The sequence below is a fragment of the Mustela erminea genome, chromosome 20 (genome assembly GCF_009829155.1).
Source record: "Mustela erminea isolate mMusErm1 chromosome 20, mMusErm1.Pri, whole genome shotgun sequence".
Classification (NCBI taxonomy): Eukaryota; Metazoa; Chordata; class Mammalia; order Carnivora; family Mustelidae; genus Mustela; species Mustela erminea.
In genome coordinates this window covers 36,554,017-36,625,938 of record NC_045633.1, presented here as the reverse complement: position 1 = coordinate 36,625,938, position 71,922 = coordinate 36,554,017, and the positions used below count along the sequence as shown (strand labels likewise).

The 71,922-nt window shown below is 47.7% G+C and overlaps 1 pseudogene; it reads left to right on the top strand.

Moving 5' to 3' along the window:
* The first annotated feature begins 39,291 nt into the window (after positions 1 to 39,291).
* LOC116581564 lies at positions 39,292 to 39,391 on the top strand (annotated as a pseudogene).
* The last annotated feature ends 32,531 nt before the right edge of the window (positions 39,392 to 71,922 follow it).

The following is a 71,922-nucleotide window of genomic DNA, read 5'->3' as shown; positions in this document are numbered from 1 at the left end:
GCTTCACAAAAATCCAGATTTCTTGGCTTTGTTCAAAAATCTCTGGGGGTAGGGCCTTCGATCTATATTTTAAAAAGCTTTCTAGGTGATCTCTCTGGTTTAGGTAAGAAATACTGCCTTAGATTCCAATAGGTAAGAAATTTCTTGAGGTCAGAAATTGGGCATTTGCCCAATTTTTAGGACACTCCCGTGTCCTAAATATACGCCCGGAATCATGCGTTGTACCTGCTCGGTAAATACTAATTTAATGGAGAAGTCCTAATTCCTCACGCTCCGATGAGTTTCTTGGGTTTCTTGTCTATTGCCTTCTTCTCCTCTGTTCTTTCTCAGACTTTTCCTTAGGAGAGAAACTTGCATTTAATCGAGCTAATGTTCGGGACTCGGCGGGGGAGGGGTCAGCATTTCTGTATCTGATGGGAGAATTTGGGGCTAGCAATCCAGGGTTGATAAAAACAAAGCAAATCCCAAAGCAAAGAACTTTCTTCTTTTTCCCATACCCTTGATCTAGAACGTTCTCATAGGGCCTACCCTATTTCTGTTTCTATTCCAATGCCCCTGCGCGGGAACTGCTCCGGACGGAAGAGGACCTGACTCTCTAGACTGGGCCAGTTACTTTGGGCAAAACACATCACTGGACATACCATCTCCTCCATGGGGTTATGATGAGAATGAGAGGGAGCTTGAGAACTCTTAGAGAAGTGCAAGAAGTATAGAAACAACATGTAGATTCATAAAAAGTTACTATCAGTGCTCTTAGGAGGCAGTGCCTGCTCATGGAAAGGGCTCAGCTTTTGGTTTCTGACCTGGATTCAGACCTACCAGTGTCACTTATGAGCTCTGAGCCCCTCTGAGCTGCTCGCTCTGAGCCTCAGTTTCCTGGATCTTTATTTTTTATTTACTTATTTAAAAAAGATTTTATTTATTTATTTGACAGACAGAGATCACAAGCAGGCAGAGAGGCAGGCAGAGAGAGAGAGAGAGAGAGAGGAAGGGAAGCAGGGTCCCCACTGAGCAGAGAGCCCGATGCGGGGCTGGATCCCAGGACCCTGGGATCACGACTTGAGCTGAAGGCAGAGGCTTTAACCCACTGAACCACCCAGGTGCCCCAGTTTCCGGGTACTTTAAAAGATGAAAAGAATAAAAGGGGAAAGGCACATGCATGTGGAGAATTGGGTTAGGGAAGGAGCCGTCCCCGTGGGCATCCAAGCAATGAGTCTGGTTCTCAGATGCCCATGAGACAGGCTGCCCAGATGTCACTTGCATTGTCATTGTGGGTTCTGACTCCCTCCCTGCTGGATGGGGGGGAAGAAGTGGAGGCTTAATCCTCATTGCATTTTTAAAAATTGTGGTGAAAGATGCATCACCTAAAAGTCATCATGTTAACCCTTTTAAAGTATGCAATCCACTGGCATTTAGCACATATACGATGTTCTGCAAACATCATCACTATGTAGTTCTAGAACAGTGCACTGCCCTGTGACCCTTAAGCAGCCACCCCCCTATCCTTCCCCTCAGCCCCTGGCAGTCGCTGAGCTGCGTACTGTCTCTATGGGATTTGCCCACTCTGCGTCCTTCACATGAACAGAGCCAGAGAAGGTGTGGCTTCCTGTGCCTGGTTTCCTTCACGGAGCCCCACGTTTTCAAGCTGTATCCGTGTGGCATCCTGATCGCACGGTACAGATGAGGAAACTGGAAGGTAAGGGAGTCGTCCAAGGCCCTTTGCAGGCCAGGCGGTTTGGCTCAGCCCATTCCCCGTCTTTATGCTCTTCTGACTACACTTGGGTAGGCTGTGCCCTGTGGAAAAGGCACTTCGTCACAGTCCTAATTAGGTGACCATGGTGTTATCCATTCAAGGCTCTTAGTTGGATTCAATTCTGTGAGATAAGTGATCTGTCAGGCTCCAGCTTTGTCCAAACTTCTAAAAATAAACCATATTTCTGGGTCAGCAGCTGGGAGGGCCACATCGAACAATGACAGTCCCCGAGACTTTCATCCTGTCCTCTAGTGACTCCTTGGTTAAAACAGCATTTCCCATAGACGCTGGGTCCTCTCTCCCCCGCCCCCCGACTCCCCTAACCTCAGTGCCGGGGACCTGGGAACTGACATGTTGAGCAAGCGTCCCAGCTGGTCCTTAGGAAAGGGGACATGGTCAGCTGGTACTAATTCTCTAGCATAGATGGAGAAACGGAGACCCGGCCAAAGGGGGAACCTCTCATGGCTCTGAATTCGGTTACTTTTTCTTCTTCTGGGGAGGAGGCTGGAGGTTATCAGACTAGAGTCTGACTTTCAATAAATGCTTGTTTTATTCCCTACGTGGCTCTTTGAGAAATGGTTGCATCAAAGGTCTATTAATCTACGAGCTCCTGGAAGAAAAGGACAGATTGTTGGAGGGCCCTCCCAGGGTGTTAAAAATTAGTGACGCCAGTAACGGTCCTGAAGATGCGGACGGTGATTAGACTGAGCGGGACAGGGTGGTGGGAGGAGCGGGGTGGGGGTGCGGCGGTGCAGGTTCCAGCGCCCGAGCTTCTCTGGCTGGAGCGTCTTCCTTTGTTAAATCAGGGTAATGAGACGCTCCCACTGTCATTCCGGAGGCCAATTAACTACCATCTTGGAGGGACTCAGACCTATAAACACTTTGTAATGTATTCGAATATAAAAGGCTTGTTGACTAGAACTTTAGTTGGTGAACTTACACGAATAAAAGCCGGAAAATGCAAATGTCCAGGTCTGCCTTGTGAAGTCAGGCTGCCAAACCCGTCCCTATCTGCCCATAATGGCTTTCCTCGCAATGCAAACCCTATAAAGCAGGCTGCTAATGTCTCTGCATTACAAACAAGCAAATCGACAAAATCCCTGTCCGGGGTGAGCATGAGCTGGCCGCCATCGGGAAATTGTTTCTAGTTATAAATAGTGGTTTGAGGTGTGTGTGTGCGCACGTGCGCGCATGTGTGTTTTGGAGTTCCTCTTTCAAGACGGTGTCAAGACTAAAATAGTTATATGGCTTTTGGATCTGCCTTTGGAAATCATGTCATTTTAAAATAATTTGTAATAAACCTCCCGTCTTCGTTCATTTGGGCTGCTGTAACGCAATACCATAGCCTGGGCGGGCTTAGGAACAACAGAGATGTATTTCTCAGAGTTCTGGAGTCTGGGCGCTGGCAAGATCAAGGTGCTGATAGGTTCGGTGCCTGCTGAGAGCCCGTGTCCTGGTTCACAGATAGTGATCCTCTCACGCTGTCCTTACAGGTTACATGGGACAAGGGGCGAGGGAGCTCTCCGGGGCCTTTTTTCTTTCTTTCTTTCTTTCAAATTTGATTAACTGATTGATTGATTAATTAATTTGCTTTTGAGAGAGAGAGAGCACAAGCTGGGCTCGGAGAGACAAGAGAGAGGGAGAAGCAGACTCTTTGCTGAGCAGGGAGCCTGATGCAGGACTCGAACGCAGGCCCCTGAGATCATGACCTGAGTCGGAGGCAGATGCCACATCAACGGGGCCACCCAGACGCCCTCTTTCTTTTTTTTAAATAAGGACACGAATCTGACGACCGGATCATGTCCGGAAGGCCCCACCTCCAAATACCGTGGCATTTCGGATCAGGACTGATGCTGTGTGTGACTGGTGCAGGGGTGGGGCGGGGACACATGAGCGTTGCCTTCCCAGCGCAGAAATCCCAAGTCCTACGTGAAGGCAGCAGGAGACATTCGGGCTGCTCTCTGCCCGTGCTCAGGCTGAACGGAGCAAAGGAGACAGGAGAGGGGACTGGGGAGGGGTCGGCCCGTCTGAACGCCCCCACTGTCACTCCCACTTGGACCAGAACTACCCCCCTCTCCCACCCCACTGCCACCTTCCCCTGTGAACTAATATCTTTTATAGCTTCCGTACTTTACCAAACATTTCAACGTTTCTCACCTCACCGAAGCTTGAGAACAACTCTGCGAGGTAGTCAGAGTCTTTATTTCCACTCACTTTACGGGTGAGGAAGTTCCACTCTAGAGACGTGACGCTTGCCTTGCCCCATCTTCTAGGTTCAGGGTCATTTTTATGACATTCCACGTTGCTTTTCTCGTGTGAGCGACACCTCCCCAGTGATGCTGGTCCTGGGACAAGTAATGACACGGGTGTTGGGGATTTTGTTCTGGATGGTAGCTGCCGATGGATCACGCAAGGGAGCTCTCCCAGATGTGGGCACTTGACTCCAGTTTTGGGGCTCCCCAAAGCTGTGGCCTGGAGGAGGCTCCCTTTTCCTGAGCACTGAGGGCAGGTCTGGCCTTGTGCGACGTTAGCGGTGTGTCGTCTGGCCTCCTGGTTGAGTGTGAGATTTCAAATCATGATTTTTGTATTTCTCAAGTGATTTAACTTGTTTTGCCTCAGCTTTCCCGTCTGTTAAAGGGTGATGGCAGGGATCAAGAGAGCAAATACACAGGGAATGCTTGTGAGCTCTCAGAGTCACGGAAGTCCCAATGCCACACGGTGAGCAGGTGGCATGGCCGGAATGCACCCCCAGGCCTCTCCAAAGCGCATGTGGTCTAAACCACTGACCAAGTCTCCTTCGTGACCATATACCTGTACGTACCAAAGCAGTAAGGCTCCGATGTCATCAGTTTATTCAAACAGTTACTGAGGACTTACTGTGTGGCTCGCCAAACCACATGCGGAGAGAAAGTCTCACCATGAATAAGACACAGGGGTGGGGAGTGGGGAACTGGGGGTGCACGGATGGAACTTGGCATCTGCAGTAAAAGAGCCTTGGTGGGCTTGGTGCGCCAGCCTGACCGTGAGCCGGGGCAGTGGACTTGGATCACATTTGCATCTGGGAAGGTTTGGCTTCGGCCATGTGGAACGCAGGTAGAGTAGGCAGAGGCAGGGAGGTGCGTTGCCGTTCATTGCAGAAAGAGGAGGCAGCAGGGACGATAAGGAGGGTCAACGAAGGTGGTGGTTGTGGTAGGGTGGGGGGGGTGGGTTCCAGAACATTCCCCTGAGGCTGGAATGGTTCTACCTAACTTTGGGGGGTGGAGGGGCAGAGGGAGAGAGAGCGTCTTCAGCAGGCTTGACGCCCAGTGTGGAGCCCAACCCTGAGATCAATGCAGGCCATTTCAGGTTCACCTGCCACTCCAAGCCTGCTGCCCTGAGAGCCGGAGGTTGCAAGGCAGACAGATAGAAGAGGCTTCCAACGGCCGAGCATCGCTTAGCGCGGGAAGACTCTGTGGAGGCGTGGCTTCTGAGAGAAGGAGGAGGATCCCGCCTGTGCCCAGCTGCTGCCCTAGCAAGAGGCTGCTTCCCAGAGCCCCGAGCCGAAGCAGCCGGCATCAGCCTTTGCCAATTTCCAAGGTGTAAATATCCCATCACGTCAGATTGCAGACTACGGATGTGACATCACTCCACCCAGAGTTGGGAAGAGACGCACGCCGCCCTACAGCATTTCCACGCTACTGATACAACGCGCAAAAATGGCCTTGAGAGACAGATGGCAGTAAGAGTAAAATGGAGTAGAAAACAAAGTAGAAGAAGTAGAAGACTTAGGAGGGATGAGGTTTAAGGATGTATCGCCTTTGTTTTCAGTGTAGAGTATTTCATTGTAAGTTCACATAAGGTCATTTTTTAAAGATTTTATTTATTTTTTTGCAAGAAAGAGAGAAAACACGAGCGGAGGGGGAGGGGGCAGAGGGAGAGAGAGAAGCAGACTCCTTCCTGAGCAGGGATCCCAATGCCGGTCTCGATTCCAGGAACCCCAAGATCATGACCAAAACTGAAGGCAGACACTTGACCGACTGAGCACCCCAGGCGCCCTGCTACAACTTAATTTTTAGTAATGGTTGTGCAAATTCCTGGCGGAAGTTGGCTCCAGGACCCCACTGTCCTAACGACCCGTCTTAGCCCTGTTTCCCATTTTTGCCCCATCACCTTGCAGGTTATTACCTCCAGGGGTTGGGCTAGACTTGCTGCTCCCAAGAACAGCAGAACGGTTTCCCATTAGCCTGAGTTCTGAGAGCCCCTCCCCTCCCTAAAGATTTCCCCTGCAGAGTCTCAGCAGCCTCTCTTCCCGCTGTCAGCCAACACAGGTCAGGATCCATCCCCTCCGGGCGAATCGCTGCGGGGGTCTGTCCTGGCTGTCCTCTCCCCGGCTTCTCTCCTCCCATCCACCAGGCCACGGCACGTCCCGATCACCATTCTGATCATGTCCCGGCTCTGTTTAAGATTCTGTGGTGGGACCTGCTCCTCATCAGATCATTCCAGGCTCCCTGCTCTTTTATCAGCCGTGGTACTACCCCCCCCCCCCCCACGTTGTGCAGGACAGAACCTGGTGCCACTCAGGCTGAAGGTTCTCTGTTCTTAACACCGAGGCCACCCACTTGCGTCTGCTGGCGTGCAGCATTTTCCCTTGGTCCGACCTAATCATTTCTGTAACGTGTTTCCTTCTACCGCTTTGACTCACCTATGGGGGGCACTTTAAAATTTTAATCAGCAGCATGGAAGGAGGGAGCCAGAGGTGACTTTAAGTCACCTTTTGGGCAAAGATGAGTCTGGGCAGATTTGCGTTTGAATGCAAACTCTTTTTGGGACACAGGGCTGCAACCTCGAAACCTCATTCTGAGAGGTGGGGGTGGGGGGGACATCAAGACCACTGACTGAGTATGAAACACTGAGCCAAGCTGAGGGTTCTGGCTTCATGTAGGCAAACAAGTGAGCAGCTTTACTATCCCTGATGAACAGAGTTAAAGGCTGCGCTACGCAGCGCACACGGACCGTGGCTGTCCTGGGACAGATAAGAAAAATGTCTTACTGAAAAGGAAAGCAAAACAAAACGAACCACTCACTGTAGCTGTTTATAAAGCCGAAGAGAAATCAGTGAGCCCTAAATAAATTCTCATGTTTCTTCCCCCGTATAGGTAGACAATGCCCAAGCTAGAGCAGAAAGCAACAGAGAAATAAATGAGATTCACGTGGAACTCAGCCTAGGACTCAGGATGCTAAGCTGGCCACACCCGCAGCATCTCCTTGAACTTCTAGCAGATCCCAGCATTCCGTGCAGAGGAAGCAGAAATCTCACACCAGGAGCAAGTTCCCTGAACTGAGTGTTTGGAGAGAATGTTTTCCCCCAAAATTACCTTCAAGTTCTTTGTAAGTATTTGTAGTGCACGATCTCTAAGCATCCTGCTATAATTAGAATGTACTAAGAGCAAAACTTATTATTTGCTAGGTTCTAGGCACTATGTTAAGTACTTTATTTATTTATTTTTAAAACTTTTATTTATTTATTTGACAGAGAGAGGTCACAAGCAGGCAGAGAGGCAGGAAGAGAGAGAGGAGGAAGCAGGCTCCCCACTGAGCAGAGACCCCCCCCCCATGCGGGGCTCGATCCCAGGACCCTGAGATCATGACCTGGGCTGAAGGCAGAGGCTTTAACCCACTGAGCCACCCAGGCGCCCTGTTAAGTACTTTAATGTTAAGTACTTTATAGGTGTTATCACAATTCATTAGCACAACGGTTTTATGATAGAAGTAGTGTGGGTATTAAAAATATTTAACAACTGGTCCACATTAACCTTTTGATTACAAGATAATGGGGGTGGTTCTCAGGGCTTGGACCAGCAAGTCAGGGTCACTCAGGGGATCGGGGTGGCTTCTACTGGGAGTACTTTAGCAGCTGGTTTGACCACACAGTTACATCCCGTCTGATCACTGGCCCCTGGAGGTATGTACTGTGAATGCACTCATGTGACAAATGAGGTTTGTTACTAAAGTATAGATACGACTTTGATGAACAGAAGACAGAGTGTCTGTAGCTTATGCATACATGTTCCTTTTCACAGAGACAGTAGCTACACTGAAAAAGGTTGCTGAGCAGTAAAATGTTCTGTTAATTGTGCAAGAAAGCACAATTTTTTTTTAAAGATTTTATTTATTTACTTGAGAGAGAGTGAGAGCACAGAGGGAGAGTCAGAGGGAGAAGCAGGCTCCCCGCTGAGCAGAGAGCCGGATGCGGGACTCGATCCCAGGACCCTGAGATCATGGCCTGAGCTGAAGGCAGAGGCTTTAACCCACTGAGCCACCCAGGCGCCCCTAGGTTCCCAGTTTTTCCTAACTTTTAAGGAGTCTTCTTGGACCCCTTAGGACTGAGTGAGGTATTCCTTCTCAGAGGTCACATCGCGGCTTCTGCTAATTCCTTTCATAGCCCTGATGCCCGTGTTTTCATTTCCACATGTAGGTTCTCCATTAATGCTGAGTTCCTTGAGGGACAGAGATTACGCATGGGAGTTATTTCTAAGTCCACAGTGCCCAGGGCAGCGTCTGACCCACTCAAGAAACACTCAGTCCGTTGAGTCAATCACTGATAGAAACGTTACCATCGCAGGCCAGTCCGGGAGCCCCAAAGCACAAGAGCCTCATTTGTTAGCTTTCTGGCACGTCGAGGAGTGTCTCTCTCTCTCTGACGCACGTACACGCACACTCGTGTTCACCCACACGCACGTACCGGCGCGTGCCAGCTCGAGCTCTGGCAAGGACTCCTGTCGTGATCTCACCTGAATCCGGCACGTGGAACGGGCATGGGGAGCCGAGGCCCTTTATAAAATTAATTATGGGCAGGCTCTGATGATGGCAGCCGGGTGCTTAGCCTTTTGGCTGCAGAGATCGGACACCGCTGGGAGGAGCAGCGTAGGTAAAAATAAGCTAATTAGGCCTGGCGTGCGGCTGTGCTGTGAGAGTGTCCCACGGTCCCTCGGTACATCTGTAGCCTCTCTGCGCCGGAGAGAGGTCGCACCCCTGGACTAGACGGCCCTGGGCAGCCTGTTGGGGCTGCCACGTGGTGGGGAGGGGAATTCACCCCCTGGTTCTCATCACCCCCCCCATGGGACATGGGTTTGGGGTCCTTCTGTTGGAACACGTTGGCTGTTGGTACAGACTGGCAGCTCAAAGGAGGAGAAATCTACCCCTTTCTGAGTCAGAACTTCCATTAGTGCTTTTTTGTAATGCTCAGCATCTGGGAAACAGGAAGACCCCGCGGGACGGACCTTCCTTCCCTCCGTGCACGTGGGGGGGTGATGAGAACCAGGATGTGAATGTCACACAGCCCAGAAGTCGGTCGCTGGGCTCTGCCACTCGGAGCCGTGCCCCTGCAGGTAAGTCACTCTCTGTCTCAAAGCCCTGCTCTGGGGGAGCCTCGTCCTTTCCCCGAAGGCTGTTTTGAATATGAGAGGAGTGTAGACAGAGCGCCTAGGACCGCGATAGCCTCGTTACCACTATTATGGGAATCATGGTTTATTGCTTGGAGCACAGGCTGTGTGTGTGTGTGTGTGTGTATGGAAAACACATGCATATGCATCCCTTTTTGAACTTCCAGATTTGACTATCTACAGATGGAGGTTTCCTTTGGATAATTTTCAGGTCTCCCCTCGGCAGTGTGTTTTGGTTGCTGAAGGGAGCTCACAGTTCCTGAGCCAAGCACGTGCCTCTTCCCATCCCATCTCCCCGAACAACCCTATCGGGTCGGAACGGGTCTCTTCATTTTAGAGGACACCCAGACCCACGGAGGTCTGCATTCACCGCAGGCTCCCCGCTGCCGCCCTGTCCGGGGTGAGGATGCACCCTGGTTCCTCCCCGCGCGTGCCGAGTCCCGGAGCGCACACTTGGGGAACAGGCCGCCTTCTTCCTCCGCAGCATCGTTGGAACTGTTGATTCTGCCGGCTTGCTGCGTCGCTCTCTGTAGTTGAGATCAGCCTGTCCTTTGCTCAAAGCCAACCTGTTTGCACAAAAGCACGAAGGAGCCCAAAGATCGCTGAATATTTAACATTCACAGGCGACCTGCCACAGTCACCCGAAGCACTTGAAACAGGACCCAGGCGGGGGGTGGGGAAGGGAGAGGACAGGAAGAGGAGGCCAGCGATCCGCTGTCTGCTTCTCACGCGGGGAGGAACAGCAGCCTGGTTAGGTCCGAGTACTGCTAGCCGGCCCGGCTGGGGCGCACACCCACCACCCCGCAGATTTTGGATCAGCCTAAGAAAGTGCTGCGGGTGGAGACGAGTCACTGGCTTTGGGCTCGGATGGCGGTGATGGGTTTGGATGGGTCGTGTCTTGGAGTTGGGGGCCGGGGGTCACAGCCCATCACACCCTTGAATTTCCCGTTCCTCTAGAAGGCAGACGGCCGGGAAGGCCTCCCGTGTGAGCAGCAGGATGAGGCGGCACTTGGGGCGGTGCCGTTGGCGGCATCAGGGCAGCCGCCCACCGGAGAAGGGCACGCTCCCTACCTGCGATCTGACTCACGGGTCTTCGCTGGCCGGCAGTTTTCCTTTTCAGGCAGCTGCGGACATTTCTCTCCCTGCTGCGACACGGGGGTGTGGGGGGGTAGGAGACACGCACCATATTTCCTTCTTAATTGCGGACCGAGAGGTACAAATTCACGGAATGGAAATATAATGCTCGCAGATGGAGTTGAATTGGGTTGTCAGGTTGCATTCAAGAACGTGTTCTTCAGTGGGGAGCAGGTACACCAGGCCGGCGTTCTCTCTTGGCTGGTGGGGTGAAGACCCACAGAGGAGCGGAGATGCCAGGCGTCGGATTCTGCCCCGGCTGGCACTCGCACAAGCCACACAGAACAGCTCGTGTCTTTCAGGAGAGAAATCCTGTTTAGAAATCCGGCATCATTGCTGGCGATCCCCGTAGCCCAGGATGGAATCCAGTCAAGAACAGAGTCAAGACCTAGGTCAGTCGGTTTGTTCACTGTTGCGTATTTTACCTGAGAAACCTTTGATAACTCTAAGAAATGCTTCCGGGAATTGTATTGCCTGACTAGGTGGGACTCCGTCTTTTCTACTTCGCAGTGGGAAGGAAGTAATACATCCGAAATTAAGCCTACAGCGTATCAGAGGCGGAGGTTCCAGGCTGTGGATTCTGCCTTTTTTTTTTTTTTTTTTTTTTTTTTTTGAGCCCAATAAGGCCTGAATTCATGAGCCTGAGAACAAGACCTGAGCTGAGATCAAGAGTCTGATGCCCCATGGACTGAGCCACCCCAGATGCCCCTGGGAATCTTTATTTTATATAAAATAGATTTATTTATTTTGGAGAGAGAGAGAGCATGAGCAAGAGGGGCAGAGGGAGAGGAAGACAGAACCTTCAGCATGCCCCGTGCCCAGTGTGGAGCCCGACAGTGGGCTCTGCCTCACAACCGTGAGACCACGACGACCTGAGCCAGAGCCAGGAGCTGGACGTTCCACCGACTGAGCCATCCAGGCGACCCTGGACTCTGCCTCCTCGACAGCCCCTCCCCTCCCCCTGGAGATCAGGTACCTGGGACCGTCAGACGTCCAGCCTCCTTCCCTCTGATGGGAGGTGTGGCCGGCGGAGCACGGCCCGAGGCGTCCCTGGTGTGCAGCAGTCTGGAGAGGACCCCTCGCTCCGTTTGGAGGCAGCTCTTCGGGATCTAGGCTGATGCTGGTTTTTCTGCAAGCCTCTCTCCGATGCTGGTAGAACTGGGACTCCGCATCTGGAGGCGAGCTTCACGTGAGGCAATATAGGACATGCCTCTCCTCTAGGCAGGGTACGCGGAGTGACTTGGGTGGCAGGGAGATGGGCCAGGAGAGGGGTCTGGGGAAGAACACAGGGTTCTGATGCGACTCAGACAGGCCTTGCCGGTGTCATCGCTGGACTTTCCATTCTAGTGGGGCAGAGAGAGGCTGAACTAGGAGACGCCTGGGTAGGCGTCCTCTCGTTCTGCGGGACAGGGGCCGGAGAAACGGGAGGTGGGTCTGAGGTGGGGGGGATGGGGCGGGGGAGAGCGACACTAGACGGAGAGCCAGCGTGGGTGATGTGTGGAGCAGGTGCCCATCAAGGGGCAGCGTGAGCCTTCACCTGCCGCCCGCTCTGCATCTTCGGCTCAGACCTCGTGGACAGCACGCGCGTGCAGGCGGGTGTTGCGGAAACGCCCTCCATGCCAGGACGCCACCGTGGGTGCCGACCTGCTTCGCCAAGCGCAGGGTGGGGGGAGCGTCTGCAGGGTCTGCAGACCCTGGGTCTGGGGGACGTGCGGGGAGAACCCGAGGCGGGGGCGGCCGTGCTGCGGGAGCCTGTTAGAACCCGGCAGCATTCCCGGCTTCTCCTGATTCCCGCGCTGCCGCTCGCGAGCCTTCTACCCCTGGGCAAACCAGAGGACCTCCAAGCCTCAGTTCCCTCTGCTTTCAAATAGAATTAATTCCAAGCGTGGAGGCCTGTTTTCCTGGGTCAGGGAGAGGACACGGGCAAAGCGCTTGGCAGCGGGCCTGGCCTGTAGTAGCTGCTGGTCGCGAAGCCTTCCTTTCCTCCGGCCAAGCCTCCCAACACTCCGTCCCCTTCCTCCTGTACTGCTCCCTCCCCAACCCTCCCCAGCAAACACTGGTGGCAGAGGAGCCAGCGCCCACCCTCTGCCGGTGCTCCCAGGCCTTTTGGGAGAGCACCGCAGACGGTGGAGAAGCCTGGTGGTTTTGCTCGTGCTTGTCCCCGAAAGAGAGGAGACACTCTTCTGATTCCGTTTCCTCTCTCCTTTAGAAAACACACAGCACCGCGCCCCGCTGAAACAGGAGCCTTGTTGGATCTGTTCCTTTATCTTTCTCTCACCGGCTTCGGGGCTGTCTTACTTGGGATCTCAGCAGAGGGCAGGAGGCAGACGCCGCCCAGGGCGTGGAGGGGGCTGTGCAGGGCTCCTCCTCTACAAGGCAGAGCTGGAGTGCGTGGTTCTCGGCTCCCCAGCTGCGCGGAGGAGTGCGCTCAGCTGTTTTTGGAAGCTAGCGCCCGGTTTACTGGGCCCCAGCTGGATCTCTTGATTTCAGCTAGGAAGGGCTGTCAGGTCCTCGCTGTGTGGGGAAGGGCTACCTCCACCCTAGCCTTAGAAACAGCATTTATGCAGCACCTACTGCGTGCTTAGCTCTACACAAACTAAGCCCCGGGGAGAGCTGGGTGAGCGAAAGTCTAGGGTTGGGAGCACCCGGGGAGCTGAGAGCTTCAAGCAGGTAGGACTTCCCACCCACCACGCGTGGAGCCCCCGTGACGATGTGGCTCTAGCTCCCACTGGCCGAGTCGGGGACGGAGAGAGATGAGGACGAAATCGCAAGGTAACGGGACAAGTTGTCTCAGAGAAGCCCGGAGAAGGTTCTGCGGGAACGGAGAGTGCGTAGGCTGGAGGAGGGAGGATTCTAGGACATCCGGGGCTGAGGAGAAGGACGTTGGAAGGGTTTAATTAAGCAGGGCGGCCGCAGGAAGTGCTGTGTGTTGGGTGGACGGCCCTGCCGGTTGGGACAAGGTGGATTAGTGAGGCAGGGGAACCCCATCGGGAAGCTTTCCCAGGAACCCTCGAGAGAAGTACGAGTTCAAAATAAGGCCGTGCCCGTGGCGGGGCGGGCGGGGTCGGGGAGGGCATGAGTTTAAGGTACATCCACAAGGCCAAATCCTGGCAGACCAGACGTGCAGCGTTCAAGACAAGAAGTCTTCAGGGGGACTCTGGAGTCTGGCAGGAGTGAAAGGCGGCCCCAGGCTTCCCCGAGAGGTGGGGCTGGGGGTGGGGTGGATCATGGGCCACTTGGAGGGCTCTGCGGCTCTGTGGGCGAGCAGCTCCCCCTCGGGGGTCCCCAGAGTGAAGGCGCAAGGCGTCTACAGGGGATCCCGTTGAAGCCAGTGATGTGAGCAGAGGCCAGACGTGGGGCACAGGTTGGGCGTGTGGCTAGTTGCATCCGTGCGTGGGAGCCGGCAGCAAGGGTCTGGGCTCACGGCAGCAGCGTGACAAAGGATGTCAAGACCAGACCCGCGTGAACATCGGGCCGGCTGTGGCGTGGGGGCTGGGCTCGATGACAGCTGTTGGAGAGGAAGGCCCCGATGGGAGGCTGGGGTGAAGCCCACTGAGCCCTAGGGATCTGGGGGACCCTGGGGGTGCAGTGTGGGTGGGTCTGGGGCTGCTGATAGCAAGGGGCGGGTGTAAGCTCGGCCCTCTCCCGTCAGCTGCTCTTGGCCATTTTATCTTCGGGGTTTGGCCTACCCAGTGTTCCGCTGCTAAGATAAAACCGGAAAACCGCCGGGCTAAGCGGAGAGGGCAGGGCTGTGGGGCGGGCGCTGAGACTCGGGGGGCAAATGGCGTGAAAACAGTGTGGGTGTGAGCTAGTGTTCTAGCGCCGAACGGAGGGGATCTGCGTTTCTCCTTCGGGTCGGAAGACCTGCACTTTGGGTTTGCAGCTCCGAGGTACAAAGGAGTGACAGGAGACTTAATCATATCCTCTCATTTTCTCCGCGCACAAATATTTATTTTGCGTTTTATGTCATGTGCTGTGCAGAATAGAAAGGCCCAGCTCTTTCTCTGAAGGACTTCAGGGCTTGTGCATCCAGGAACACTAGTTAAGCCAAGCGTGGTGAGGACCGGTCTGGGTAGGGGGGCAGCGGCCCACGTCCGAGAGGTGAGGTGTGTTGCTTCGAAACCCTGCGGACCAGAGAATGGCTCGACTAAGGCAGACCGAAGGTTCTAGAAACAGAATTCCCAGCGAGGGCCTCGTGGAGCAGGGGCCATACTCTAGACTGTCTGAATGTCCAGCCTCTCGTAGAAGGAGAAAGAAAGGCCTGGAAGGAAAAACGAGAGAAGGGGCCTTGCTGGCCGGGGTCCCACAGGATTCCGCTGTGTGATCTGGGAGGCAAGCAAGAGCAAAGAAGAGAGTGAGCTCCGTCGATCGAGAGAACACGGTGGGGCGGGGAGCAGACAAGAGTGAGGGTTGGGAGAGCGGCGCCCAGCCCTGGTGCGTGTGGGGTTCGCTGGAGAAACCACTTCACTGCCTTGGTGTCCCCAGCTGTGACCGGGCAGGGTCTGTTTCCAGACTTCATGGCAGATGTAAGGAACTGCACCACAGCAGTCCTCCCCTTTGGGTCCGAACACAGCTTCATTTCTCCCCGCTCACCCCAGGCTGCTGCTCAGGTGGTGTATATGAGAGCCATGAAACCAGTTTGTGAGCCCTGGGCTAGGTGATCCAAAAAAGGCACTTTCCCATATGACATTTGAGGGTTCTGTGACTTACCAAGCACAGCAGACCTGGTTCGGGTCCATATGTTCACGAGCCCCAGGGTGCTGTTTCTCCCCCTTCTCTCTGGGGTTGGGGAGCTGTCAGATATCCGTCCACGTTTTAAACTCAAGCGCCAGCACAGTCCAAACCAAAGACTTAAGGAGCCTTTCGAGCCCAGAAGTCATGTTTTATGAATTTACTATATCCACCTGCACAGAGAGAGCCAATAACTTTCTGTTTATGAAATCTCTGGCCGCTTCCCCCCCAGCTTTATTGAGGTATAATTGACCTGTAACATGTACGCGTGTAAAGCGTACCACGTGGTCACTTACAGACTGTGGCATAATTACAACAGTAGGGTTAGTTAACACCCCATCCTCTCACATAGTGAACATTTCTCTTTTGTGATGAGAACATTTAAGACCTGCTCTCTTAGCCATTTTCGGTGTATAAGACAGTGTTGTTAACTACAGTCCTCAGAACTTAGCCATCTTCTAACTGGAAATGTGTACCCTTTGAGTGACATTTCCCCACTTCCCTCACTCCCTACCCCTGGCAACTACCGTTCTACTGTTTCTATGTATTTTTTTTTTTAAATTCACATACAAGTGAGATCTTACATGATTTGTCTCTCTGGCACTTAGCACGATGCCCTCAAAGTCCATTCATGCTGTCGCAAATGACAGAATGACCTACTTTCTCATGGCTGTGTGAATAATATTCTAATATACATATTTGGTATACATATGAGATTATATCTACACATATAGCTCAACTTTTTCCTTCTGCCTTCATCCACAAATAGACACATAAGATTGTTTCCCTATGCTTGTTATCATGAACAATGGTGCAATGAACATTGGAGAGCTGATAACTCTTCGAGATCCTAATTTTAATTCCTTTGGGTAAATATCTAGGAGGGGCATTGCCGTATTGTATTATAGCCACAGTTTTAATTTTCTGAGGAACCTGCATATTGTCCCCCACTCCATAGTCACATTCCCACCAACAGTGCATGAGTGGTTCTTTTTCTCCACAACCTTGCCAACAGTAGTTAATTCTTGTCCTCATGAGAACCGCCGTTCCAGCAGCTGAGACGCAATTTCTCATTGTGGTTTGGATTTGCATTTCCTTGACAATCGGTGATATCGAGCCTCTTCTTTATGTACCTCTTGGCCATTTGTATTTTTCTTTAAAATACTGTCTGTCTAGTTTCTCTGCCCATTTCTGAATCATATTGTTTGGCTTTTGCTGTTGAGCTGTCTGAGCTCCTTATCTGTTATGGATGTTAACCCCTCATCAGATATATGGTTTGCAAATATTTTCTCCCATTCCGTAGGTTCCTTTTCATTTTGTTGATTGTTTCCTTCGCCGAACAGAAGCTTTCTCATTGAATGTAGCCTCGTTTATTTTTGCTTTTGTTGCTTGGGCTTTTGGGGTCCTACCCAAAAAATGTTGCCAAGCCCGATGTCAAGGACCTTTCCCTGATGGTCTCTTTGAGGAGTTTTAAGTCTTTAGTTGATTTTAAGTTAATTTTTGTGAGTGGTTTAAGATAAGGGTCCACCTTCATTTTTTGGCCCATGATGATCCCCTTACTCAGCCCTATTTACTAAGAGACGATTCTTTCCCCATAGAGCATTCTGGGTGCTCTCATCAAGTGTTAGTTACCATATATGTAAGACTTCATTTCCTGACTTTTGATTCTGTTCTACTTGCCTGTGTGTCTGTTTGGACCACTATAGTGACCACTCTAGTATAGCAAGTGTGGCGCCTCCAGCTTTGTTCTTTCTCAGGATTGCCTTGGCTATGTGGGGGTCTTTTGTGGTTCCATATGAGCTTTAGGATAATTTTTTCTATTTCTCTAAAAAAGTCATTGGAATCTTGACAGGGATTGTATTTAATCTATACATGGTTTTGGGTAGTACGAACATTTTAACAATAAATTTTTTGATCCATGAACACAGGCTAGCTTACTATTTCTTTGTGTCTTCTTCAGTTTCTTTCATCAAAGTCTTACAGATTTCCGGGGCACCTGGGTGGCTCAGTGGGTTAGCCTCTGTCTCCAGCTTAGGTCATGATCTCAGGGTCCTGGGATCAATCCCCACATCAGGCTCTCTACTCAGCAGGGAACCTGCTTCCCCCTCTCTCTCTGCCTGCCTCTCTGCCTACTTGTGATCTTCCTCTCTGTCAAATAAATAAATAAAATCTTTAAAAAAAAAGTCTTACAGATTTCAGTGTTCAGCTATTTCACTTCTTGGTGAAATTTATTCCTAACTCTTTTGCTGTTTTTGTTATTTTCGCCAATGGGGTGGCTTTCTGCAAAGAGTGAGAGTTTGACTTCTTCTTTGCTGACTCGGATACCTTTTATTTCTTTCTGTTGTCTGATTGCTGAGGCTAGGACTTCTAGTACTATGTTGAATAGCAGTGGTGATAGTGGACAGTCCTGCCATGTTCCTGACCTTAGCGGAAAAGCTCTCAGTTTTTCCTCATTGACAATGGTACTCGCCGTGGGTTTTTCATAGATGGCTTTGATGATATTGAGGTACATATCCTCTATCCCTACACTGTGGAGACGATCAAGAAAGGATATTGTACTTTATCAAATGCTTTTTCAGCATCTATTGAGAGTATCATATGTTTCCTGTTCTTTCTTTTATTAACATATTGTATCACATTGATTGATTTGTGGATGTTGAACCAGGCTTGCAGCCCAGGAATAAATCCAATTTAGTCATGGTGAATAATCCTTTTAATGTACTGTTGGATCCGATTGGTTAATATTTTGGTGATAATTTTTGCAAACGTGTTGTTCAAGGATATTGGTCTGTAACTCTCCTTTTTGATGGGGTCTCTGTCTGATTTTGGGGTCAAGGTAATGCTGGCCTCATAAAATGAGTTTGGAATTTTCCCTTCCATTTCTATTTTTTGGAAGAGTTTCAGGAGAACAGGTATTAATTCTTCTTTAAATGTTTGGTAGAATTCCCCTGGGAAGCCATCTGGCCCTGGGCTCTTGTTTGTTGGGAGATTTTTGATGACTGCTTCAATCTCCTTTCTGGTTATGGGTCTGTTCAGGTTTTCTATTTCTTCCTGGCTCAGTTTTGGTAGTTTATGTGTCTCTAGGAATGCATCCATTTCTTCCAGATTGTCAAACTTGCTGGCGTATCATTGCTCATAATATGCTCTTAAAATTGTTTGTATTTCTTTGGTGTTGGTTGTGATCTCTCCTCTTATTCATGATTTTATTCATTTGGGTCCTTTCTCTTTTCTTTTTGATAAGTCTGGCCAGGAGTTTATCAATCTTATTAATTCTTTCAAAGAACCAGCTCCTAGCTTTGTTAATTTGTTCTACTGTTCTTTGGGTTTCTATTTCACTGATTTCTGCTCTGATCTTTACGATTTCTCTTCTCCTGCTGGGTTTAGGCTTTCTTTGCTGTTCTTTCTCCAGCTCCTTTAGGTGTAGTGTTAGGTTGTGTGCTTGAGGCACAAAGAAAGTATATTGCTATATACTTTCCTCAGGACCGCCTTTGCTGAGTCCCACAGATTTTGAACAGTTGTGTTTTCATTTTCATTTGTTTCCATGAATTTCTCCAATTCTTCTTTAATTTCCTGGTTGACCCATTCATTCTTTAATAGGATGCTCTTTAGCCTCCATTTATTTGAGTTCTTTCCAACTTTCCTCTTGTGATTGAGTTCTAGCTTCAGAGCACTGTGGTCTGAAAATATGCAGGGAATGATCCCCATCTTTTGGTACCAGTTGAGACCTGATTTGTGACCCAGGATGTGATCTATTCTGGAGAGTGTTCCATGTGCACTAGAGAAGAACATGTATTCTGTTGCTTTGGGATAGAATGTTCTGAATATATCTGTGATGTCCATCTGGTCCAGTGTGTCATTTAAAGCCTTTATTTCTTGTTGAACTTTTGCTTGAATGATCTGTCCATTTCAGTGAGGGGAGTGTTAAAGTCCCTACTATTATTATATTATTGTCTATGTGTTTCTTTGATTTTGTTTTTAATTGGTTTATATAGTTGGCTGGTCCCATGTTAGGGGTGTAGATATTGAAAATTGTTAGATCTTCTTGTTGAATATCATATAGTGTCCTTCCTCATCTCTTATGATAGTCTTTCACTTAGAATCTAATTGATCTGATATAAGGATTGCCACCCCAGCCTTCTTTTGGTGTCCATTAGCATGATAGATTGTTTTCCACCCCTTCACTTTAAATCTGCAGGTGTCACTTAGAATGGCCAAAATTAGCAAGACAGGAAACAACTTGTGTTGGCAGGGATGTGGAGAAAGGGGCACCCTCTTACACTGTTGGTGGGAATGCAAGTTGGTGCAGCCACTTTGGAGAACAGTGTGGAAATACCTCAAGAAATTAAAAATAGAGCTTCCCTATGGCCCTGCAATTGCACTATGGGGTATTTACCCCAAAGATACAGATGTCGTGAAAAGAAGGGCCATCTGTACCCCAATGTTTATAACAGCAATGGCCATGGTCGCCAAACTGTGGAAAGAACCAAGGTGGCCTTCAACGGACGAATGGATAAGGAAGATGTGGTCTATATACACTATGAAGTATTATGCCTCCGTCAGAAAGGGTGAATACCCAACTTCTGTAGCAACATGGACGGGACTGGAAGAGATTATGCTGAGTGAAATAAGTCAAGCAGAGAGAGTCAATTATCCTATGGTTTCACTTATTTGTGGAGCATAACAAATAGCATGGAGGACAAGGGGAGTTAGAGAGGAGAAGGGAGTTGGGGGAAATTGGAAGGGGCGGTGAACCATGAGAGACTATGGACTCCGAAAAAACAATCTGAGGGTTTTGAAGGGGTAGGGGGTGGGAGGTTGGGGGAACCAGGTGATGGGTATTGGAGAGGGCACAGATTGCATAGAGCACTGGGTGTGGTGCAAAAACAATGAATACTGTTATGCTGAAAATAAATTAAAAAAATTAAAAACACACACACACACAAAAACCCCAAACAAAATCTGCAGGTGTCTTTGTGTCTAAAATGAGTTTCTTGTAGACAGCATATAGATGGGTCTTGTTTTTCTTAATCCATTCTGGTACCTGTGTCTTTGGATTGGGGCATTTAGCCCATTTACATTCAGGGTAACATTTAGGGTAACTCATTTAGAGCAGTGGCCCAACTGTGGCTTGGATCATGGTTTAAGGTAACCCTGAGCTGAGAGCACTCTCCTTGGCTCTGTCTCTTCAGCCAGTTTCCCTGCTCTGATAAAAAAGCTCTGCCACACTCTGGCACCCCCCATCTTTCTGCGACCCTGTCGGTCCCGAGACCACACTGTACCCGTGAGGGCTCCACCCCCCACTTAGCCACTGGAGCAATATCAGTCTGTGGAGAAGAATTCTAGAAGTTCTGATTTTGTGCTCTGCTGCTCTACTGCTTGCCAGGAGTCAGCCCTTCCCCCGTGGTCAATCTTCCCATCGCTTTGGATTCACTTCTCCGCACATCCTACCTTCTGGAAAGTGGTCCCTTTTCTGTTCCTAGAATTGCTGGTCTTCTTCTCTTCGATCCCCTACTGAGTTTGCAGGTGTTCAGAATGGTTTGGTAACTGTCTAGTTGAATTCCCGGGTGCAGATGAAATTTAGGTCTCCTCCTTCTCTTCCATCTTGCTCCTCCCCTTCTCTCTTTTTCTTCTTAGACTAGTTAAAGTTCTGTTGATTTTCTTGGTCTTTTCTGAAAAGTAAGCTGTCCCAAGAGACTGGGTGGCTCGGTTGGTTCAGTGTCTGCCTTCAGCTCAGGTCATGATCCCGGGGTTCTAGGATTGAGTCCCGTATTGGGCTCCCTGCTCAGTACGGAGTCTGCTTGTCCTTTTCCCTCTTACCCTCCCCATCTCTTGTGTACCGCCCGCCTCTGAAATTAAAAAAATAAAGATTTTATTTATTTGTCAGAGAGCATGCACACAAGCAGGGAGAGCAGCAGGCAGAGGGAGAAACAGGCTCCCCTTTGAGCCAGGCGCCCAATGTGAGACTTGATCCCATGATCCTGGGATCATGACCTGAGCTGAAGGCAGATGCTTAATTGACTGAGCCACCCAGGTATCCCTGTTCTCTATTTCATTTGTTTCTGCCCTGATCTTTGTTATTTCTCTCCTTCTGCCAACTTCTGATTGTTTATTTTTCTTTATAATTTCTAACAGTTGGTTAACAGGATCAAAGGTGGTTTTACATGAGGCAGAGGGATTGGGGTTTCTTCCTTCATTAGGCTATAAAGTGTAAGCTGCAGGTGCCCCAGTAATCCTGGGAACCAGGCTCAAGGTACTGACAATGGAAGAGACCTAAAGAATTCTGAAAGGACTAGCAATGATGCTTACAGCTCGGTGCTTGAGAACATGGCCCAAGAGAATGCATTTCCTCTTCAGCTGTCATAAGTGAGGTGAGCGACATGCATATATAGGAACAAAATGTGTCCGGAATGGTTTGGCATTTCCTCCTCCCTGGTCTAGGCCAGCAGTCATGGTGCAGTGAGGAAAGTAATGGTTCAGGTAGTATGTCTTGGGTTTTTCCCATGAAACTATGTGTAGTCAATTTACATGAATGTCCTTTATTCTGGGACTTTGTTCTTTCTACATTTGGCGGGTTTAAATATTATTTTGTGAACCGGTGCTAGCATATTTGTTGGTGTTGCCGTTCTTGCTTTGGCAAAGGAAAAAAGTTGGCAATTCTAGTTTAGCCCCAAAATCTTTTTAAGAAAATGTTTCAGGGCAGGAGCTCTAAGTTCAGAGTAGACACAGATTAAGCTCTGTGTACTTCATGAAAGTATCTGTGGCTGAGACAGGCCCCAGGGACACTCGAGGCTGTGCCTCTTCCTAACCTACCCTCCATTCTAGACCCTCTGGCCCTTCTCTACACCCAACTGCCTTGTTCTGGATTCCTCCTTTTTGGCTGATGTGACCTTTGGACCACCTGCTGGGTTCTTGATTCTGCCATCATCCCTGTGGGCTGACCTTCCAAGGTACTTTTTTCATAGCCTGCTCCTCAGTAGTCAGCCTGGACCTTGTCCAAGGCCCTAGAAGCCCATCCCAGGATCCATGACCAAATTCCTCATACAGAGCCTCAGAAGTCAGTCTGTTTGTGTATTTCCCAATCTGATGATTTTATATGTTATTGATTAAATTTCCTTCTGGTTAGCATTTTGGGCATTTGGCATGCCTTTCCTGGAAACCAGGCATTCCCAAGAGCACTGAGGACAGGAAGACTATGTCAGTCTTGGACAACACTGTACAAAAATGTGTTCATGGAGGTGAACACCCGTTCATGTGTCCAAAGAAAGGGCAGGCTGCCCCCATGGGACACGCGGTCATAAACGTAAACACAGTGTGGGCACTGGTGTGTATGCTGAGCCGAGGGGAGAGCTGTAATCACGGTCCCACTTTGCTGTTATAGTTGTGAGTTTTTAGTTAAGTCACTATAAGTAGGGGCCTCATTTTATGGATGAATGAAGTGGAGTTTGGGCTGATGTCTCTCCCTGAGGCTCTTTCTAAGTCTGCAGTCCTCTCACAGTGTGCTTGGCTTGAGGTCTTCTGTCACCTCTGAGAACTACAGTTGGAAATCGCTTGTCCTGGTGCCGTGTAGGATGGAATCACCTCCAGATGGGACCTAACTGATTAGCCTCCAGCTTGGGTGACTGCGACAGAGTCTGAGATGAGGAGGACCTGGCTGTGGCTCTCAAGAGCTTTTTATTTCTTATCTCCCCCTCCTCCATCCCTCCCCACTGCCCCACGACTCCTCCTTCAGCAGACGCTAAATTCCGAACCGGATTATTCTTGTGTCATTTCAGATGTGTCGGTTTGTTCTCTTTCAGCAGCTGTTCCTCTCATGGAGGGCTGGGACTAGATCTTTTCAAGTGGTATGCTGGTAAAATGTTTCATAAATGGCTCTCTGGAAAAGAAAAAAGTCCCAGTTTGTAGCATTTACAGATTTCTGAGGTGTAAAAAGGCTCCCGCCACGGCCAATTTCAAGCTACCAACGGGATGTCACTGGGGCCAGAAAGAGATGGGCATAGCCAGCTCACAGGAGCCAGCATGAGCCCGAAGGAGCTGGCGTCAGCGCGATCTGGGGTTTGCAGAACAGACAGCACGGGGCCGGGCTCACACAGTAGGTTCTCTGGAACTTCTTGCTCCATGGTACCTCTACCGGCAGGCTGAGCAGGGAAAGAGAGGACAGGGAGAAGGTGCTGCCACACCCACCTCTTCGGGCATTTGCTGTTAGCACCCGTGAAAAGAGATCCTTCCCTAGATGACTTTGTATCTTCTGTTGGTGGCCAGGTGGTCTTTCTCAAATGCATCTGGGATCATGTCACCTTTACCAATCTTCAGCAGCTCCCCATTGCCTACAAGATGAATTCTAAATGCTTTTGTGTGGCATCATTCAAAGTCCTTTAGGGTCTGATGCCCACCAGCCTTATCAATCCCACCACTGCCTTCCTTGCCATGGACTCCATGACCCACCCGTTCTACACTTTCCAACTACTCCAAAGATCATGGTTTTAAGCCTCCTGATCTCTGTAGGTGCGATGGTCTTTGTTTCACTTGCCTTCCTTCCATTTACCAACTGGAGAATCCTTCCTTATGCTTAAGGGCTCACTATGTGGTACCTCCTTTATGCAGTCAGCTCTGACTTTTCTTGGGCAGTTAGACTCTCCCTAAATTGCTCCTTGCAATCTTTATTTTTTACAGGATTTTATTTCTGTGAGAGATTGAGAGAGAGAGAAAGAGAGAGCGCACACAAGCTGGGGGAGGGGCAGAGGGAAAGGGAGAAACAGACTCATGGTTGAGCAGGGAGCCTGATGCGGGGCTCAATCCCAGGACCTGAAGATCATGACCTGAGCTGAAGTCAGATGTCCAACCGACTGAGCCACCCAGGCACTCCTTCTTACAGTCTTTACATAACTCTATTAGAGCATCAGTCCCTCTGCATCATACATCATACATCGAACATAAATATTTATCAACAGTGAGCTCTTTGAGGGCAAAGAATTTTCCTTATTTGCTTATCCCGCGCACCCAGTGCTATGCGTGCCCATAGCAGTATGCCCTGGCTGTGTGTTAGATCAGTAACCAGAGAGACCATCGGACTTCCCACTCCTCACTCCCCCCATCTCTGATTCAACTGCGTAATTCGGAATTGGCAGCTGTTTCAATTCTTCCCTCCCCACCTGGGCTTAAACCAATACTAAAAAGTCCTATTGGGTTGACTGTTGTCCTTTCGGGCAGACGAAAGTGGCAATTCAACCCTTTCTTTCTTATCAACCCCTGCACGTGTCAGAGCATCTGAATATGGTGTGTGGGGAGCTCTGGCTCTCTGGTGACTTTTTTCGATTTAATTAGTCTGACCTTCCGTGATAATCCCCCTTAGATGTCCCTGGCTCCCCCCCCCCCCGTCCCCACCCATCCCCCCGCCCCCCCCGCCTCCACTGGTGTATCCTATTCAGTCTCCTGCCTTCATCAGCACAAGACCCACCGCTCAGCTCAGCCTGTAGCATAATTCACTGCTTGGCTCTCAGAAATGAACTTTTACTCCCATGGAGCTGCTTTAGCATTAACGTTGGCCTGAGAGAGCTAGGAAAGTTTATCTTGGAGCCAGCATGGGGTCCGTTCCTCCAAGTCAAATATTTCTCTTTAAAACTAGAATGAGCTTTCGTGTGGCACTACCAATGGCTTCCTGAAATATTGGTATCTCTTTAAACATTAACATTTAGTTACAGTGCTGAAGGCTTTCTGGAGAGCTTTTATTTCTCCTCTGAATAAGCAGGGCTTTCCTTTCATTTCAGAGCAGGCAATCTCTCTGTGCGGGAGGGGAAATGCATTGAAATAGCTCAATCCTGGGTTAATCCAACAGCCATTTATTTTCAGTCCATCCCACAGGATTTTCCAAACGAGGTAGAGAGGCCACTTTAGAAATGATCCAGAAATTCCAAGTGGTACCCCTGTAGCTTCTGGTCTTTGGGATGCTAGGAAAATTCTAGGGAGTTTAATGGTCTCCTTCAAACGCCTAGGCCAGGCTACATTGTTATTATTTTATCCATATCCTATTTCTCTTACTGTTTTGGAATAAAAACATAACAGTGAATGGAGAACTTTCGTCTTTTTTTTTTTTTTTTAAAGATTTTATTTATTTATTTGTCAGAGAGAGAGCGAGCCAGAGCAAGCACAAGCAGACAGAGTGGAAGGCAGAGTCAGAGGGAGAAGCAGGCTCCCCGCAGAGCAAGGAGCCTGATGCGGGACTCGATCCCAGGACGCTGGGATCATGACCTGAGCCGAAGGCAGCTGCTTAACCAACTGAGCCACCCAGGCATCCCAAGAACTTTCGTCTTTATCAGCAGCCTAAGATGGAACGGGGGTAATCTGTAGTTTGGGTTTATTCAATACTGATTGATACATACTCTGGACCAGGAATTATTCTATCCACTGGAGAATCAGAGATGAGGCATGGCCACTGCCAGTGAGAAATTCACATCGGAAGAGACGGACAGGCCAACAGAGAAGTACAGTTGAGGCACATTAATGGGATATCTGGAACCCATAGCAGAGGTCTCTTAGCTCGTTGAAGAGAACTGGAGAAGTTTCTACAACTGACGCAGATTGGAAGGAGCACTCACGGCACCTTGAGAGGTGGATGGGAGACTGGGGAGGCTTGAGCACAGGAACACAGGAGTGGGGGCCTTGGGGAGGAGGCTGGAAGGGTCTTTGGGACCACACTCTGAGAGGTTTTTCATGCAGTTCTAAGGAAACTGGATCTGTTCTGTTGGACTGTAGCTACAGCAGGATGTGAAACAGAGTAAGGGCCTACCCTGGCTTGGATTTCTAGAAGATACCGGGCCGTGGTATGGCATAGAGAGGAGTAGAGGTGGTTTGGAACACTAAGATGACAGATTCAGAAAAGAAATGATCTGGGTCTCACTAAAGTCAGTGGCACCAAAGAGCGACAGAGGGGGTGTCTGCGGCTGCTGACTAGGGTCACCCTGGAGGGGCTCAAGGGGTGGCATTGGTGACAGCAGCCATCGAACAGCATGACTGCTGAAGAACCTATGAGTCATCGGTGGCGGGGGGGAATGTGGGAATCGTGGTGTCCCAGCGATTCACCTAGGGGAGGTGGGAAGAGGTGTTTGTGGGTGCAAGGGCCATGAGGTTGTGTGGCTGAACATTTACTCTCCGTAAATACCCACAGGCTCACCTGTATGTCCCAGTTCCCTTGCGGTTAGGTGGGGCCCTGTGACTAGTTCTAGCCAATGACCTATATGCAGAAGTTAGAGGGGGTGTGTGGCCAATTCTGGCCAGTGACCTGTAAGTGGAAGTTAGGTGGGGCCATGTGACTGGGTCTGGCCAATGACCTATGAGCGGAAGTTATCTATGATGCTTCCAGCATGAACCAAGAGCTGGCTCCTCCCTTGCCATGGTGTCTTGAAAACCATGTCTTCCTGATGTAGCTATAAGAGGCAAGTCCCCTGCATCTGTGAGTCACGTCTAGAAAGGAAACTGCTCTGGGGAATTGCCAGATCCACAGTGAAATTTGCATGAATAAGAAATGAATTTTTATTGCTAAGCCACAGAGATTTTAGGGCTCTTTGTTACCATGGTATAACCTCTCCTATTCTGACAAAAATGCCTCCCACTCCTCTAAGCCTAGTCCAGCCTGGGGGAGCCGGGATGAGGCCAGTCCTGTGACTGCAGGTTATTTCAGCTTCTTGACCACAAGCACTGGAAGAGTGTTTGGAAGGAGCCCCCTGACAGAGGCACGCTTCCCTGTCTCAGGACACTTTGGCTCCCCTTGGCTGGTGACTATGACAGTTTCCTCAAGCAGGCAGCCCCTTGGGAGAACAGAAATGATTATATGGTGAAATGCCAGAGTCCTTCACGATGCCCGAGAGATTGACAGCAATTCTTAGTACTCCTGGAGTATGTGTCATCCTGAGAAAGCATAAATGTATTACAAGCCTCTGGGGGCAGGATGAAAGCTTCTCCGGTCATCAATACTATATGCCTCTTGTCAAGCCCGAGGCGGAGAAGGAAGCTCCGGTGGGAAGGGGATTCATAACGACTGCTGGAGGAGGAACGGCTAAGGAACCCAGGGAAGCTGGGTCTGGAGCTGAGAGGACTTGGTGGGGGGTTCCACGATTATTGGGTCTTTAAAAATTCAAGGGCTGTTATGTGAAAGAGAGCAGATTTATTTTCTGGTGGCCCTGCAGGGCAGAGATAGACCAGCGGATGGGCGTTACATGGAGACAGATTCCAGCTCCCTGGAAGGATAAGCAGGCGACAGACCGACGTGCTGGAAAATGGACTGTTAGGGCTGTCCCGGTGGGTGGTGGGTCCCCGTCACTGCAAGTGCTTCATCACAGGCTGGAAACCCACCTGGTAGAAGTTGCTGTGATAGAGGGAGATGTGACGGGGGTGACAGGTCAGGGCTTAAATACCTGTCCAGTTTCCGCTCCTTCTACCCTAAGGCCATGTGCTCTGGGACAAGACAAGCATCTTTGCTGAACTGGTTGTTTTAATTATGAATAATAACAAGTCCTACCTCTGATTCGCTCTAGAAAGATACATGATGTGAGATATATTTCCAGGCTGATTTTGAGGAAATATTAATGATAACACCATCATCCAACACTGCCCTCCTGGGACCGCACATCTATTGGATACTTCTTCTGGGCCCAGGCACCATGCTCTGCACATCAGCTCGTCTGACCCGGATAGGAACCATTTGAGACAAGAAGCTCTCTCTGTTTTACACAAGAAAAAAGGATTGGAGCAACTTGCCCAAGGTGACACGGACAGAATGTGCCCAACCTGGGACTCCATTTAACTTCAACTGACGGCATGTCTGGCTCTGGACTCTAAACTCTTACGTACTCAGCTTGTTAGAGGGCTTCAAGATCAAAAAAGAAGATGCGTGTGTGGCTGCTCTGAAGGTTTACGTAAAGAGTGTCCTTGGATGGACAACTGGTCCATCTGGATGGTTCTGCTGAAATTGATTTTCCTTTTAATATCAGGATATTAAAATCTCCCTCCATCATCGTTATGTGGGCTATTCTGATGGGCATGGAAGATGCTTTATGATGGATACGTTCTAGTTCCCTTTCGCTGCACAATGAACGATCCCCCAAATGTAGTGACTTACAAAGACCATCATTATTTCATTATTATTTCTTATGCTGCTGGAGGTTAGCTGGGCTCAGCCAGGGACTTGTGTTCAGGATCTCCCACGTGGTTGTGGTCAGATGATGGCGGGGCTGGAGTCCTCTGAAGGGCTTCCTCGCTGCATGTCTGTGTGGTGTTGTTGTTGTTGGCTGGGACACCCACGTGGCCTGGGCTTCCCCACAGGATGGTGGCTGTTTCAAGAGTGAGCATCCCAATAGAGCCAGGTGTTTTTTTGACTTCACCTGGGACGTCACAGAGCATTCCTTCCTCCAGAGTCATAGATGCTCCCAGATTCAAGAGGAGGGACCACAGACTTCCGCAACCCAATAGGAGGGCTGAGAGGCACATGGGAGTAGGTGGTGTTATTATGGAAATTTTGAAGAACAACCTACCATTGGCTGATAGGATGCATTAATTCAAGACCTCTTCTTGGGTGGGTAGTAAATAAAAAGCTAGAAGAAAAAGGGCTGAGAATTTCTACACCACTTCCATTTTGTGCTTGTTTCACTTTAAAGAAAACCATTCTAGTCGGTATCTCTTATATGTTTTTGTTAACGGAAGCATTGGCTTTCAGCCAGGCCTGTCCCTTCATGGACTATATTCTGTTACATATTTATTCATAGAAATGACTATCCCATAGTGCACAGAGGCAAAATTAACAGTTATGTCATTTTCTGCCCAAAGATTTTTTGCTAGAGAGTATTCTATGGACATTTGTTGACTGATTTGAAGAAATTACTTTATTCTTTTAGTACTTTAAAATGTGTGTGTGTGGAGGGGGTGGGGGGACATTGGTCATGATTTCTCCAGCGGGAAGGAAGTGTCTGTAAGAAAACAAAGGAGCTGTGGCAGGTTCATATAACATGGCTCTCCCGTTTGGGAAATTGTCCTTAGTTTTATGCCTCAGGTGGTCCTACAAGGAGCTGAAGAGGCCTGGATTCTCTTTGACTGAAGTGTTTTCTGGGGAAAATATGGTTAGGGGTGAGAGATTAAGCATTGCCCTTGGGTCTTTTAGTTCATGTTCTTGATGGAAAGAATTCTAAGAGAATCTGGGCAAGAAGCTGGGCATCATGTCATCTGCTGGTGAATCTTGACAACTGGGTTTTAGGTGCCTACCAGGCTACGTGCATCAGAGAGGAAGAAGCAAATGGAAATAATGCAAGTGTGAGACACCATCTTGGTTCTTCAGGGCGTCTCAGTGGCTCCCCATGGTGCCACCTTCCCCTTGTTGTTGACATTGTGCAGGCTCCAACTTCTGGGGCTGACAGTGTTCAGGCTTAGGTTCCCCACTTCTTGTCTCTCCAGTCCTGTGGAATCTATGTCGGTGGCATGCCTCATAAGCGCTTCGGAGCCTCAAAAGGCAGTGCCTTTTGGAATTCACCTCTGTGCATGGGGCAATGAGGAAGAACTGGTTAACTCTGAGTCATGGACCAGAGTCGGACTAGGGGTCCACAGGGCCACCGAGGCAGAGAAAGGGCAGGCGGAAGAAGTGATCTCAGGCTGCGTGGAATGTCGCTGTGTCCACCCAGAGAGAGACTACGTTGCAAAGCACACACATAGAGATATAAAGGGAGTGGGACTTTTGTAAAGGAAGGTGGATGTGAATCTCTTATGTGCCCAACAATGAGGCCCAAAGAGGGAGAGAGAAATGAAGACTGAAGGAGGGGGGGGTGCTTTATAAGGATTGTTTTAAGTTTTTATTTTTTTTCATTTTAAAAAATTTTATTTATTTGACACAGACAGAGATCACAAGTGGGCAGAGAAGCAGGCAGAGAGAGAGGAAGAAGCAGGCTCCCCGCTGAGCAGAGAGCCCGATGCGGGGCTCTATCCCAGGACCCTGCAATCATGACCTGAGCTGAAGGCAGAGGCTTAACCCACTGAGCCACCCAGGTGCCCCAAGAATTGTTTTAAGTTTTTAGAATGCCAGTCTAGAGAAAAAACTGGAATTTATAAAACACATATATGAGACATAAATTTCATATATGTGCACACAATACTATATACATGTCTCATGCATGTATACATGTATGCAACCTGAAAACACACACACATAGTCCACACACAGAAATACGTACATACGTAGAAATAATGGACACAGATCTGTTTTTGAGGGGAGGGTGTCACTTATATTACCTTCCCTAAAGATCTTTTACTCTGCCATAGACTCCCTTAAGACTCACCACTCCTTCCCTCTCTCCCTCTTCCTTCCTTTTTAATCTTATTGTAGAAAATTTCAAACATATACAAAAGTAGAGGGAATAGAGTAATAAACTTTGATAAAGAGCTCCTTTAAATACCTGTTCTTTGGAACATTTACAATAGAGTTCAATTTACAGAAACATTGCCTGGGCAGTTTGGAAAGAGTCCCCTTTGTGTAAAGTGAAGAATAAATAAATTCTATAGAATTATTCTCAGAAGGTATGTGTACATGATGAAACTATGGAGATCTTCTGACCAGTATAAATCAGAAAATCCCATAGAGTAGCAACACCAGAAAGAATCATTCTCTTAAACATTTTTTTTTTTTTTAAATTTGGACTTTATCAGAAACTACATCTAAGGAGAAGCACTGCCAATGTTTGTTCAGGCCAATGTTTTTGGCCAGTGTTTTATGATGTGTGACATATGATGCAAGTGACCAGTTATTTCTGTGAAACAAGTGGAAAGATTTTGTTCCCCACCATATTATCGAATGTCTTCACAGAATAAGTCAGAATTAAAGCATGATCTAGACTGACTTTCACCCCACTGCCGTGTGGCCCAGTGAGGAAGGAAGGCATATCTGGACCTAGAAGCTGCAAGTTCTGACTGGGGTTATCGGCCGTCCAGGGGCCAAGGCAGGTTGAGCTGAGCCTGGCTGTGGGCCTCCACTTACGAGGGATCCCCCAGGCAGAACTGGATTCCTAGACTTGGAAATGATGGCCAAGAGCGGACTTGACTCATGGTTGGGGAGTTGAGCGTTCGAAGAGAAGTGTTGCTTCTGAGGGATACCTCTAGCGATGGGGGGGAGGGCAGGAGCTAAGGAGAGGAGGATAGATAGCATGAGGAAGTGGACAGATGGTCCAGGATGAAGTCTGTGAACCGGGCAAAGGTGTGAGAAAGCTGTTCTTAGTGGACTGCTTCCACAGCAGGCTAGGACCCTGCAAACGTTGAGCCACAGTGAAGCAGTGGTCGGCGTCATCGGCGTGGCACCATCTTGGGGGGGGTTGCACAGGGCATAGTTCTCACACTGTTGCATATGAAAGTCCCTGGGGAGCTTTAACACACTCCCATATGCCCAGGCCGTACTCCAAACAAATCAGAGGTATTGGCACTGGACCCAAGGTAGGGGTCCAGTGTACAGCCAAGTGAGAAGTAGTGACATAGAGTGCCAGGGCCTGAAGGTGCTGGGTCTCTCCTGCCACTAACACTTACAAGTTGTATGATCTTGGACAAACTGCTTAACACCTCTAGTTGTCCAGCGAGAACTTGAAGGGCTTGGACTAAATGATCTCACTGGTGGTTGAAACAAATGACCCCTAACTTGTTTGTGAGGTGGGGTCTCTGTCCCCTCCCCCTGAATCCGAACTCTGTGAACTCTGTCCCCACTGCTTCCTGTCCAGATTCCTGACCCACACTGCCCTTGGGCATAATAAGATGGGTGCTTTACTTTCTGAAGCTTTGGGGTATTTTGTTACGCAGCAGCAGATAACCAAGGCAATCGCTCAGCATTGCCATATAAGGGATATCAGAGAATGACAGTGTAACGGAGGGGTGGACTTTAAGGGGGTGGACTCTGGAGGAAGATGGACTAGGTTCAAATACTGGCTCTGTGCATTAGGGTACATTACTGACCCTTTTGATGTCTGTCTCAATTCCCTCCTTAGAAATGGGATACTAATAATAACCTCCCTTGTAAGGTTGTCATGTAGATTAAATAACCTAATATATTTAAAGAGGGAGCCCTCTGAGTGTCTGCAGTGATTATAACGATGGTGATAAGGAATTGGCTTAGCCTTGGTTTATCTGTAATCTGCAATATGTTGGAGTGGAGCCCAGAGGTGTGAGGTCGGTGGGGCTGCCGCACAGGCCGGGCGTGACCTGTGTTGCGTTTGCCCAGCCTCCGTCCCATGTTGCTAAGTACTACCAGGGACCTACATTGTTCTTAGCTATTCAGCAGGTGTTCAAAGGCACCTTGGAGCTGTGTATCATGTCTCTGGACCTGTCACTGTCACATTGCTCAGAAATTGGATTCTGCAGAGTGGAAACATGTGGCTTGTTGGCAAGGCAACTGGTTCAGAGCAGGGACATTTCCAGGCTGAGAGAGCTCGCCTTTGTCAATTGGGTTACAGACCTCATAAAAATCTGTTTGTTTGTGTTCTTTTCTGGATGCTCAGAGACATCAGGCCACCCCCAGCTGCAAGGGGAGAGTGCGCTCCGCAAATGGGTGTCTCCAGCTGCCCTCCTTTCTTTGTCCATCTTGGCTCTAAAGCTAGCCTCCGACCTTCTCATGGTGGGGGAGTGCCCGGACCTGGCGATGCTGGGGTAGTGTCTCTTGGTGTTACGCTGCAGTGGGAGGGCCCAAAGCCCCGGGGGCTTCTGACTTTCCTATTGTTGCCTGGAGGTAGATGGTGAGATTCAGGGAAGGGTTTGCAGCTCCTGTACTCCGGTGCACGGTGTCATCAATTTCCATTTAAAAACCAGAAGGGCAGCCCTCTAAAATATCGAGTTTTCGGTGTGACAAATAGAAATTTATGGCGCAAGGGTTAACTACTGAACTGTTAAAGTCTGTCAGCAATGCCATCATGAATGAAATGAGAGGCTAGGAAAGTTGAAAAAATGAACGTGCTTTGGGTGGCTGCATGGGATTTGGCGGCCAATGGCGAATTCTTGGTTAAGGGCTGGCTCTGCCGTTGGCGGCCCCTTGATCTTGAACAATTTAGCCTTTTTTTGAGCCTCCACTTCTATGTAAGAAAGACAAGGATGATGACATCGTATCAGAGCACTGTTGTGAGGGTCAGAGAGGATCAAGTCTGTGCAAGGAGCTTTCTCAAGCATAAGGCTCGGGGCTCCTGGGTGGCTCAGTCAGGACCTTCGGCTCAGGTCCTGGAATGGAGTCCTCGCTCAGCGGGGAGCCTGCTTCTCCCTCTCCCTCTGCCTGCCCCTCCCCCAGCTTGTGCTCTCTCTGTCTGTCAAATAAATAAATAAAGTCTTAACAAACAAACAAACCCCATAAGGCTTGACACATGTCCCACTGTATGGAGGGTGTCAGGATGCCTTCATAAATGATTCTTATACCTGGTTGTCAGGGTCATATAATGTTCCTTCCTTCCTTCATTTTTTAACTCACTCACTCATTCATTTATTCCATGAATTTATCCAGCATGTACTGTGTGCCAGGCACCGGACCAGTTGCTGGGAATATAATGAAAGAACAAAACCATAAACGGTCCCTGACTCTCTGAACTTAATTCTGGTGGGTAGAAACACAGATAAAATAAATAGGTCAAATGTGGTATATTCGACAGCATAGCGTTATGTAGAAAAATAACACGGGGAAGGGGCATGGGGTCCTATGGGATGGGGAAAACTATTGTTGTAAATACCATGTTGGGGAAAGCCCCACAGAGAATAAAGACTTGAAAGAGGTGAGGAAGAGAGCCGTGACTTTACCTGGTGGAACAGCTTTCTAGGCCAAGCAGATGGGATCTGTACATTCACCTGGTGACTTTGAGAAAGGGCAAGGGGCCAGGTAGGTAGAGTGAGGACAGGGAGAGAGAAAGGGGGTGTGGCCTGTTGGTTTCGGGGCCAGCTCCTCTAAGACCTCATTCCAACACCTTTGGCTTTTTCTCTGAAGGGATGGGAAGCCCATGGAAGGTTTGGAGCAGAGAAAGGAAATGATCCTATTTAGTTTTAAAAAATGAAATAAAGAATTCAAAAACAGCATTATTGAGATAACAGTGACATGTAGTAAACTATGCATATTTAGAGAGTGCGACTTGGTAATTAAAAACTTTTAATTATGATAAAATACTCATAATAAAATTTACCATCTTAACTGTTTTTACATGTATAGTTCATTAGTGGTAAGACTGTTCATGTTGTATGACTGATATCCACTTGCAAAACTAGACCTCTGCACCCATCAAACAACTCTCCATTCGCCCTTACCCTAGCTGCTGGCAACCACCATCCCCCTTTTTGACTATGAACGTGACCATACTAGGAATCTCCTCAAAGCGGAATCATACGGAATTTGTCTTTTTGTGACTATCTTATTTCACTTAGCTTAATGTCCTTAAGCTTCTTTTGTGTTGTAGCAGATGTCAGAATTTCAGGCCTTGTAGAGGAATAACATTCCATTGCTTGTACATACCACATTTTGTTTATTCATCTGTCAGTGCTTCCGTGTTTTAACTGTTATGAATAACGCCACTATGAACACGGTGTATGAACTCCCGTTGGAGATCATGCTTTCAGTTCTTCTGGGTATAAATCCCGATGTGGAATTGCTGGATCATGTGGTCATTGTATTTTTAATTTGTTTTAGGAGCCAGCATACTGTTTTCCACAGTAACCGCACCACCTTACCTTCCCACCGACAGCGTGCTAGTCTTCCGACCTTTCCGCGTCCTCACCGAGTCTCGCTGTTTTCCACATTCGTTAATTTTTTTTGTAGTAGCCGTACTAACGGGTGTGGGATGGTATCTCACTGTAGTTTTGATTTGTGTTTCCCTAATGATTAGTGGTGTGGGACATCTTTTCATGTGTTGGCTGGCCATTGTATAACTTCTTTGGAAAAAAATGTCCGTTCAGCTCCTTTGCCCAATTTTTAACTAGATTGTTTGTGTAGGCTTTTTTTTTTTTTTGGTGGTCCAATTGTATAAGTTCTTTATATATATTGAATATTAATCCCAGATCAGATATATAGATATTCCTCTCATTCTATAGGTTGCCTTTTCACACTATGGATGGCATTGGGTCTTTTAACGCAGATGCTTTTTACTTTTGGTGTATTTTTATTCATTTACTTTTGCTTCTGTAGCCCATGGCAATTTGAGAACTTCTGGCATGTGTACATTTATATAAATATATTTATATATATAAGTGCATCAATCTGCACATATATAATCATATACAAAATTATATATACTATATGATCTGCATATATCTATATGAATTATATAAAATCTATATTATAATATAAATATATAACTATAAATATACAATAAAATATATTATAATCTCTGGGTATTATATAAAATATATAACATAGATTTTATATATAATATATATTTTATAATACATATATAAAGTATATTATATAACATGTGTAATATATAAATATATGTAATCTCCATCACTACAGTCAAGATAATCAGCATATCTGGTACTCCCACAAATATCCTCATGCTTTTTTGTGATTTCTCCCTTCTGCTCCTCCCTTCCTCCTCTCCTATCACCTGTCCCTAGTTAGCCATTGATCTGCTTTCTGTCATTATAGATTTTTTTCCCTAGAATTTTATGGAATGGAATCATACAGTATGTGCCCTTCTTTTGCCTGATCTCTTTCCCACAGCATAATTGTTTTAAGGGTCATCCATGTGGTACCAAGAGTTTGTTCCTGTTTATTGCTGAGCATTATTCCATTGAATGGGCATTCTACTATTGGTTTATCCAGTTTCTCTGGATCTTTGCATTATTTCCAGTTTTTGGCTATTAACAATGAAGCTTCTCTGAACATTCCTGTACAAGTCTGGTGTGGGTATCTGCTGTCTGTCCTCTGGGGTGAACACCTAACAGTATAATGGTTAGATCAGGTTAGATTAGTTAGTATAATGGTTAGATCAGGTTAGATTAGTTAGTATAATGGTTAGATCAGGTTTATAATGGTGGATACAGGTTTAACTTCTTAAGAAATCATCAGACACTTTCCCAATGTGGGAACTCCTCTTGCAAGTTTGAGAGATCCCTTTGCTCCTTATACTTACCAACATATGGCACGATCTGTGATTTTAATTTTAGTTATTTCTAATAAGTGGGTAGTAGAGGTCTGTTCAAATCATTTGCCTAGTTTTTATTTTTATTTTTAAAGATTTTATTTATTTGAGGGGGCTCACAAGCGGGGGAAGGGGGGAGGAACAGAGGAAGAGGGACAAGCAGATTCCATCCTGAGCATGGAGCCTGATGCAGAGCTTGGTCCCATGACCCTAAGCTCATGACCTGAGCTGAAATCAAGAGTTGGATGCTTAAGCAACTGAGCCACCCAGGCACCCCTGCCCAGTTTTTAAATTGTGTTGTTTATTTCCTTATTTTTGATCTTTGAGAGTTCTGGATACAAGTCTTTTGTTGGACATATGCTTTGCAAATATTTTCTCCTGGTCTGTGGCTTTTTTAAAAAAAATTTGATTTTAGCGATGTCTTCTGAAGATTGGATCTTAATTTTGACAAAATCAATTTATTCTTTGATGGATTTGTTTTTTCAAGGTGTCATCCATCATCCAAGTTCTGTTTTCAGAGGGTCCCTCTGGCTGCTCTGTTGAGAACGGAGTCAGAGGTGTACAGAGGTGGAAATTTGGAGACCAGTTAAAAGACCATAACAAGAAGACATGTTTGGGGTGATGATGGTTTAGACCAGGATTGTGGCAGTGGTGGTGATGAGAAGAGGAGGGATTGGGGTATATCTTGAAGACAGAGGCCATGGGTGGGATATTCTGATAGACTGGATGTGAGATGTAAGAGAAAGAAGAGTCTGAGGGTTTGGCAGGATGGTGTTTCTTACCTGAGATGGGAAGCTACCAGCAGAGAAGTGAGGGCAGAGGCGGGGGGCTTGGTGTCTGACATGTTAAATTTAAGGTGACTCTTTGACATCCGAGGTGAAATAGGCACTTGGCCATCGGGGTTTGAGCTCACTATGATTCAGCCTCTGGTCATGCCAGGTTCTGGGTCATCCCTGACATTTCTCTTCTCAACTTATATCCTTTGCTGAACTTGTCACTTCTTGTTTGGGAGCTCATTTACTAGCCACATAAGTTCTGACTCCCGTAGACAGTTTGTAATTCGAGCTCAAGACCACAGCCTGGATGGGTTCCATGTCTGTCCCTCAGCTACACCTAATCCCATTAGTCCTTCTCAAGCCTGCGACAGTGTGGGAGCTGACAGCCAAATAACTTCCCATGCATGTCTTCGGAGTGGGTGGAGATTTTCAGGCTTTGCTGATTTGGGGGAAGAAAAGTCAAGGAATGTCTCTAGCTCTTTCCCTCTTTGCTCTGACATCTGTCTCTCCAGTAGTTGGAATTATTCTCATTCATAGATTTACAACTGGAGGCTGACGCTGAGTACGTCTGTCCCGCTCTTGAAGGTGGATTCTGGCCACATGACCAAAGGGAGGCGTAACCACATTCTCCGTGGTCCCGCAGATGACCCTCCTCACCGCCAGGCAGCAGCCCTGGAATGATGCTGTTCATTAGGTGTGGACTTGGATCCATTCTTAACTACCCAGAGATTTTTCTTGAGATGCTTCAGAGTCTCAGTTTTAAGAAAAAAAAAAAAAGTCATCTTTAAGGAAGACAGTCACTAGCTTTAGTATATTATTGAGGCCAATACATGACTTTTTGAACCTTTGGACAAGTGAAACAGCAGATCCACTCATGGTCCCCACCTGCGGCATGGCATCTCCAACAGGTGCATGGGCGTACGTTTAATATTTCAAAGATTGTGGATGCAGTGATCCCAGATTTAATGCTAGGCTCCCTTCAAAAAGCCAGTTCCTTTTAGGATTTTTTTTCTTATCTTCTCATTTTGTTTCCCTCCAGATTTCTCCCTATTGTACTAAATACAAAAGAGTTCAAAAAGCGAAGTTTCTCTGCTGTGCTGGTTTTCGTTATTCCTTACTTTCTCAGCCTTGTCCACTCGCGGTGTTAACATTGCTCTAATTGCATTGGATTGGTACAACTTTCTATTATTATAGCTCCTCTTCTCCTTTTTTTTTTTTTTTCTGGTTTTGTTTTGTTCTAAGTAGGCTCCATGCCCAATGCGGAGCACAGAGTGGGGCTTGAACTCATGACCCTGAGAGCAAGACCTGAGCTAAGATCAAGAGTTGGTTGCTTGACCAACTGAGCCACCCAGGAACCCCCTAGATCATCATTATTCTTAATAATTGAGTACTGGCTGTGTGCTAAGAACTTTACAGCCATTTTTAAGAGCCTCATTTAATGTTCATAGTCACTCTTTAGGTACTTGTATTACCTTCTTTTATGGATGAGCAAACCAGGGCTCAGAGCAGAGACTCATCACCCCCTCTTCACATCCCAAGAACATGGGATTTGGTAACAGTTGTTCCAGAGCCACTGGTTGTGCAATTTGGGGCAAGTTGCTTACTTTTTCTGATTCTTAGTAATTCCTACCTACCTCCTGAGACTGTTCAGGACTAAAAAAGTAATGTATCTGAGGGAGGTTGATAAACCATAGCTTTTATTATAATTATGAACAATAGTTTACAACCCTTCCTCAATAGTCCTATTGTTGGCTTTGGATCCTCTTTAATTAATTAATGATTTACTTTGGTTGTTAGAGTGACATGGCCATGAACACCTTATGTACCTTTAGTTTTTATTCTTTATAAATCTCTTAGGGGAAAGGGATACATTGTGACATTTCAAGACGGTTCCCGAGATGGATCACCAAGAGGTGGTGCCAGCGGATGTGGCTACCAACGCTGTGTGCAGGGACTGGTTCTGCCACAGTGTTGTCATACCGAGTGATTTCTGAAATTCCTCAGAGGTGGCGGGTGTAGGATGCTACAACATCATTTGAGTGGGCATTTCTCAGATTGCAAGCCGAGCAGAACATTTCCCCACATGCTTGTTTACGAATATCCTCTCTGTTTTCATGAATAGTCTCCTTCAGTTCTTTGCCAGTTCACATACTAGGGATTTAAGTTTTCGGTGTCAGTGTACAGAAGCTCTTTCCATAACGGAGACATGAACCCTGTTTTCTATTTGCTGCGAATGTTTTCTCCAGATGATACTTTCCCTTCGATTTTAGTTCTAGCTTTACCAAATGGTTATTTATTTCTACAGCGAGCAAACTGTCCGTCCTTTGTAATTTCTTCCGACCTAACTTACAGAGTTATCATCCCTTGTGCTTGCTTTCGCAGCACATATGTTAACATAGGAACGATACAGAGATTAGCCTGGACCCTGTGTTAGGATGACACATGTGTAAGGTGTTCCTTATTTTTTATGGTGTAAGAATTCTATCTCAGTGAAATCATTACTGCGAAACCTTAGAACTTATCTTCCCTCTAAAGACCCGAAGTTGTATAGTAAAACCAGTTCCTTTTTAGAGGTGATGGTTTTAATTAAGTTTTTCCTATTTATATTCACTTGGGAAAGGGACTATAACTTTCTTTTTGTGTGTTTTACCTTTATCGGGCTTTAGGAAGAAGATCCTGCTTGCCTAATGGACATGAAGGTACTCTTATCTTGTTTTGCACTCTGGATGTTTTACACAACATCCAAATGATCTGTTTCTGAAAAGTATGAAAATTATTCCTATGAAAATGCTGGGACCAACTACATTTTTTAGGTTGTTATCCGATCATTTCCTCAACTTCTTCCTTGGTTATTATTCTGTTTAGATTTATATTTCTTGAGTTATTTTTAGGAATCTCTACTTTTCTAGAAATTATTTATTTCATAGAAGATTTCCATTTATTAGCCAACAATATCCTCTTTGGATTTGGAGGACAAAAATCAATTTTCTATATTTTATCTTATCTCCTTTCTCATTTTTAATTAAAAATGTTCCCTTTATTATATTTGTCAAAAGTTTATTTTAGAAGTCTTATTTAAAAAAACCAGCGTTCGAACGAATTTATCATTCTCCTGCTTTGTGATTTACAATTTATTTATTTCAGCCTTTATCTTCATGAACCCTTCTCTTAAAATTACATTACCCCCTAATTTTTAAATGGAAGCTTTTGTTAATATCAGCTTGGATAATCCCAGCCTGAATGGGATTCTGAAGACTGAAATGGGTTCGGGGGAGAGAAAGTGATGTAGTATCATGACGTGTTTATCAGTTGTCGGGACCGGCCAGGACCGCAGAGCCCGCGCCAGCCAGTTCAATAGAGGGAATTCTCCTGGGACGTCATTGTGAGGTGCTGGGAAAGCTTAAGAGCCCAGTGGGCTGGTGGGTCGATGCACAGATGAGCAGCAGCCCAGGCTGCAGGGGCTGAAGAGGAGAGAGGGGCTGTGGTCCGACCCCAGGACCCAGGTGCCCGGTGGGACCCGGAAGCACAAGTCTGGCGAGAGGCTGCAGAAGGCAGAGATGGGGAGGGGGCGGGAGAGGAGCTGCTCTCCGCCGTCCAGGCTCCTGCCAGTGCCTCTCTCCGGCAGAAATTAACCAGAAGCCAGTTGGCAAAGGAGCCCGAGAAGTGTAGTTGGCAGGGTCTGGCTGGACAGGGAAGGGCAGCCAGTGGGCATGGGGACGGCTCATGATCAGCACCGACAGCTTCCCTTCAACAAGGCAAGGTCAGAAGGGTTTGCGATGCTGGACGGACGGCAAGGCTGGCGCCGGGACGATGCAGAGTCTTTGATCTGTCCTGCTGGGCTGTCACCTCTGCACCCCTTTCTCCTCCTCTCTGTCTCCTTCCTTGATTTCCATCACTGAACGCGTTTTATTATTTTATTTCATTCTTTAAAAATTGTATTTTATTTATTTGAGAAGGAGAGCGAGCGAGAGTGCAAGCAGGGGGAGGGGCAGAAAGCGAGGGAGAAAGCTGGGCGGAAAGCTGAGCGGGGAGCGTGACGTGGGGCTCCATCCCAGGACCCTGGGATCATGACCTCGGCTGAAATCGAGAGTCAGACACTTAACCAACGGAGGGACCCAGGCACCCCAACTGAGACCATTTTAAAAAGAGAGGTCGAGGTGATGTCCCGGGGCCTTTTGAGGTTATTTCTCCCACAGCCGTACCCAGGGACTACCCAATCCTCACGCTGGCCATCTGACCGCAGCCTAACCCAAGGCTGTAAATTTCCAAAGTGCCTCCGAGCGGACGGGATTCGCCCCCTGCATCCCAACCCCCCAACCGCCGTGTCTTCGCTGTGGGAACATCTCCCACCTCCTTTGGTCCCGTCACGCCAATGTACTTTCTCTCCCTAGAAGGGGCCCGGGCTTTCCACAGTCCGACACCTGTGCCCTTGCTTCTTTCTGATTCCGGAGGGCGGCGCGTCTCAAAGTGGGTGTCTGGACCAGCATCTGTATCACCTGTGAGTTTACCGGGAATGCAGATTCCCAGACCCTACCCAGGCCTACTGAATCAGAAGCTCTGGAGGGGAGGCTTGGGAATCTGGGTTTTAACAGCCCCCCACCCCCACCGCTGATTTAGATGTACGGTAAGGTGGAGAACCGCGTTATAAAGGACCTCCCCTTGCACAGGGCATCAGCTACAGACGCCTCTCCTCTTACCTCTGACGGCAGTGCTCCCGCCCCGACTCTCTCCCTACCTCATCCCTCCCTTCTGGTTCTTGATGCCTCCCCTCTGCTCCTCTATTAGCTGCCTTCGGGGGATGTAGAGAGGTCCCGGTGGGCAACCACACGGCTCTGCATTGCAGAAGTCCTTCCTCTGGCCGTGTGTGGCTCCGTCCTCAGCCAAGGTGGCCACCCAAAGCCCCGGGAAGGGTTGCGGGCAGGGCAGCTTCCCAGTGAGCCCCTAAGCTCTGCTCATAGCGTTTCCTCTTTATGGCAGGAGAGGCCGCCGGCGGGGGTTCTGGAGGAGTTTTATTTGTTTCGAGAGCCAGTTCTCCTCGCTGGCCCAAGAGGCCTGAGGATGAGACTGAAGTTGTAGCTTTTAATCTTGACCAAGTCGGACTCCTTCTTGAGGCATTTTGGAGACGTTTAGGAAGATGATGCCCAACGTGTTCTCCCCCGGATAGCACAGGCCCTGCCCAGAGAAGCGGGGGCTTAACTAGAGATGCATGTCACACCCGTTCCAAGCATTCCCAGGTTGGGAATTGGGACCCTCAGGTTCCCCACTGCACAGGATCGAGGGAGTTCTCCAGACTGAAGGCCCCTCCTGGTCCCCTAGTCCTTCTGCCCCTGGTGTCTAACCTGCCCCGTCCACCATAAAGGTGTGGGAGGCGGGTATGCCGGGCCTGCGGGAATCTCCTCCAGGATTCGGAGAGAGGAGCGAGGCGCGCTCATGGAGAATTAGGATGGGCGCGATTTCGTGTATTCGCCTACAGTAATTAGCGCGGACTCAAGTGCCGGACTGAGTAACGCCGACAGTTAGAGACCAGCACGGCCCGTTGTAAGAGCACGTTACGTGTTGTGAACGTACGCACAAGGGGAGTCAGGGAAAGAAAGGGAGGCTGTGGGGGGCAGGGGTCGTGGGAGGGGAGAGGTTCGCGCTGAGTCATGCTGGAAGAGGGTAAATAATAACGTCGAATAATTTCAGTCGGGAGTTAGTGTGCGCTGAGTATCGTCTGCGTGATTGTCATTAAGTCATTTGATTTTTATTGGATTTGACCTACGAGGTAGGTCCATTTCACAGATGAAGACACTGAGGCACAAAGAAGCTGAGTGATTTTTTTCATAGTGACACAGCCGGATGGTGAAGGAGCTCGGCTGGAACCCCACGGCCTGCCTTCGGCCCTTGCCCTTAACAGCCGGAGTGTATGTGGTGATAGATCTAGACAGATAGACAGATCGATCGATCAATTGATGGATCGATCTTCCTTCTGACATACTTGGGAGCCCAACACTTGAGTTGGGTGAGCTCTGGGCAGGCCCAACCAGTGGGCAGGAGAGTGTGGGGCCGAGGGTGGTGGGCGAGAGGCCCAGCGGTATTGGTCAGCCGGTCCCGGGCGGAGAGACCAGCACTGTTTCCATCCACAGAAGCCAGGCAGAGAGGAGGAAGCCGGGCATTAGCTGCAGGCGGGAGCGAAGTGCTGACTCTGAGCGGGGCGGCGGGGGCGGGGGGGCGGGTTTCACACCCTCAGTCTCCTTCGTCCTTCCCTCCCCATCCTGCTGCGAGCCCAGTGGCCCCCATTTCCGTGATTCGTCTCGACAACCTTCCTGCTCAGCCTCCCCTTGTTCCCAGCCAATCACACTCTGAGAGCAAGACTCTAATCCTGAAAAAAAAACAACTTTCTCTGAGCCTGCAGATGAGCAGCTAAATTCTGGAAGAAAAGTTATGCATCCAGGCCAATGGGGTTTAACACAAATTCATGCTTGCTGCTGGTAGCAGCAAACACTCATGGCTGCTGCTGCTGTAGCATTCTCCGCACTGCCCATCCGTCCTACGGTGGGTACAGCGCCATGATCTCTTGTCAGCCGGGATGTGTGCGTGGTGGCCAGCACATGCTTATCCCTCTACCAACCAGTCTCCAACGTGTAGCTCCCAGATGACAGGATTAAGGAGGACTCAGGTAATGTCACCTTCTGCTTGTCCCTCCGCGGGCCTCCCAACACACTTGGAAGGAAATTCACAAGGGGCTCCGTGAGCTGGCTTCTCCCTGCCTCTCTGACCTCCTCTCCAACCACGTCCGCTCACTTACTCCGTTCCCCTGACGGGCGGACTCTGTTTCTTGCGGCTCTAGCAATCCTTGACACTCCTTCTTCCCCCTGCCTGGGTTTCTCTCGCCCAGCTGTCTCCACGGAGGACTTCTTTGCACCATTCCCCTGCCATCTTGCCTTCTCCCCGACCCTGGATAAAGCGACACCATTTCCATTTTTTTAAATCACATTTTTTTCCCCTCTTCAGAATACCTGCCGCTACTTTAAATCCTTACTTATCTATGAAGGCAGAGACTGGTAAATGCCAACTCAGTACTTATTCTTTTCTTTACTAACAGAAGCCTGGTTTTTTGGTGGCAAAAATCTATCCACGTGGAATTGTATTTCCCTACTGGCCTCCCTTGAAGGTAAAAGTAGCCAATAAGTTGTATGTATTACCTACAGACTGGACCTTTAGGGACAGCTGTCTGACGAGGCCTGCCTCTGCTGGAAGACACTTCCTCTTCCCTTTTCTCGTTTCTCTTTCTTCCTGCCGGAATGTAGGTAAAATGCATGGGGCTGTGGCAGCTCTTCCGGAAGACCAGATGCTCCGTAAGTGGAGGCCAGGTGCTAAGAATGGTGGGTCAGAAAGACAGAAGGGGTCTGGGCCCTGATGGCCTGAGTCTTGGAGTGCCAACTTCCAGATTTATTTGATGTGAGACAAACCAGACCTACAACTTGGTTAAGCTGATATTATTCGGGTTTTCTGTTACACTCAACTGAACCTAATCCTAACAGATAGTTATTTATAATCTTTCTTCCTTGACTGGAATGCAACCTTTGAACCCAAAGACTTTGTTTTGACTATTACTACGAAATCCCTGGTACCTAAAATAGCATCTGGCACGTAGTAGGTGCTCAGTAACTATTTGTTGAAAGAGAAGTGTATGGTGATGGGGAGGGCCTGACGATATTTCCTGAGGTGCTTTCTGTGGGGGAAGGGTCAGTCAGGGGAGATTCGGTGATAAGGAGGCGGTACCCCCAAAGCATCAGGGGTCTAACACGACAGAAGCGTATTCCTGCTCAGTTAGGGTCATCGGCGAGTCTGAGCACGTTTCCAGGCGGTTGTTCTCTGTGTCCACCATTCTTGGCTGCTCTGGCCTTGTAGCACCTTCACGGGAGTTCACCACGCCTCAGAGCTCACCATGGCAGAGGAAGGGCACCTGGAGAATCATGAGCCTGCTCGCCTATGCTTCACCCTGGAAGGGACATGGACCATTTTTGTTACTATTTCATTGGCCCAGGTCAGTCATATGGCCATGACCAAGGGAGAGGTGCGGAAGTCCTGGAGGACACTGGTAGTGTCCACCACGGGCTCTACACAGCCTCGGAGACAGCTGGGGAGGGAGTGGGTGAGAGTCCTGAGCACAGCCAGACAGGGAAGCAATGGTGGGTAAATCCCATGAGGACAGGACGCCACTCAAGGGCGGGAGGTGGGGGAGGGGAGAGAAGCCACATGCCCATCGACCCTTCCTTGAGCTCCTTTGAACTGTGAGGATCACAGCTTCTCGACCACACGGGCCAGCCTGTGGCTCAGCCAGGGTTGCTGAGAGCACCTGCCCTTCTGGATTAACCTTGGACTTCACTTTCGGTGCCGTCAGACTGTGCCTTGTTTTCTCACTTGTTCTGCTCTTCAGCCCTGCTTCGTAGGCCACACACATTGTAAACCCTAAACCTTTGTATCATCTTTGCTCACATTCAAACCGAACAGCCCTGTGTCCCGTCACTTCGGGATTTTTGAATTAAGCCATAAACTAATTCAAGCTAAGATGTGATAGTTTGATAAAATAACTCACCTCACGTATTTGCATTTTAATGGAGGCTCTCAGTGCCTTAAAGCAGAAGGGTTGTAATTTCAGGCACCCTGGTAAGCAGGTTGGGAAAATATTTTTCTCCAGAGAAGCCTTTTAGTGCTCCTTAAATCTTATCACACTGCTCTGCAGACAGAACAGGACTGACTCCCTTGGCTGATTTCTGTCACGTTCTAAGCCAGATACCTCCTGGGAAGAGGGCAAAATGATAACAACATAGGCCCTATTTTATTAAGTATATTGGCAGGAGAAGAAAGGAAATGCATTCAGAGGAAATGGACTCAGGTGTGCAGAGAGAAACAAATAAACTACCCCACTCTCCCATACCTTGATAAAACACCCATTGGTGTTCATAGCGGAATTATGCTGCTTTTCCATAAAAGACAACTCGGGCTTTTTGTGTGGTTGTGGAAAGAGCTAGGTTTCTTCCCCACTGTTTGACATTTTCCATGCTTGTTGCTAAATCTTTGACAGAAGCATTAGCTGGGCTGAAGAATAATAGTGTTGTAAGAAAGCTGATAATGGCCTAGAAAAAAAAAGTATGTATAATACATACCTTGACATTGAATCGCTGAATACTTTAATAAGTAATGCACACAAACGGAGGCCTTTTGTGTTGACATAAAATGTAAGCTCTACCTTTCTTCTCATTGAGAGGCATAAAGAACAGGAGAGGAAAATAGATGGAAGAAATTCAAATATTTTCCTTGGGGGACTTTGATGTGCCGATGTGCTATACACACCAAGAGGTTCTTTTTAATTTCCTTAAGCGTTAGAGAGCGAGTGAGAACCAGAGTATGAGGAGATACAGTGTGTCTTGCCTTTCTTGATGTTTTCCAGAAACCAGTCCCAGATGTGAGAATCTTATGCTAATGTGGCTTTCAGAATCCCAGCGGACTCGAGAAGCTTACTTGGAGTGAGCATCACTGACGTCAAAGGGGCCTGGGCCCGTAATTACCAGGAGCCAGACGGGGGCACCACAGGGGTTCGTAGGACCTGAAATACAGGTTCCTCTGGGGTGACGCCATGGGGCAGGACACAGGGTCAAAGACAGAGCCTTCAAGATGAGGAGAGAACATGAGCAAGAGAAGTAGTTGGGTACGTGAAGAAGGTTTCGGTGATGCCTGTAATTTTTTGACTTCAGTTTTTGGGGAAAAAAACAATCTTTTCCATTTCCATAGTAAAGACTCCCCTACTAGAATGTCAAGTGATAAACCTGAAGCCTTTTTAGTCCTTTGTCTCATTTTCATGCCTTCTCCTGGAAAGCTGTTGCTGCCTCCTCACTCTTCCTCTGGTCTTCTGCCTGATCTTTGAGCAGCTACTGAAATGCTTCTGCCTGCGCTTATTTCCCGACTCTGGCATGGGACTCTGACTCCAGGTATGGGCAGCTGCCTCCCGCAGATTATACCTAACCTTGACCGGAAATTGAGTTTTGCTTAGGGTGTATTTTTGACGGCAAGCAACAGAAATCAAGGCTCACAGGGGTTTTAACAATAAGGATACCCAATTGTGTCGCATAGCAAAAAGTCTGCTATTAGGTCTTTGGTGGGAGCAGTGGTTCCCTAATGCTTTTAAAATCTAGGCTCTTTCTCATTTTCTACTGTGTCATCTCTGGTTATGGGCGTTTGGGCCTCACGCTCCATATCTCATGGTCACTGTGATGTAGCCCTTCCCATTCAAGGAAAGACGCAGGATCCCTGTGACAAAAAGGATCCTCCCTTAATCAAGGAGGGGGAAAGAATGTTTCCCAGAAGCAAACCCATCAACAGACTGGCTTTCCAGTCTCATGTGCTAGATCACAAGTAGGCCCTAGTTGCAAGAAGACCTGCCAAAATTAGTGTCTTTTCAAGAGAAATGGAATTGTCCACAATTAACTTATTTACAATCCATTGCCTTAAATTGGATAGGTCCTGCTGGGAAGAAAAACACGGAGATGGGTAAGGTAATGCCAGTCTCTCAAGGCCTAGATGGTGCGCTTTTATCCTGCTACTGATTTGTCCCACGAACATATATCTTACTCTGCAGTGTCGACACGTCCCTGGGAAGTGGCTGTAAATATTGATACATGACATAATTATTTTTTCACTGATTTCCATTAAAAAAAAAAAACTTAAATAGGTTTATATGGATCGCATTTTGCCCAAGATTAGACCAAATCACCTGCTTAAAGTGGTGAGAATACAGATATCAAAATGCAAAACTTTGTAGGCAATTTCCACCTCTGAGCAACAGAGCGGCGACTCTAGGTAAAGTGAATTCTGCACTTTCAACCATTATGACGACATTGGAGATATCCCCATTGGAAAGCGTTCTTCTGTAGTTGGTAGAAGGAGCTGAAAAATGGTACCGGATGACATTTCTAGACGGTGGCCCATGTGAGGCAAAACGGGGCTTTGCATCAGAATCTCCTGCTGGGGTTTTCTAAAGTGACAGAATTCCCAGACTTCTCCTTAGATCGGTAGAATCACAATCTCTGAGAAGAGAGCCTGCGGGGCTGTAGATTTATGAAGCTTCCCAAGTGAGGTTGATATGCAGGCAGGTTTAGGAATTATTGCCATAGACTCAGACCTATGGGCTTATGGAACTTAATGGGATTTGGAAATAAATTTGGTTCAAATCCTTCATTTTACAGATGCGGAAAGAGAATGTCGGAGTTTTGCTAGCAGACATAGGAAGGGAACAGAGGCTGCGATTTGACTCCAGCCCTCTGGAATCTGGAGCCCGCGCTCTCCACAGAATGTCACCCTACCGGGGGACGAGGTTTGGCATGTTTCCTAGGGTGCTTCCAAAGTTTTATGGTATTTTCCGAACCTAAATCGATTCCTTGCCTTCATATGTCCTACTCTTCTCTTCGATCAGAGCTTTCCCCAGAGGGTCAGAGTTCCCTGAGAGTCATCAAACTACTTCCTAGAACTTCTTCCTTTGGGCTAGAGATGTATTTCGCCTTTCAGAACCAGGTTACATCACTTAATTTGCCGGGAACTAACAGCAAAAGGGGTACGCCCCAAACAGAGACCTTCAATCTGAAGATCCCTGACATGTATATGTATTTCTGTGTTAGCAGTTTTGTTTGAAGTTTTATAAAATGAGCATAGCAGCGTTCGGCAGTTATTAATGACAGAGTCACAAAGCCAGCTTATTGTAGGGGCAAAGGGAAGTGCACTAAGATTTCATTCATGAGATGAACATTTTGGGGAATGACATGTTTTTGTGCGTGTTAGCAATTTTGTCCACAATGTTGTAGAACGAGCATATCTGCATTTGGAAGTTATTAAGGGCAGACCCATGACGTTAGCCTATTGTAAGGGAAAAGGGAAGGGGGCTAAGATTTCACCCATGAGATGAACATTTTGGGGAATGCTTATTCTGTGCTAGATCCTGTGCCCAATGCTACAAGAAGGAAGGCCGTTGAAAGGTTAGAGAGGTTTGGGGATGTCGGGAAAGAGAGAACCATGAACAGACTACTGTTACTATGACAGGACAACGGTGACAGTCAAGGATTGAACAAAGCACAGTGATAGTGTGGAGGAGGAAGAGATTCATTTCTTTTGGGGTTGGGGTGGGAAGGGGCTTTATACAGAAGATGTTGACTTTTGAGTTGAGTCTGATGAGTAGAAATTCAAAAAAGGGGACTGATGTGCCATGACTGTGCAAACAACACGTGCACAGGCCCCCCTTTTCCGGGGTTCCCTGGGGGACCTGGAAGTATTGTATGGGGTGTGACAGAAGGTGGAAGTGGCAGTGGAAGGGCCAGCTCCGGAAGGGATTTCTGTGATAGGTTAAGACATTTGGGCCTCATCCCGTAAACAATGGGGACATGCTGAAGAGCTTTCCTCAGGCTTGGATGGAAACTGCATTGGTGGGAGAACATTCCTGAAGGCAGGAAATTGCTTAGGGCTTATTGCAATCATTTGTAAAACAGGGCAAGACATTTTCATGGCATAGAAATAATGGGGATAAGGAAGAGGGAAGGAGTCACTGGGTGCTTCGGGGGTTGACTTGACAGCACCGGGGGGCTGACTGGGTGTGTAAGCTGAGAAGGAGGAGCGGTAGAGGGCAGTAGTCCTGTCTCACGTGTTGGAAACAGCTTTGAGATACGTCATTTTGACGTCGATGAATAGATTTCCCATGTGGACTAAGGAGAGACCTGAGACCATAAACCAGGGGCTCCTAACGTTTAAGGAGTGTAGTTGTCAGCTTGTGCTGCCTAACGAGCCACTCCAAAACCAGAAACTTAAAGCAACAAACATTTGCTATGTCTTATGATTAACGGTTTGGCTGGGTGGTTCTTGGAATGGGCTGACGGCCTTCTCTACGACGGCCACTCTCGGTGTCTGGCTGTTGGCTCGATGTCAGCTCTCCTCATCCAGCAGGCGAGCCCAGGCTTGTTCCTATGGCAGTGACTTGAAGATTCCCGAGAGGGACAAATGAGGGAAAAACTCTGATGCACACACACTTTTCAGCTTTCTGCTTCAGGTGTCACATTTTCCACATGTCAGTGATCAAAACAGGTCACTTGGCAGGCCCCAAGTCCGTGTGGGAAGGCGCACAGACAGAGAGTTGTGGCTCATTTTTGCAAATCCTCTCCCACAGGGGCATGACCGGTGGAAACAGAACCCGCGAATTTCCGAGCATCTACTTTGTGCCTGCAGCATGCCATGCAATTTCGAGAAGTTTATGGAGGCAAGAAATCAGCTCAGAGCCATATTTACTAAGCGAATGAGCTGTCATTCAAATCTCACTCCATCTAGGTCCAAAGTTCATGCTTGATTATACCTCCGCTGGCTCTGTTTACTCAGTATAAGCTGCGCGCACAGGCAGACCTTCGCATGGTGCTAAAAATTCCTTTCACTGCCCCTGAAATAAACAGGGAAGCTACAAAGAATAAAGCAGGCCTTTTACAGGTTTTCAGATTAGAGGTTATGTGCTTGTTGGTGACCATTTGTTCTTGATTATGACTGGGGCTAATTGTTTCTCTTATGGCTGGTTAGGGATCTTAGGACCGTACAGTGCTGCTGGCACATTCTGGGGGTTGGCCCATTTGGGCTGGGGATGAATCACTGGGAGCGTTCACTTGCCTTTGAAAGGTGTTTATTTTTCCTCATTACGTCCGCGTGCGATCTCTTCGTTCTGCAAATGCCCATTTCTTCCTCCAGGCCTGCTTTCAAGAGGAGCGCCCTGCGGCAGGTGCTTTGCTGCTTTCTCAGTCTCCGCACGTCACCAAGTCTGGTTTACATGGTTTGCCCTGAGCAGAGACTCTGCATGTGGGATTTTTGTTGTGTGAGAAGGTGTGATACGCAAGGATCATCAGAAGGCCCCGGGCAAGTTGCTGCTGCTCATCGTAACTCCTTTCCTGGCTCATAAAACCAGAGGAGTTGATCGATGATATGTAAGTTCGCACCCACCTCTAAGGGCTCATCGTGGTTTGTGATCCTTGCTTCTCGGGTCCCCAGAGAAGGTCAACCATCCAGGCTGGCTTACGGTTTAAAATTCTGTGGGATCCTGGACCTGGATATTTCTCTACCATCATTTCCTGCCACTGCCCTTCATGGCCATGCCATAACACTAGCTCTTTCCTCAAAATCCATGGGTCCTCATGCCCTCAACTCTGTACCCGTGGTTCCCCTTCCTGGAAGGTTCTTCTCCTTTACAGGGATCTTTCCTTGCCCTCGAAATCCCCGCTCAGGTCTCAGAGGTAGCAGCTTCTGTGAAGTCTTCCATAATCTCTACCACGGCACCTAAGCTCTCAAAAGTACTAGGGACTCATCTCTCTGTCCTCCAGTGTCCTGCGTATATGCGTCTCTACTGGAGTGAGAACAGCACTGTCGCAATTTCGTGTTTCTTCTTTGGACTAGGCGTTTCAGTGTGTCGTGCTTCTCCGTGTCTCCGGCTCCCTAGGACAGTGGTTGGCACATAAATGAAGCTCAATACATAAGGGATAGAGGAAAGCTGTCCCCACCCTGTCCCGCAGGTCTCCAGCTCATCCAGCATCTTCTGACGGTGGTGCTGACCTCCATCTTGTAATGCTGGGAGCATATATTATAATTGTTGCAGCCCCTGTAAATATTAGGGGTAATGTCTTTAGGTTCAGCAGGTCGGTGGGACAGCTCCAGCTTCGGGGCGCCCCTTATTGGATTCCAGGCAAATTCTAGTTTCACTGACCTCTGGTTTGTGTGACATGACGTCCTTGGAACTTTCTAGGGAGAAATGATCAACTCTTGTTCTCGTTTCTGAAACCTCAGACGGGTTGAGGAATAACCCAATCAAAGAATATGCCAGATGGGTTGAGAATAAGAAGCCCAGCGGGCAGGGCGATAACAGAGAAGGATATCACTGAAGTCCAGGAAGGTTCTGAGCTTGGCTCTCTGGGACGATGGCGGTGGTGTCCTTTGTAGAGGCGCCTAATGTGGGAAGAGGATCAGGTTTTGGAGGTGAGATGGTACATGTTCCATCACGCCAGGCTTGCAGTGCTTCTGGGACACCATTGTGGAGCTGTTCAGTAGGTAGTCAACGCGGAGACCTGAGGTGAGGGAGAAATAAGTAGGAGTCATAGTGAGAAAGATGGGGTTTATAGAGGTGAGGGTATGGGTGGGCTTGCCAAGAAAGAGTATGTAGAGAGGAGTCACTCCTGAATGGATACTTGGAGAACCCCTCGTCTAACAATGATTCAGAGGCATGGGGAAAGGTGCAAGGGTCTTGGGAGAATATAAAATCATGAGAGTCTAGGGTGTAGAGTTTGTTGAGAACTGATCTGGCGACTCCTAAAGAAACTCTTACTTATGTGTCTTAAATGAAAAATAGAATTTGTCGTATGGAATGATGCCCTCCTTAACTATGGGCAGAGCGTTTGCTGGTTTGCCCACAAAGGCTGGGGGTCCCAGCCTTCTGAGAGCCCCACAGAGGCTGGACCCAGCAGCGGGGAAGGAGACAGATTTTGCATGGTGGAGGGAAATATTTCAGTAACATGGGATAAAATAGGAGTGTCTGTTGACACAGAATCACAGGGGTTTTAACACGGGTAGAATTCTTGACTGCTTCTTAATTTTTATCTTTATTTCGAGGGCGGCGGTGGAGGAAGGAGAGAGAGAAGCTTAAGCAGGCTCCAGGCCCAGTGTGAAACCCAACATGGGGCTTGATCCCACACGACTCTGAGATCATGACCTTGAGCTGAAACCAAGAGTCAGATGCTTCACCCACTGAACCACCCAGGGGCCCGCTTTGACTGCTTTTTAAGATAATGTGGGTTTTTAACTTTCTCCCTAGCCTTTCTCTATGAGTGAAAGGTATATTTCTGGTTTACAAGTGCGATAGTGACATGAACTCTGTGCTTTAATTAAGTAATTTATTTTTGGTGTTCACCCAGGCCTCAGAAAGAGGCTGCTTTATTGGAAGCTATTCTCTTAGTTTTTGCTTCCCCCCCCCCCCAAATAAGCAATTAGTGCTCAGAAACACATTGGGAATTTTTATTTCTTTATTGCGGTAAAATATATGGAAAACGTGCAATTTTAACCTTTTTGAAATTTTTGCTAAGTTTTTAATTTTAATTCCAATAGAGTCAACACCTAGTGTTCTCTTAGTTTTAGGTAGAATTTTAACCATTTTTAAGTGTACAATCTAGCGGCGTTGAGTGGGTTCACAATGTCAGGCAGCCACCCCTTCTGTCCACCGCCAGAACTCGTTAATCCTCCGCAGCAGAAGCCCCGTAGCCATTCAACATCAACTCCCCACCTCCACCTCCCCTCGGCCCCTGGTGTCTTCCACTCTGCGCTCTGTCTCCGTGAGCTTACCTAGGCTGAGTGCCTCACGTAAGTGGAATCATACCTATTTATCCTTTGGCGTCTGGCTTCTTTCCCTTAGCACAGCCTTCGGAATTCTTGACAGCTGTCTGGAATTCAGCTGTCCCCCTGTCTTGGATGCGGACTTCTGGTGTATGTGACACAACTCCTCAGTTATTTTCTCACAGGTGTTTGCTCTGCCCCCTCGTGAGAGAGTACATGGACGTTTCTCCTCAAAGAAGCCATTTTGTGCCTTTTATATACAACTTCCGATTGCAAGAGTTGTGTGATGGGGGTCTTGGTGGGGGTTCCCACGTTCGCCGGAGGCCTGCGGTGGAGAAGTCTGTTGCACACGGTACTACTGACCCGCCACGTGGGGGCCCCCCAACATGGCAACGGCTACACCACGGAGGGGGCCCTGGAAATCCTTCGAGATGTGGGAGGGTACCCAGGTTTCCTTATCCTCAGTGGCCGCGACCCTGTCGTGTGAGCACCTGTCGCACGTCACAACACTTCTTCATTTTAATGGCTTTCATAAAATTGTTTACAAGCCCCCCATTTTTTTAAATTATTTAATTCAACAGACAAAAAATTACTCTGCCAAATTGCGGGAAAAGTTTCCAAAGGCTTATTTCCCAGTTTCTGAGATGATCTCGTCATGGTGGCCGGCCAGGCATCGCCCCCCACACTGCACCCCTAGTGGTCCCCCCACAGGAAGCATCACACTTCGGGGTGGGTTGCTGGGAAGCACACTTTGTAGTTGTTTTGAAGTATATTTTCTCTCAAGGCAACTTATCCTCTGATGGACACTTTACCCCTTATATTGGGGCAAGGGATTGCTTTGCCTGAACTAAATCGCTCACTATTACCCGCCTTCTGAGGAAGAGACTATCCACCGATGGTTCTGCGTCATATTCTGTTAGGAGCATGGTTGTGAAGTAGGGAAACGTCAAGGGCTAGAATTCTTTTTCTTTTTTTTTTTTAACTTTTTTTTTTTTTAAGATTTTATTTATTTATTTGACACAGAGAGACACAGCAAGAGAGGGAACACAAGCAGGGGGAGTGGGAGAGAGAGAAACAGGCTTCTGGCCAAGCAGGGAGCCCGAGGCGGGGCTTGATCCCAGGATGCTGGGATCATGACTTGAGACAAAGGCAGATGCTTAACGACTGAGCCACCCAGGCGCCCGCTAATTTTTTTAAGCGACAGTGCGCAAGCAGGGGTGGTGAGGGGCAGAGGGAGAGAGAGAATCTTAAGCAGGTTTCATGCCCACCGTGGAGCCCAAAGCAGGGCTCGATCTCACCAGCCTGAGATCGTGACCTGAGCCAAAATCAAGAGTCAGACTCTTAACTGACTGAGCCACCCGACACCGCACAGGCTGGACTCTCCTTGGGAGCTTTGCAGTTTTCAGATGCGTTTCTCTCAAACCACTGTTGTGGGACCCTGTTGGGTCCATTCCCAAGGTGACTCATCCACGTGCCACTAAGAAATTGTCAGGGCTACCTCACTGCATTCAGTGGGCAGCTCTGCAACATATAGACCTGCTCCCAGCCATTTTTTGGGGGGGGGTGTCTTATGAATAATATTTAAATCGCTGAATGATTCCAGGCACTTATAATTAGGTGTGCACCATAAATTCATGTGTGCACCAAGTTCATTCATGTTGAGTCTCAGGTGGCTGGTGAGCCTTAGGAGAAGCTGGGAGCAAGAGAAATCTTATCAAGACCTATGTCTGGGCTCTGTAGATAGGTGCTGCCACAGGACACTTCTGCCTGTAGGTCACGATGAATAGAGGAAGACAGCCTGTTAACATGCGAATCCCGGGATGCAGGCCAACAGACTTCAAACACCCTAGCAGAGCAGAGGGCAGTACAGTGTAATGTACCAGATATGGGTGATGGCGCTAAGACCTGACTTCTATCCTTCTTCTGCCACTCATAATTTATGAGTTTAGGCAGGGACTTAACCTCTCCCAGCCTCATGGATTAAAAATGTTAGGAGGATTAAATGAGAGTGTCTATACAGCCTGGGATCTGGCGTCTAGCAGGCACATGCATGATGGTTTTGGTCCCCTCTGTGATTTCTCTGCCGTAGCCCAGAAAGCAGCTTTTGCATGCTCAGGTTACAGGTGGAGAGACAGTCAGCTGCCTCCCAGTAGTGGCTGAGAACAGATTTACACTGCCCACTGTTGCACTTTATTTCTACCCCCCACCCCCATGGAGAGTCCGTAGTTCTTGTCTCCTAAAGAGATTGTGTTTGGTAGCAATAAACAGGCTTTTAGCAAAATGGTTCTTTAATCCTGTCCAAGTACATTCTGGGCTCACCGTGAAAACGCAGATGAAAACGAAAATGAGCTATCACTTTTTACCTATTGGTTGGGCCAAGATCAAGGATTCGATCCCATATTGGGTTAGGAAGGGGATCGGACAGCAGGCATTGGGGATGGGGGAGAGTAAATTGGGATGTTTATGGGGAACCGTTTGGTAATTTCTATCAGAATCACAAATGCATATTTTACTTCTAGGAACAAATTTGTGTTTGCTCATATGCAGAATCAAGTAGTTACTGATATAATGTCATCCTCAAGATCTGCTTTTAAGTGGAACAGGCAAATGGGTGGGAATGTGTATGGTTTGCTTTGGATACATAGTAATTATGTGAAATAAAAGGAAAAAACTCATTCATTTATCTGAAGAAGAACATATCGGGCTGCTAAAGACCTATTTAACTGTGGAAAGACAAAGGAAGTGGAAGAGGATTAGGCTGTGCTCGAGAAAGTGCCACGGCACGCAGTCTTCTCTGTAGGTGTGAAACATGGGTCTCCATAGCTCTTTTCTTCGGTGTGTTGCATGGGGCCAGCTTGAGGCTGTTTTGTGGTTCCACTCTCAGCACTGAGGATAGAGTCTACCCCAGTAAATGCTGGTGAGTGAAGGAATGAATGGGGAAGCTTGACCTCTCTCCTGAGCTTGCCACTGGATGAACCCTGCCAGTGGGAACCAGGGAGTTATGGTGCCGCCATACTTACCTAATGTTCTCTGCAGATAGTCTGGACGATCTCAGCTGTGGTGGAGAGAAGCAGAGCAGCACCCGTTTAACCTGGGACCGTGTGGCCCGATTATTGATTGCTGAAAAGAGCCAGTGATACTATACAAAAGAACCTAACACTTTGGCACCATATGGAAGGGTCATTGACATAGAAAACTTCCTGCAATCAGGTCAGTTGTATTAGTTATTTCATAAAAAAATGCGTACATATTTATGAGAAGATAAGGATAAACAAAGAACAATAATTAGCCATCCCACTAGCCAGCTGTAGCCGCTGTTAATATTTTGTGATTCTTCCTTCTTGTTTCCATGTAGAGCACATACATACGTGCTCCCTTTCTTTGTTTTTATCAGAAACTCTCAGTTGTCAGATATTTTAATTAAATGTCATCATAAATGGCAGGATCTCAATCTTTTTTTATGGCTGAGTAATAGTCCGTTGTATGTCTATATCCCTCATCTTCTTTATCTAGTCACCTATCGATGGTCTCTTGGGTTGCGTCCATATCTTGGCTGTTGTAAAAATTCTGTAATAACCACTGGGGTGGATCTATCTTTTCCAACTGGTATTTTGTTTCCTTTGTAAATAGCTAGCAGTGAAATTACTAGCTCATGTGGTAATTCTATTTTTAGTTTTTGGAGGAACCACCGTACTGTCGAACCACAATTGACTACGCCAATTTGTGTTCCTACTGACAGTGTATAAGGGTTCATTTTTCTCCACGTCCTTGCCAACCCTTGTTATTTCTTGTCTTTTTACACAAACCTTTTCTGAATAATCCCATTTCTGTTTGACATAAACAAAATTAGAATTATTCAGTCAGTTTAATAATTCCTCTCCTTGTTCCGTCTTATTTCTATCTTTGTACTTTACCACATTCGAGCAACGATTAAATGTTCCTTTGCCTTCTGTGGGTCATTCTCATACCTTGAGTATTCTTACTCTTACACTCTACTGTATTGCTTTAGCTGAAATACTCTTTTCAGCATATTCTCCATATCATTAAATGAGAACTCCTACAATTGTGCAGAACGACTTTCAGATCTCTGAAATGTCCTATCCTTTTCCTCTGTGGCTTCTTCCGGACTTCTGTCTCCCCATGTCTTGATTTCTCTTATCACTTGGTTCCTTGAGACCTTAGCTCTCCAACATCAGTTTCATAAAGAAGGCTTACCTAGCCGTCCATTCAGTTTCTCGTCCCTTCTCTGCATTTTTGTTACACCTTGTTTCAGACTTCAGTATCTCCACACACAGTCATTGTGTACTGTCATTTTTGGCTTCCTTGTCTGTGTTGCCTATTAGACTGTAATCTTTTTTTTAAAATTTTATTAACATATAATGTACTATTAGCCCCAGGGGTACAGGTCTGTGAATCGCCAGGTTTACACACTTCACAGCCCTCACCATAGCACATACCTTCCCAATGTCCATAATCCTGCCACCCTCTCCCTAATCCCTTCCCCCCAGCAACACTCAGTTTGTTTTGTGAGATAAAGTCTCTTATGCTTTATCTCCTCCCAATCCCATCTTGTTTCATTTATTCTTTTCCTACTCCCCAAACCCCCCCCACATTGCCTCTCAACTTCCTCATATCAGGGAGATCATATGATAGTTGTCTTTCTCTGATTGACTTATTTCACTCAGCAAATACTTTCCAGTTCTATCCATGTCAATGCAAATGGCAAGATTTCATTTCTTTTGATGGCTGCATAGTTTTCCATTGTATATATACACCATATCTTCTTTATCCATTCACCTGTTGATGGACATCTAGGTTCTTTCCATAGTTTGGCTATTGTAGACATTGTTGCTATAAACATTTGGGTGCATGTGCCCTTGCGGATCACTAAGTTTGGATCTTTAGGGTAAATACCCAGTAGTGCGATTGCTGGGTCATAGGGTAGCTCTATTTTCGACTTTTTGAGGAACCTCCATGCTGTTTCCAGAGTGGCTGCACCAGCTTGCATTCCCACCAACAGGGTAGGAGGGTTCCCCTTTCTCCGCATCCTCGCCAGCATCTGTCATTTCCTGACTGGTTAATTTTAGCCATTCTGACCGGCATGAGGTGGTATCTCATGGACTGTAATCTTAAGTAAAGGAACAATGTCCTGTTCAAACTAAATTTGACAGGATGAGCAAATATAGATGTTTAGTCAATGTAGATGAATTGAGCAAAAGCAGAAAGTGCACACAACCTTTGACAGTTCACATGAGGGTTTTCACATGCTTTACCTTGCTTCACGGGCTCCTCCTGGCATTTCCATTTAGGTGAAGAGAACACATCTTATGAATCACCTCTGGCTGTTCTCAGCCCATTCATCAACCCCTCTTCTTGAGAGCAGGGGTTCTATCTGATTGGTAGCCTGGAAAGAATAACACAGACGTGCTGAGCTCAGTGTGGTCCTTTTACATCCTTTAGGGAGTGAGCCCTCTACCGAGAGTCTGAGATGTCCCCTACTCCTTAAGCCCTAAGCCTTAATTTGACACCCCCCAGCATGTGAGGACCTGCCCCTTCCCAGCGTGGCTTCAGACTGACCAACTCAAGTCCAGGTGGCAGTCCCATCTGTCCATCATTCTCCTCTGCCTTCCAGCCTGGCTTCTTCCAGGAATAACGGTGAGAATTCTGGTCTCCGTCTTCCTCTTTGTTTGTTCCTGCCCCAGGTGGGGAAGAGACATCATCCTTCCAGAAGTTTCCTAGGCAACCCCTCTGAGTGATTTGACTATTATTCCCACTGAATTGCTGGAGGCTGAGACGCTGAGTGGTCTACTGACACGTCTGTGGCCATGGCTCTGATAACAGGTTCTCTGACTCTCCAGACAGCAGCTGGTTTTGGACTTGGTTTGGTTCGGTTTTCCTCCCGCTATCTGGACTGGAAGTGGTAGCCTGACTTGACATACGGGGTGGAAGGAGGAACTCGGGAACCTGAAAGTCCTTTCCGGGGGTGAGTCCCTAATTCTTCTCCTGTGCTGGTATATGGTTGTCCATTTCTTTGTTATCCTTCCCCATGGGGCACATGCCCAAGTGTTCAGGAAATGTCCACTTACTCTCAGCCTGATGGTTAAGCATGAGAAGTCCTCAAGAACAGAAACAGGCTGTGTAAACATTCCCTACAGATGGTTGCAAAGGAGCTATGAAGTCATGTCTTCAGTATGGGAAGGACTGAGCCATGGGTTTCTCAGTCCCACCCACAGGCACAGGTCACTGCTATCAATCGCATCGTCTTCAGAAATGAGGACCGTGAGCATAACCCCGAGGGCGGGGGCTGGTCAGCTGCCCGACCACCGGCTCCATGCTCTGCTTTGGGGAGCTGAGCCAGGCTTTCTGTTAGGGAATGCAGTTTCTCAAATAAGCTTAGCTTTGGAAAACAGTTTCCCTTTACTTTTTATGTGTTTTCTGGGCTTTCAAACCCATGGGTATTTTGAGGGAAACACAGTCCATATGTTTCTGATTTACTTACATTAAACTTGCCAGAAGTTTCTTTTATAAAATCTATTTCACGTCTGGGAAACCTTCTCAGCCTGTTTTTTAAAGCCTTTTAGCCTGGATCTTCACACTCAAAAGGAAGCAGAGAATTGAAACAATTATTAGGATATAACTGAGACCAGAACCCCTACCCCCACCCCCCACCCCCGCCTTTGTTACCTGAGCATTTCTGGGAAAAGGCAAGGCTAGAAATTCTCTGTTCGGTAATTTTTGCCCTAGTTATCCACTTCACGTTTCATGTGCAGACACGACGTTTAAAGACTAACATCTTTCTTCAAAGCACCGTATGCAAGGTTTTGGTCTTCTAGTTAAGTGAATCTTGGCTGAGTGTCCCTGGTCTGTTTCCTATTCAGAAATCTCTGAATTTGAGCAGGTTATAAATTTGATAAAATGCTTTTGTTTATTTATTCTTTGCTTAGAGGAGAGAGTGACATAAATCCAAGGAAAAATAAATGTACATAAAACTTTCAAACTATACTCCTAACTTTCAGATGATAAGTAGTATTATTTTTATTTGCAATAAATGTCAAAGCACTGAATAGTGGTTGGAAGAGTTGGCGTGGCGGGAGAAAGTATATGTTGGGAAGAAATAATGGACAGCCCACTTAAGAATCAGGGAAAGGAAAAGAGAGCCAACCCACCCAAAATACACATCCATTTAAGAAGCTGAAACTCTCTTTCCATAGTCATCCAAATTCCTAACCTGGAAGACTGATTTTAAGTCAAATGTTGGGGTGAAGCTTTGGGACCTCCTAAGAAGCAGAACAGAGAGCCCCCACCCCCGCCACGTACTGGCACAGTGATCATATTTTGGCTACTACCTACTGTCACATTCCGGCTGAATTTTCGGTTTTTCCCTTAACCTTTACAACGTTTCACAAGTTGAAGTTTTGATTTTGGAATATCGGTTCCCACTTTCTTCCTCTTGCGAAACTGAACGTGTGCTTTCTCTGAAAGATCTTTATGCTGAGACGTTCCAGAAAGCACAGGTCGTGCATGTAGGGAGACCACGTGATAGGTAGGGAAAAACCAGACGTCCTTGGGAAAGAGCTCAGACCCTAAAAGGGAAGCAGAGGGTTTAGATCACGCCTTGCCTTTGAACCCCCATGATGCGTGAATTCCCCTCAACGGGGTGGAGGAGGTAGGAAAGAGGAGGAGGAAGATGGCAGAGACATGGGTTCGCAGGAGTCTCAGTTCTCAGTGGGACCCTGACTGTTGGCTTCTTCCTTTGAGCAAGGCTTCTAGCCACCCTTGAGGCCATGGTCCTATCTATCCATCACCCTCTCTACTCTTCTGCTCAGCCTCTTGGGGGAAAAAAGTCTAATCACTCACTTTTGATCAAGAAAGGGCCACAACAATCACATCATTGAATGTTTTTATTTTATCGTTGAAGAAACTTGAGTGAGACCCAGAAATATTCAAGGACTCTCCTGCGGCCACAGAGCTAGTTAGTGGCAAATCTAGGACTCCGCTCAAAGTCTGTTGACTTCTACAAGAGACTTTTCTCTGGCAGCAAGTGCCAAGATAAAATTTGTTTTCGGAAGATACGCAAGATGCTCAAAATTGCATGTTACTGATAACCTTTATAATTTGTTATTTAGACATTTAAGACTTTACAAATGTGAACTTTCAGATAATTATATATTACGAGATGTCGCTTCATGAAATATCAATCTGAAATTTTGTCTGTTGAGTTGGTATAAAATTAGAGATTCGCATCCTATCCCCAAGAGCATACAACTTTCTTTGCCTTCTCAAAAGGGTTTATTTTTAAACACGAGAAGCTGCGCATTTTTTTTCACGTGAATTACACCAGATACAAACCAGATGAAAACTTTCTTTTTTGCATTTCATTAATTTATTTTTTTAAATCGACAAAGATTTATTGAGTACCTCTGAGTGCCATGTGTTTTTCAAGTTCCCTCTCACTCCAAAGCCAGACGCCACCTTCACTTTCATTTTCTGCCCTTGGAATGATGCCCTGCCTTATCTGGATACTCGCTTTATCCACACATCTGTACATCAGCAGGTTCTAAACTTGGTTCCGCCACTCCCTGTCTAGGCAGATTTGCACACATGGTTTATACCGCCTGGGCTTCCATTTCATTATTTGAAGAAGGCAGTACTTGGGGTAGATAGGCAAGCTTCTTTCTGGAACTAGATGATCACACCTGAAGCAGATATATATATATATATTTTTCCCTTTCAGTTTCTTTGGGAAAAATGCAAGAAGAAAAGAAAGTTTTCAGAGCTGGCCCAGAATGCCCGAAACTCTGGTCTTTCACGTAGGAAAGGCTAAACAGGGACTGTAGGAAAACTGATCGCAGTATTTTCTGAAAACTCGCGGGTGGTTGTGTAACGCTATTGTTCTCTGATGGCGCACTGTGGACTGTTTTACTAGCATAGCTGTTTTGACACCGTGTACTCACATGTTACCGAATTCTTGACACAGGCATTTCCCATGCAGTGCTAATAAACTCAAATCCCCTTCAAAGCACAATTCCAGATCGAGTCCATATATGGGGCTGCAGGAGGCGAGTACGCAAACTCTGTCATCGTGAGTCTTAGGTACGGGGGACAAGACGTTCCGCTGCATTCCACGGGACAAACCACAGATCTAAATGTACTATACAACAATGCCACTCTTTGAAACGGAAAATCGCCACTGGCTTCTCTGCATGGCCATAAAGACACCATGTGTCATTACTGTGACCTAGCTTTCGCTCTTCAGTGGGTTCCTTTAGCGTATGTTTTATTGCGTGCAAGTTAAGATCTGGGAGAACAATCTGTAATTGTGTTCTCTTTGTTGAACTCTCTTGCACAATTGGCAACCTTTCTCAATGGACCGGGGCCTCTGTTCTGGGTGCTGCCAGCACCACGCTTTCTCAGGAGAACAACCTCCTTCAACGCCTTCATGGGCTGGCACAGCAGTGGGAAATTCAGATTACAGAGGGAGTAAATGCAAAGGTCAGGAAAATACAGATTCAAAGTCAAATCCTCGTGTTTTTGCTTTTCTGGTGGGAAATGATGACTGGAATCAGACAATGGAATTTTAAAGGAAAAAATAAGGAGAGGGTGATATTTCAGTGATGACAAGGGGCCTTTGGACAACTCTCTCAGACTTCCTCACCACATAGGGAGCCCCTCAGAGCCCCTCAGAGCCCCTCAAGACATGCTGGTCTTCTACTCCTTCTTATTTTATTTTATTTTTAAAAGATTTACTGATTTATTTGAGAGAGTACATGAGCAGGAGTGAGGGACAGAGGGAGACGGAGAGTCTCCTAAGTAGATGGGGCTCGATCCAATGACCCTGAGACCATGACCTGGATTGAAATCAAGAGTTCGACGCTCTCCTGACCAAGCCACCTACGTGCCCCAGTAAATGTTACTTCTTAATGTTGATGTCTGCCCATGTTAAAGACAATCAGATATTATTGGACCTCTCTAGTCTTTTTTCTGGATGTGGATATTGGGTTGTCCAACGTTTCAGAAGAGTTTCTGAGAGACACAAGAGCCCCTGGCATGGTACTGGAGGACCTTTGTCTATTTGTGGTTTCTATTGACTTGACTCTTCCAAACGCCAGATCCTGCCAGATTTTCGGCTTCCTCTTTTGCTTGTCTGGTCTTGTGAGCTTTGTCTCTTTGCCTGCCTCCAGCTGTTGTGAAGCCCCTGAAGCCTGACTCGTCCCCTTTCCTTCTAGCCGGGGCTTCAGCATTACCCCCAGACTTTCTAGTTATTTCTGGTAGAAGCTCAGATGCATTTGGTGCTCGCCAAGCGTTAGGCTTCGGTCTCACTTTACATGATCTCACAGCAACCTGAATGAGGGAAATGCTTTTCCAATCTAGGTCTGATGGTCAGCAACCCGAGGCTCAAAGAGGCTGGGCAGTGGGCTGAATGAGTGGCAGAAGGAGGGTTTGAATCCAGGACAACAAGCCTTCAAAACCAGGGCTCAGCGGCTGTGCTCAGAGCTTTTCCACCACCTCCTGGCTGGTGGACCGGCCGGAGGCTGTTCTCAACCACATGCAAGGGCGTGGACTCCTTCATCCTCGAGGGGGAGAAATTGGCCACAGAAGCCACTCAGCTGGAACATTCAGTGTCTATGAACAGGATGCAATTAAGTCTATAATCTGTTATGACCACCCCTGAAGGATCATTTGGAAATGAGAGCTATTTCCAGTGAGCAGTTCAGACGAGGTAGGTGTTCCTGTCCGCTACCCATAACGTCTGTGCTCGTCATTCCAGAGGGGCAGGCAGGAAATCTCTCCGAGGGTCTTCACAATGAACAACGGGAGGAGTCCGAGTGCCCCTTCAGCTCTCAGACTCTAGGATCTTGCACACATTGGAGCTTCTAATTCGAGAGCCATGTCCGTCCTTTCAGAGCAAGAGAAGAATATGGCTTCGGCCTTCAGGAAGACACTGTTGACTGGTTGGAGATCTCTCTTCTGATCTGTCTGTCAGCTTGATGACACCCCCTTCTACTTTCTTAAGTTCTACAGCCCTGGGCTGGTGGGGGGCAACATGAAGGTGGGGTGGTCGAATTTCACTGTTGCTTTGGAATAACTCAGGGAGGCCAGGCAGCCAGGTGCTCAGTTGGTGCTTACGTTGAAGAAGAAGAAGGAGGAGGAGGAGGGGGAAGGGAAGGAGGGGAGGGGGATGGGGAATGGGGGAGGGGAAGCAAGAGGGGGAGGAGAGGGAAGGGGAGTGGGGGGAGGGGGAGAAAGAAAGAACAGAAAGAAAGAGGGTTTTCTAAAATTTCTGTAGATAGAATGTATGTATAGTCCCCTTTCTCCCTTGGATCGGCAAAGCAAGGAAGACAGGACTGCCCAGCTTCCTGGGCAGTTGTAACCCAGCTAAAAGGGATGCTTGGTGTGGGATCGGACAAGGGGGTTGGCCTCTCCATTCCGTTAATATTTAGGAATGCGATCTTTGACAATCTGATAATCTTCCTTGAATTCCCCCAACTTTGCATGGGGAATGATCCCATAGTGACAATTAACAACTGGCCCCAAATTCTTTGATACTTCTTCCCCTGAAACGTGGGAACGGTTGCTCAACAGCCTTGGACGGTTGTTGCGAGGATTATGTGTGGGAACATATGTGGAAATCCTTAGTATTTAGTAGCTGATGAGCAAGCGTCTCTTCTACCCTGGTCTTCTTCCCATCTAAGATTGTTATCGATGCCCAGGATGACTCTGTGTTCCCGGGATAATGGTTTTTGGCAGTCTGGAAGGACAGAGTCAGGTTGTCCCCCTAGGGACAGCCCTGTCTTGCCACTATGTTTCTTCAGCTTGAGTCCCTGCCTTGGGGCCAAATGTGCAACCTGGGGGCCATGTAGGAAGGCCGAGGAACTGCAGTAAGACCTGGAAAAGTGGATGTCAGCAGTGAGGACTCGCTGCCCATCTCAGAGCTCACCAGGCTTTGCTCACTGCCCTCGCTGTGGGAAGTTCCTGCAGAAATGATCCAGAATGCACCGCAGCTTTGAACCCACTTCATTTCTTCTTCTGTTCACTTACCAAGTTCCAATTTGTCCCAAGACACCAAGTACAGATAGGAAGGGAAAGACTACTGTGGGCAGAGCAGTGAGGGTGGCCCTTGAAGAGAGGAGTCCTGGGACATCAGAGCTTTGCCGATGCCTGTCCTGCAAGTACGCTGTCCCAAAGGGGGTGGGGTGGGTTTTGCCGTGGTTGATAGGAAGCACAACTAATTCCACGCAGTCTGGGAAGTGGAGGAGACTTTGAGACTTGGCTGAACATCATTTACTGGCCAGGAACAGAAACTCCGACACTTGCTAATTTGAGAAAGAGGGTCTCTGTAGTCAAGTTGTTGGGAGATCTCAAGGCATCATTGCAGAGAGTGGTTAAAGGAACTGCCCAGAGCTGAGTGGTTACTGTGTGGTGAAGTTGGAACTTGAATCCGTGACTTACTGTCTCAGTGTCCAGGAGGAGTTGCCTACCCACAGCTCTGGATCTTTCAGATAAAGTCTCTTCAAGAGTACGGTCAACTAGCTGGGTCCCAGAGTGGGGTTTTGAGTCAGCTGACCAGTCCTGGCTCTGGCGTGCAGGACCCTAGCGGGCTCTGGTTGGGGGTCGGGCTAAGGGGTCGTTCTCTAGAAAGGGAATGTAAATAGAGAAGAAAGACTGAGCATCGTTAGCAGACCAAGGGTTGGTGAGAGGTCACAGCACAGAGCCGAGATGTCCTGTGGCTCCTCTGTCCAGGTTATAGACCTCCCAGCAGAGCTGGAGTTGGCATGAGGCTTCCCGGCAGAGGAATGGGGTCCCAGGGACGTCTGAATCTTGTCTCCAGTCAAGGGGACACAGCCTCCTGCCTTCCCTCTCTTGACTGAGGGATCCAAACATCAGCAGACACCTATACTTTTAAAAAATACAATGATTTTTTTAATGTTGAGATGGAGATCACAACGGTGGAAGGAAGATTTATTCCTGCCTTCAGGACCCCCAGGCCAGGCCCTGCTCTGCCCAGCACCCCAGCTGCGTGATTAGCGTTGGCACAAATGCCAAGTTGTCTCGTGGTCTCCTCCCCTTCGGACGGTGTGATTCTCTTCAAGTACACTCTCCTCTGTTCCCTTGACCTCAGCCATGCCACGGGCAGGGAAGGGGCTGCAGCTGTGCTCCTTTTCAGTGGTGTCCCCGGGAGGCGCGGGGACTTGGATAAAACACCAGGCTGGACTCCGCTCCCCTAGCGAGTAAATTGAGATAAGAACCCCAGTGCAACCAGACATCTGGACGTCAGTGTTTCTGTTGAGGAGAGAAGAAGTTTATTTGGAGACTAGAGAAGGAGGCTCTGCTCTTTATAAAACATCAGGGGGAAGGGCAGCCTTCGCCATGGGGCTTTTGGGGCACAGGGATGTTTCCAGATGCCACATGTGCCTTTGGAAGACAGAGACAAGCTCTGCAAGGAACTGTAGGCAGCACAGTGGCCCCGGCGTCTCAGGAGCCACAGTGGTTCCGAAGAAGGCATAGCACTCACTCCCTTCCCTACCCTCTGCCTGGGACCAGCCTCCACCGGTACTGCCAATAACGGCAAACCACGCGGGACTGAAGTCTTAGGAGGACGGCTCTCGGGAGGGTGGGGAAGGGGCTGGGTCTGATGATCCTGTCTGTCCTGGTGCTCCGGTGGGAGGGCTTGGGTAGGGGGCATGCAACAGCCCTGACACGGCCCCAGTGGATCCCCTTTATAGTTCCTACAGCCCCTGCTGTGTGTTTGCCAGGCAAGAGACTAATCATTTTTCCCTTGGGCTAGCTCGGAGAGGGGCTGCTGATGGCTGGTAGGTCATTTGTGGGCTCTGATGGACACTCTGTGCCCACGTAGGTCTGTACGGAGTCTGTGTATGTTGTGTCATGAACCTTCAGATTCCTAACATGCTCGGGACTCCCGGATGATGTTGCCTGTCTAGTGTGAGGGCAGTAACAAGTCTGGGATACTCCTCTCACACACTGGGGGTGTGGGAGGGATGCTTCAAGAGACTGTGCGTGAAAGCTTGCATCAATCTGATGGTCCTGGCCAGTAGGCATAGAGAGAGAGTTGAGGGTATACTCTACATCGCCCATAGTCAATGTCCTTGGCTACATGTATGAGCACACACATACGTGTGTGTGTGTCTGCATGTTGTCACCCTCCTTGGCTCCCATGTGTGCTTGTGTGTGTGCACGCATGTGCACACACTTATACGTGTGCTTGCATATACCTGTGTCTGTGTCTCATGTTGTGCAGGGAGAGTTAGTGGAGAATATAGTAATGGGTATTTTCCTCTCTACAGTGAATCTCAGAAGTTTCGGGAGGTCAACACAAGGAAGGCAGTCAGGCGTGTGGCTCTGATAGGGAACGGGCTCTGGTATCCATCTGACTGGTTCCGATCTCAATTCTCCTCCACGTACCCACTACGTGATTTTGGTTATTTAACCTCCAAGTTTCTCATTTCAAAGACCAGGTTAATCGCCGTGTTTACATTGCAGGGTTATTGTGAGGCTTAAATGAGATAATCCATGGCAAGTATTTGGCACAGTGCCTTTCCCATTGGAAAGGATTTATAAATGTAAATTACTGGTATGATTAATCAGTATTTTGAGCCAGCTCTCAGGATTGCATTACAGATGGGCCTCATGTCCTTAAATCTTTCCTGAACTCATGCATACTTATGGCTTTGTCCGCCTTTAGAGAAAACGCATCCCAGGCGGGGGTCCCGGGCAGCTGGAAGGCCCTGGGCGACGCAGCCCTTTTTCCAAGATGCTGTCCCATGTGTCAAGCTGAGTGTCTGCTGCCTTGACATTTTGAGTGTCTGTCTTCCTCTCCTGGCTTCGCTCCAGGTAGGGACTGCCGGCCAAGGTCACCAGAGCTCTCGGGGTCTACACTGAAGGATTAAAGCAACTTCCTTCCAAAATAAATACATTCCCTTCCATGGTGAGTGAGTCCATTACCTAACTGGGAAAGCCATGCAAATGGCAAAAGCAGCCATGGGAGAGTGTCTGTGTGTGTGGGTGGGTGGGTGGGTGGAGGCGTGTAAATGTGTGTGTGTGCGTGTGTTTGTGACCGTACGGGAGGGTGCTGGTGGCCGTGGGCTCCCTCATGCAGGGAGGGGAAGGAAAATGAAATCCGTACATCCCATATGCTCGTGGTGGAGCGTCTCTGGAGTTTGAGTCTGAAGACTGTAGTTGACTCTTGCCAGTTCATTCATCATTTAATCCTTTAATTGGTGACCGTGGCGGATGGCTGACAGTAGCACATCCTTGGCAGGGAGGCAAATCCCATTTATTTGTTTGTTCCAGTTGCACAATTTAGTGGAGAGCGGGTAACGGGAGGTCACCCGTGCTTCATGGCTCAAACTATTGTTATAAATAACAATTAATCCACTTAGATATCTGGCTCCGTTCAACCTGGAGAACCCGACTGGATATGAAAGATTCTGGAGAAGAAGGTTGAGAAGGAAAAGCGGTTTTCCCATTCCTTGGCTCACTCCTGTCTGATCTTCCAAATGCCCCAGGTTGCCCAAGATGATGAATATTCAGGAGGGCTGGTGCCACCTCCTGACCACTGTTGTCTGCCGGTGTCCTGTCTTTGGAAGTTAACCACATGTTCCCTTGGGATGTTTCTTAACTCACCCTGTTAAACTATTAAAATTTCTCTTATTCACCTGTTACGAAGGTATTGTCTTCTTAAAAAGATTACAGATTCCTTGAAGGCAGGGATTACCCCTCAGCATAGATACAGGATAGAGGCTTAATAGCACAGGACAATGAATGCCCAGTGAGCTGCTGTCAGAGGCCAGGACCTGGGCTGGGAGCCTTCGTAGCCTCTTGGCAAGATTTGAGAGCATAGGGAAAGCGAGAGATCTACCCGAATTCCCCAAATAACACAAAACTCCACGTCATCACGTAGTGTAACATAACACGATGTAATACAGGGGAAAGATCAGAACTGTAAAACAGTAAAAAAAAAAAAAAGCCATCTCATAAATTTGGAGAGGACGTAGTAACAGCTCTGGTTCGATGCTCTTTATACGAGATTTCTACTTCATGCTTACACTTACAACCTGATTTCCACTGTCATTATGCGCCTCAGATTGTTCTTTCTAAAATTTCCAGTATACTTTGATTAGCCAATCTGTGGGTCCATCAGGTTTGGTGAGGAAAACAGAAAAAAATCCACATGTTCTGGGAACAAAGAACTTTTTTCTTTTCTTTTTTTTTTTTTTTAAAGATTTTATTTATTTATTTGACAGACAGAGAGCACAAGTAGGCAGAGAGGCAGGCAGAGAGAGAGAGGAGGAAGCAGGCTCCCAGCTGAGCAGAGAGCCTGATGAGGGGCTCGATCCCAGGACCCTGAGATCATGACCTGGGCCGAAGGCAGAGGCTTAACCCACTGAGCCAACCAGGCGCCCCAAAGAACTTTTTTCTTAAAAAAAAAAAAATAGACTTTTCTTTTTTGAAGAGCAGTTTTTGGTTCAAAGCAAAACTGAGCAGAAAGTAATGAGTTCCCATATATCCCTGATGACCTGCCCCACAGGCTCCCATATCCCACATCAGAGTGGGACATTTGTTATAGTTGGTGACCCTACACTGACACATCGTTGTCGCCCAAAGTCCACGGTTGACATTACGTTTCGCTCTTGGTGTTGTGCAATCTATAGGTTTTGGCAGATACCTGACAAGGTGTCTACACCACCGTGGCTTCCTGCAAAAGAGCTTCACTGCCCCCCACCCCCAAATGCTCTGTGTTCCAGATACAAATAATTTTATTGTAGCATTGAGAGATTTATTTAGCTATTGGAAGATGTAGGGAACTGAAGTCTGTGGTAATCCACCGTCAAAGGTTTTAGCCCAGTGTATCAAAACAGGGGGTTCAAGAGAGTTCTTTGGGAAGCTTCGTGACTCCTGACCTTGTGTCTTGCTTCATTCACCCTCAGAAAATAACGGGCTTCCAAATCTCTCTCCACGTCACTGCCTTTCTTGGGAAGCTGAGCACCCTGTGGGGAAGGGGGTTCTGGGAAGTGCTTTTCTCACGTGATGCTTAGGTGAGGAGACGTTCCAAGGGACTGCTAGGACTGAGTAGACAACAGCCTTTTTGTAGTTGACCTCGCCATGGAAGGTTGACCTTTCTATGGCATTAGACCTTCGTCCTCCTGGAAATTCACTTTCCAGAGAGGTGCAGCCCAATGTACTGAATTTGTTTGTGGACTGAGCATCTTTCTTGAATCCCCGGCTCCTTCCCTGTCTTAGGATCCAAACAGGACAACCTAGAAGAAAATCCAGTCCAGTATTCTTTTCCCTTTGAGCTCAGAACACATCGAAGGCAGCCAGAAACCCTGATGATCTGTTGCGTTTTATAAACTCCACGTCTTTTTACTTATTCCTTGGGCTCTCGTGCTGTCTCTTCTTGGACAGAGCTATTGTTTTGAACCCCCTCCATGTCTTTTTTTAAATATTAAAAAGTGACACTCTACCTTCAATTCAGCAGGACTTCCCAGCCTTGTCTGGTCCAGTCGTAACCCGCAGGCAGCTGCTTTGTCATGGGAATAGTAAGAAGCAAGCGCTCGGCGCAGCTTGGCACGTAGAACAGGGATCACTTGAATGTCACGGTCATTGTCATCAAACTGATGTGAGTCCATCCAGCGGAAAGCTTTTCCATTACTAAAACAAAAGGAGAAGAGCAGCGAGCTTTCCAGGCTTTATTTATTCAAGGAGGCTCGAAGTACAGGTGGCCGCATCCACAGCATTAAAGATCCTTCCTGTCCGCTGAGCGGTGTTATTGTTTGGGGTCACACTTCGCGGTGAATGGGATTTCTGAAGATGCGAAACGCGTCGGTAAACCTCCATAGAAAATTAGTTTCCGTCGTGCACAACCTACGTCCAGGTTCAAACTGTTCTTACTCTCACCCCTTGTATTTCTAAAGCTGCAAATAAAGATTCGTGACTCATTCCTGCCCTGCAAACAGTTTGAGGTCATAAAGAGAGGCTCTCTCAAATTTGGGGCCGCTTAAATTCACCAGCCCTTGTCTCATCTAATAGAATTTGCATTTGAAGCAACTGAAGACTGGCGTGCCTCCTAAACCTCCCCAAAGTTGAGAAAGACAAAAAGACTGCCTTTTTCTTTTTATTAGAAAAGCAAAGCAGACTCATTTGAGAAAATTGGGAAAATAGACAAGCCACACCAGAAAGCCAATTATAATGCGGTGCTCAGAGATTACTGCTATAAAGATTGGGGTAAATATTTTTTTAAAACCTCTCTATGTTTTTATTTCTATCCTTATTTCTGTTCCTGACCCATCACTATCTATATACAGATACCCCTGCACACACCATGTCTTATCTGCCATTAACGATGTATACACTGTTGGAGTGCCTGGGTGGCTCAGTGGGTTAAGCCTCTGCTTTTGGCTCACATCATGATCTCAGGGTCCTGGGATTGAGCCCCGCATCGGGCTCTCTGCTCAGCGGGGCGTCTGCTTCCTCCTCTTTCTCTGCCTGCCTCTCTGCCTACTTGTGATCTCTGTCTGTCAAATAAATAAATAAAAATCTTTACAAAAATTAAAGATGTTTACACTGTGTACTTGTCGATGGTCTGGATTAATTTACATATTATA